The sequence below is a fragment of the Triticum urartu genome, chromosome 1A (genome assembly GCF_056163025.1).
Source record: "Triticum urartu cultivar PI428250 chromosome 1A, HENAU_Tu73, whole genome shotgun sequence".
Classification (NCBI taxonomy): Eukaryota; Viridiplantae; Streptophyta; class Magnoliopsida; order Poales; family Poaceae; genus Triticum; species Triticum urartu.
In genome coordinates, this window is record NC_141873.1 from 590,321,142 (window position 1) to 590,393,230 (window position 72,089).

Below are 72,089 nucleotides of genomic sequence, written 5' to 3' on the forward strand. Positions count from 1 at the left end.
CCATATGGTTGTCGTTTTATTGTATGCAATGCAATCGCGATGTAATATTACTAAACGGTAGTGATAGTCGTGGAAGCATAATATTGGCGAGACGACAACGATGCTACGATGGATCAAGGTGTCGCGCCGGTGACGATGGTGATCATGACGGTGCTTCGGAGATGGAGATCACAAGCACAAGATGATGATGGCCATATCATATCACTTATATTGATTGCATGTGATGTTTATCTTTTTATGCATCTTATCTTGCTTTGATTGACGGTAGCATTATAAGATGATCTCTCACTAAATTATCAAGAAGTGTTCTCCCTGAGTATGCACCGTTGCCAAAGTTCGTCGTGCCCAGACACCACGTGATGATCGGGTGTGATAAGCTCTACGTCCATCTACAACGGGTGCAAGCCAGTTTTGCACACGCAGAATACTCAGGTTAAACTTGACGAGCCTAGCATATGCAGATATGGCCTCGGAACACGGAGACCGAAAGGTCGAGCGTGAATCATATAGTAGATATGATCAACATAAAAGATGTTCACCATTGAAAACTACTCCATCTCACGTGATGATCGGTCATGGTTTAGTTGATTTGGATCATGTAATCACTTAGAAGATTAGAGGGATGTCTATCTAAGTGGGAGTTCTTAAGTAATATGATTAATTGAACTTAAATTTATCATGAACTTAGTACCTGATAGTATCTTGCTTGTTTATGTTGATTGTAGATAGATGGCTCGTGCTGTTGTTCCGTTGAATTTTAATGCGTTCCTTGAGAAAGTAAAGTTGAAAGATGATGGTAGCAATTACACGGACTGGGTCCGTAACTTGAGGATTATCCTCATTGCTGCTCAGAAGAATTACGTCCTGGAAGCACCGCTGGGTGCCAGGCCTGCTGCTGGAGCAACACCAGATGTTATGAACGTCTGGCAGAGCAAAGCTGATGACTACTCGATAGTTCAGTGTGCCATGCTTTACGGCTTAGAATCGGGACTTCAACGACGTTTTGAACGTCATGGAGCATATGAGATGTTCCAGGAGTTGAAGTTAATATTTCAAGCAAATTCCCGGATTGAGAGATATGAAGTCTCCAATAAGTTCTATAGCGGCAAGATGGAGGAGAACAGTTCTGTCAGTGAGCATATACTCAAAATGTCTGGGTATAATAATCACTTGATTCAATTGGGAGTTAATCTTCCGGATGATTGCGTCATTGACAGAATTCTCCAATCACTGCCACCAAGCTACAAGAGCTTCGTGATGAACTATAATATGCAAGGGATGAACAAGACTATTCCCGAGCTCTTCGCAATGCTGAAAGCTGCGGAGGTAGAAATCAAAAAGGAGCATCAAGTGTTGATGGTTAACAAGACCACTAGTTTCAAGAAAAAGGGCAAAGGGAAGAAGAAGGGGAACTTCAAGAAGAACAGCAAGCAAGTTGCTGCTCAAGAGAAGAAACCCAAGTCTGGACCTAAGCCTGAAACTGAGTGCTTCTTCTGCAAGCAGACTGGTCACTGGAAGCGGAACTGCCCCAAGTATTTGGCGGATAAGAAGGATGGCAAGGTGAACAAAGGTATATGTGATATACATGTTATTGATGTGTACCTTACTAGAGCTCGCAGTAGCACCTGGGTATTTGATACTGGTTCTGTTGCTAATATTTGCAACTCGAAACAGGGACTACGGAATAAGCGGGCACTGGCAAAGGACGAGGTGACGATGCGCGTGGGAAACGGTTCCAAAGTCGATGTGATCGCGGTCGGCACGCTACCTCTACATCTACCTTCGGGATTAATATTAGACCTAAATAATTGTTATTTGGTGCCAGCGTTGAGCATGAACATTATATCTGGATCTTGTTTAATGCGAGACGGTTATTCATTTAAATCAGAGAATAATGGTTGTTCTATTTATATGAGTAATATCTTTTATGGTCATGCACCCTTGGAGAGTGGTCTATTCTTATTGAATCTCGATAGTAGTAATACACATATTCATAATGTTGAAGCCAAAAGATGCAGAGTTGATAATGAAAGTGCAACTTATTTGTGGCACTGTCGTTTAGGTCATATCGGTGTAAAGCGCATGAAGAAACTCCATAATGATGGACTTTTGGAACCACTTGATTATGAATCACTTGGTACTTGCGAACCATGCCTCATGGGCAAGATGACTAAAACACCGTTCTCCGGTACTATGGAGAGAGCAACAGATTTGTTGGAAATCATACATACCGATGTATGTGGTCCGATGAATATTGAGGCTCGTGGCGGATATCGTTATTTTCTCACCTTCACAGATGATTTAAGCAGATATGGGTATATTTACTTAATGAAACATAAGTCTGAAACATTTGAAAAGTTCAAAGAGTTTCAGAGTGAAGTTGAAAATCATCGTAACAAGAAAATAAAGTTTCTACGATCTGATCGTGGAGGAGAATATTTGAGTTACGAGTTTGGTGTACATTTGAAAAACTGTGGAATAGTTTCACAACTCACGCCACCCGGAACACCACAGCGTAATGGTGTGTCCGAACGTCGTAATCGTACTTTACTAGATATGGTATGATCTATGATGTCTCTTACTGATTTACCGCTATCGTTTTGGGGTTATGCTCTAGAGACGGCTGCATTCACGTTAAATAGGGCACCATCAAAATCCGTTGAGACGACGCCTTATGAACTGTGGTTTGGCAAGAAACCAAAGTTGTCGTTTCTTAAAGTTTGGGGCTGCGATGCTTATGTGAAAAAGCTTCAACCTGATAAGCTCGAACCCAAATCGGAGAAATGTGTCTTCATAGGATACCCAAAGGAAACTGTTGGGTACACCTTCTATCACAGATCCGAAGGCAAGACATTCGTTGCCAAGAATGGATCCTTTCTAGAGAAGGAGTTTCTCTCGAAAGAAGTGAGTGGGAGGAAAGTAGAACTTGACGAGGTAACTGTACCTGCTCCCTTGTTGAATAGTAGTACATCACAGAAAACTGTTTCTGCGACACCTACACCAATAAGTGAGGAAGTTAATGATAATGATCATGAAACTTCAGAACAAGATACTACTGAACCTCGTAGATCAAGCAGAGTAAGATCCGCACCAGAGTGGTACGGTAATCCTGTTCTGGAAGTCATGCTACTAGATCATGATGAACCTACGAACTATGAAGAAGCGATGGTGAGCCCAGATTCTGCAAAGTGGCTTGAAGCCATGAAATCTGAGATGGGATCCATGTATGAGAACAAAGTATGGACTTTGGTTGACTTGCCCGATGATCGGCAAGCAATTGAGAATAAATGGATCTTTAAGAAGAAGACTGACGCTGATGGTAATGTTACTGTCTACAAAGCTCGACTTGTCGCAAAAGGTTTTCGGCAAGTTCAAGGGATTGACTACGATGAGACCTTCTCACCCGTAGCGATGCTTAAGTCCGTCCGAATCATGTTAGCGATTGCCGCGTTTTATGATTATGAAATTTGGCAGATGGATGTCAAAACTGCATTCCTGAATGGATTTCTGGAAGAAGAGTTGTATATGATGCAACCGGAAGGTTTTGTCGATCCAAAGGGAGCTAACAAAGTGTGCAAGCTCCAGCGATCCATTTATGGACTGGTGCAAGCCTCTCGGAGTTGGAATAAACGTTTTGATAGTGTGATCAAAGCATTTGGTTTTATATAGACTTTCGGAGAAGCCTGTATTTACAAGAAAGTGAGTGGGAGCTCTGTAGCATTTCTCATATTATATGTGGATGACATATTGCTGATTGGAAATGATATAGAATTTCTGGATAGCATAAAGGGATACTTGAATAAAAGTTTTTCAATGAAAGACCTCGGTGAAGCTGCTTACATATTAGGCATTAAGATCTTTAGAGATAGATCAAGACGCTTAATTGGACTTTCACAAAGCACATACCTTGACAAAATTTTGAAGAAGTTCAAAATGGATCAAGCAAAGAAAGGGTTCTTGCCTGTGTTACAAGGTGTGAAGTTGAGTAAGACTCAATGCCCGACCACTGCAGAAGATAGAGAGAATATGAAAGATGTTCCCTATGCATCAGCCATAGGATCTATCATGTATGCAATGCTGTGTACCAGACCTGATGTGTGCCTTGCTATAAGTTTAGCAGGGAGGTACCAAAGTAATCCAGGAGTGGATCACTGGACAGCGGTCAAGAACATCCTTAGATACCTGAAAAGGACTAAGGATATGTTTCTCGTATATGGAGGTGACAAAGAGCTCACCTTAAAAGGTTACGTTGATGTAAGCTTTGACACTGATCCGGATGATTCTAAATCGCAAACCGGATACGTGTTTACATTAAACGGTGGAGATGTCAGTTGGTGCAGTTCTAAACAAAGCGTCGTAGAGGGATCTACATGTGAAGCGGAGTACATAGCTGCTTCGGAAGCAGCGAACGAAGGAGTCTGGATGAAGGAGTTCATATCCGATCTAAGTGTCATACCTAGTGCATCGGGTCCAATGAAAATCTTTTGTGACAATACTGGTGCAATTGCCTTGGCAAAGGAATCCAGATTTCACAAAAGGACCAAACACATCAAGAGACGCTTCAATTCCATCCGGGATCTAGTCCAGGTGGGAAACATAGAGATTTGCAAGATACATACGGATCTGAATGTTGCAGACCCGTTGACTAAGCCTCTTCCACGAGCAAAACATGATCAGCACCAAGGCTCCATGGGTGTTAGAATCATTACAGTGTAATCTAGATTATTGACTCTAGTGCAAGTGGGAGACTGAAGGAAATATGCCCTAGAGGCAATAATAAAGTTATTATTTATTTCCTTATAATCATGATAAATGTTTATTATTCATGCTTGAATTGTATTAACCGAAAACATAATACATGTGTGAATACATAGACAAACAGAATGTCACTAGTATGCCTCTACTTGACTAGCTCGTTAATCAAAGATGGTTATGTTTCCTAACCATGAACAAAGAGTTGTTATTTGATTAACGAGGTCACATCATTAGTTGAATGATCTGATTGACATGACCCATTCCATTAGCTTAGCACCCGATCGTTTAGTATGTTGCTATTGCTTTCTTCATAACTTATACATGTTCCTATGACTATGAGATTATGCAACTCCCGTTTGCCGGAGGAACACTTTGTGTGCTACCAAACGTCACAACGTAAATGGGTGACTATAAAGGAGCTCTACAGGTGTCTCCAATGGTAGATGTTGGGTTGGCGTATTTCGAGAATAGGATTTGTCACTCCAATTGTCGGAGAGGTATCTCTAGGCCCTCTCGGTAATGCACATCACATAAGCCTTGCAAGCATTGCAACTAATGAGTTAGTTGCGGGATGATGTATTACGGAACGATTAAAGAGACTTGCCGGTAACGAGATTGAACTAGGTATTGGATACCGACGATCGAATCTCGGGCAAGTAACATACCGATGATAAAGGGAACAACGTATGTTGTTATGCGGTCTGACCGATAAAGATCTTCGTAGAATATGTAGAATATGTGCATTTTGATGTACCGAAGGTTGTTCGGAGTCCCGGATGTGATCACCGACATGACGAGGAATCTCGAAATGGTCGAGACGTAAAGATTGATATATTGGAAGCCTATATTTGGATATCGGAAGTGTTCCGGGTGAAATCGGGATTTTACCGGGTTACCGGGAGGGTTACCGGAACCCCCCGGGAGCTATATGGGCCATAGTGGGCCTTAGTGGAAAAGAGAAGGGGCTGCCCTAGATGGGCTGCGCGCCTCCCCCTTCCCCTAGTCCTATTAGGACTAGGAGAGGTGGCCGGCCCCCTCCTCCTCTTTTCCCCCTCCGGGGAATCCTAGTTGGAATAGGATTGGGGGGGAGTCCTACTCCCGGAAGGAGTAGGACTCCTCCTGCGCCCTCTCCTCCTGGCCGGCGCCCCCTCCCCCTTGGCTCCTTTATATACTGAGGTAGAGGCACCCCAAAGACACACAAGTTGATCCACGTGATCTATTCCTTAGCCGTGTGCGGTGCCCCCTGCCACCATATACCTCGATAATACTGTAGCGGAGTTTAGGCGAAGCCCTGCTGCTGTAGTTCATCAAGATCGTCACCACGCCGTCGTGCTGACGGAACTCTTCCCCGACACTTTGCTGGATCGGAGTCCGGGGATCGTCATCGAGCTGAACGTGTGCTTGAACTCGGAGGTGCCGTAGTTTCGGTGCTTGATCGGTTGGATCGTGAAGACGTACGACTACTTCCTCTACGTCGTGTCAGCGCTTCCGCAGTCGGTCTGCGTTGGGTACGTAGACAACACTCTCTCCCCTCGTTGCTATGCATCACATGATCTTGCGTGTGCGTAGGAATTTTTTTGAAATTACTACGAAACCAACATAAACTTCTGTCACTCTCGCAACCCATCATCTAATAACTACTTCACAATGCATTATCTTAGGCCCAAATATGGTGAAGTGTCATGTAGTCGACGTTCACATGACACCACTAAGGGAATCACAACATGCATACTATCAAAATATCGAACACATATCAAGTTCACACGATTACTTGTGACATGATTTCTCCCGTGACCTCAAGAACAAAAGTAACTACTCACAAGTGATGAACATGCTCAAGATCAAAGGGGTATTAAATATCATAATGGATCTGAAAATATAATCTTCCACCGAACAAACCATATAGTAATCAACTACAAGATGTAATCTGTTGGAAATATGCCCTAGAGGCAATAATAAATTGGTTATTATTATATTTCCTTGTTCATGATAATCGTTTATTATCCATGCTAGAATTGTATTGATAGGAAACTCAGATACATGTGTGGATACATAGACAACACCATGTCCCTAGTAAGCCTCTAGTTGACTAGCTCGTTGATCAATAGATGGTTATGGTTTCCTGACCATGGACATTGGATGTCGTTGATAACGGGATCACATCATTAGGAGAATGATGTGATGGACAAGACCCAATCCTAAGCCTAGCACAAAGATCGTGTAGTTCGTATGCTAAAGCTTTTCTAATGTCAAGTATCATTTCCTTAGACCATGAGATTGTGCAACTCCCGGATACCGTAGGAATGCTTTGGGTGTACCAAACGTCACAACATAACTGGGTGGCTATAAAGGTTCACTACAGGTATCTCCGAAAGTGTCTGTTGGGTTGGCACGAATCGAGACTGGGATTTGTCACTCCGTGTAAACGAAGAGGTATCTCTGGGCCCACTCGTTAGGACATCATTAGAATGTGCACAATGTGACCAAGGAGTTGATCACGGGATGATGTGTTACGGAACGAGTAAAGAGACTTGCCAGTAATGAGATTGAATAAGGTATCGGGATACCGACGATCGAATCTCGGGCAAGTATCGTACCGCTAGACAAAGGGAATTGTATACGGGATTGATTAAGTACTTGACATCGTGGTTCATCCGATGAGATCATCGTGGAGCATGTGGGAGCCAACATGGGTATCCAGATCCCACTGTTGGTTATTGACCGGAGAGTTGTCTCGGCCATGTCTGCATGACTCACGAACCCGTAGGGTCTACACACTTAAGGTTCGATGACGCTAGGGCTATAGGGAAAGTATGTACGCGGTTACCGAATGTTGTTCGGAGTCCCGGATGAGATCCCGGACGTCACGAGGAGTTCCGGAATGGTCCAGAGGTAAAGATTAATATAAAGGAAGTATGGTTTTGGCCACCGGAAGTGTTCCGGGCATCACCGGTAGTGTACCGGGACCACCGGAGGGGTCCGAGGGTCCACCAGGTGGGCCCACCAGCCCCGGAGGCCTACATGGGCCAATAGTAGGAAGGGACCAGCCCCTAGGTGGGCTGGGGCGCCTCCCACCAAGGCCCAAGGCGTCCTCAAGAGGAGAGGGGGCAAACCCTAGGCACAGATGGGCCCTAAGGCCCACCCTAGGTGCGCCCCCCTCTCTCTCCCCCTTGGCCGCCTCCCAGATGGGATATGGGGGCTACCGCCACCCCTAGGGAGGGAACCCTAGGTGGGGGCGCAGCCCCTCCCCTCCCCCTATATATACTTGAGGTTTGGGGCTGCCCAAGACGTGTGATTTGCTCTCCCTGTTGGCGCAGCCCTACCCCTCTCCCTCCTCGTCTCTCGTAGTGCTTGGCGAAGCCCTGCTGGAGTCCCGCGCTCCTCCACCACCACCACGCCGTCGTGCTGCTGCTGGATGGAGTCTTCCCCAACCTCTCCTTCTCCCCTTGCTGGATCAAGGCGTAGGAGACGTCACCGGGCTGTACGTGTGTTGAACACGGAGGTGCCGTCCGTTCGGCACTAGGATCATCGGTGATTTGGATCACGACGAGTACGACTCCATCAACCCTGTTCACTTGAACGCTTCCGCTTAACGATCTACAAGGGTATGTAGATGCACTCTCCCTTTCCTCGTTGCTAGATTACTCCATAGATTGATCTTGGTGTTGCGTAGAAAATTTTGAATTTCTGCTACGTTCCCCAACAGTGGCATCATGAGCTAGGTCTATGCGTAGTTTCTATGCACGAGTAGAACACAAAGTAGTTGTGGGCATCGATATTGTCAATTTACTTGTCGTTACTAGTCTTATCTTGATTTGGCGGCATCGTGGGATGAAGCGGCCCGGATCGACCTTACACGTACTCTTACGTGAGACCGGTTCCACCGACTGACATGGACTAGTTGCATAAGGTGGCTAGCGGGTGTCTGTCTCTCCCACTTTAGTCGGATCGGATTCGATGAAAAGGGTCCTTATGAAGGGTAAATGGAAATTGGCATATCACGTTGTGGTTTTCGCGTAGGTAAGAAACATTCTTGCTAGAAACCTATAGCAGCCACGTAAAAACTTGCAACAACAATTAGAGGACGTCTAACTTGTTTTTGCAGCTGATGTGATATGGCAAAAAAAAAGATGTGATGAATGATATATGTGATGTATGAGATTGATCATGTTCTTGTAATAGGAATTACGACTTGCATGTCGATGAGTATGACAACCGGCAGGAGCCATAGGAGTTGTCTTAATTTATTTATGACCTGCGTGTCAACATAAACGTTATGTAATTACTTTACTTTATTGCTAAAGCATTAGCCATAGTAGTAGAAGTAATAGATGATGAGACAATTTCAAGAAGACACGATGATGGAGATCATGATGATGGAGATCATGGTGTCATGCCGATGACAACGATGATCATGGAGCCCCGAAGATGGAGATCAAAAGGAGCAAAATGATATTGGCGATATCATGTCACTATTTGATTGCATGTGATGTTTATCATGTTTTACATCTTATTTGCTTAGAACGATGGTAGCTTAAATAAGATGATCCCTCACTAAAATTTCAAGAAAAGTGTTCCCCCTAACTGTGCACCGTTGCGAAGGTTCGTCGTTTCGAAGCACCACGTGATGATCGGGTGTGATAGATTCTAACGTTCGAATACAACGGGTGTAAGCCAGATTTACACAGCAAAAACACTTAGGTTGACTTGACGAGCCTAGCATGTACAGACATGGCCTCGGAACACGGAAGACCGAAAGGTCGAGCATGAGTCGTATAGAAGATACGATCAACATGAAGATGTTCACCGATGTTGACTAGTCCGTCTCACGTGATGATCGGACACGGCCTAGTTGACTCGGATCATGTTTCACTTAGATGACTAGAGGGATGTCTATCTGAGTGGGAGTTCATTAGATGAACTCAATTATCATGAACATAGTCTAAATTGTCTTTGCAAATATGTTGTAGATGAATAGCTCACGTTGTAGCTCCCTATTTCAATACGTTCCTAGAGAAAGACCAAATTGAAAGATATTGTAAGCAATGATGCGGACTAGGTCCGTAGTCCGAGGAGTGTCCTCACTGCTACACAGAAGGCTTACGTCTTTGATGCACCGCTCGATGTGGAAACCCCTACAACGTCGTCTGTGGATGTTATGAACACCTAACAGACACGTCCTGATGACTACTTGATAGTTTAGTGCACCATACTTTACGGCTTAGAATCGGGATTCCAATGACGTTTTGAACGGCATGAGACATATGAGATGTTCCAAGAGCTGAAATTGGGATTTCAGGCTCATGCCCGTGTTGAGAGGTGTGAGACCTCTGACAAGTTCTTTTGCCAACAAGATGGAGGAGAATAGCTCAGCTAGTGAGCATGTGCTCAGAATGTCTGGGTGCTACAATCACTTAATCAAGTGGGAGTTAAACTTCCAGATAAGATAGTGATTGATAGAGTTCTCTAGCCACTATCACTAAGCTACTAGATCTTCGTGATGAACTATGACATGCAAAGGATGGAGTTGATCCCGGAGCTGTTCGCGGTGCTTAGGACCGCAAAAGGTAGAAATAAAGAAGGAGCATCAAGTGTTGATGGTTTAACAAGACCACTGGTTTCAAGAAGGGCAAGGGCTAGAAGGGAAACTTCATGGATGGCAAACCAGTTGCCGCTCCAGTGAAGGAACCCAAGGTTGAACCCAAACCCGAGACTAAGTGCTTCTATTGTAAAGGGAACGGTCACTCGTAGCGGGACTACCCCAAATGCATGGTAGATAAGAAGGCTGGCAACTTCAACAAAATTTATACGTGTCATTAATGTGTACCTCACTAGTACTCCTGGTAGCACCTGGGTATTGGATACCAGTTCAGTTACTATTATTGGTGACTTGAAGCAAAAGCTACGGACTAAACGGAGACTGGCTGAGGGCGAGGTGACGATGTGTGTTGGAAGTGTTTCCAAAGTTGATGAGATCACCATCGCACGCTCCATCTGCCTTTGGGATTAGTATTGAACCTAGATAAATGTTATCAGGTGTCTACGTTGAGCATGAATATGATTAGATCATGTTCATTGCAATACGGTCATTCATTTAAGTTAGAGAATAATGGTTATTCTGTTTACATGAATGATACCTTTCATGGTCATGCACCCTATGTGAATGGTTCATTGAATCTCGGTCGTGGTAATACACATGTTCACGCCAAAAGATGTAGAGTTAATAATGATAGTACCACTTTCTCGTGGCACTGCCGCTTAGGTCATATTGGCGTAAGATGCATGAAGAAACTCCATGTCAATGGATGTTTGGAGTCACTTGATTTTGAATCACTTGACACATGCGAGCCATGCCTCATGGGCAGGATGACTGAGACCCCGTTTTCAGGTACAATGAAACGGGCAAGTGACTTGTTGGAAATCATACATGCTGATGCGTGTGATCCAATGAGAATTGAAGCGTGCGGTGGATATCGCTATTTTCTCATCTTCACTGACGATTTGAGTAGATATAGGTATATTTACTTAATGAAGCACAAGTCTGAAACGTTTGAAAAGTTCAAGCGATTTCAGAGTGAAATTAAGAATCATCATAACAAAAAGATCATGTTCCTACGATTTGATCAAAAGGGGATTTTCTGAGTTATGAGTTTGGCAATCACTTAAGACATTGTGGAATTGTTTCACAGTTGAAGCCACCTAGAACACCACAGAGTAATGGTGTGTCCGGACATCGTAATCGGACCTTATGAGATATGGTGCGATCTATGATGTCTCTTACCGATCTACCGTTTTCATTTTGAGGTTATGCGTTAGAGACAGCTGCATTCACTTTAGATAGGACACCATCTAAGTCCGTTGAGACGACATCGTATGAACATTGGTTTGGAAAGAAACCAAAGTTGTCGTTTCTTAATGTTTGGGGCTGCGATGCTTAAGGCTTCAGCCAGAGAAGCTCGAACCCAAAGCGGACAAACACATCTTCATAGGATACCCAAAGGTGATAGTTGGGTATACCTCCCATCTTAGATCCGAGGGCAAATTGTTTGTCGCTAAGAACATGTCCTTTCTCGAGAAGGAGTTTCTCTCGAAAGAATTGAGTGGGAGGAAGATAGAACTTGATGAGGTTGTCGAACCTTTATTTCAACCAGAGAATGATGCAACACAGAAAGATGTTTTCTGTGGCACCTACGTCTGTTGAATAGGAAGTTAATGATAGTGATCATGAAGCTTCGGATCAAGTTGCTATCGAACCTCGTAGGTCGACAAGGATATGTACTACTCCTAAGTGGTACGGTAATCCTGTCTTAGATATCATGTTGTTAGACAACAATGAACCTACGAGCTATATAGAAGCGATGGTGGGCCCGTATTCCGACAAATGGTTAGAAGCCATGAAATCCGAGATAGGATCCATATATCAGAACAAAGTATGGACTTTGGTGGACTTGCCCGATGATCGGCAAGCCATTGAGATAAATGGATCTTTAAGAAGAAGATGGACGTGGGCGGTAATGTTACCGTCTATGAAGCTCGACTTGTGGGAAAGAGTCTTTTCACAAGTTCAAGGAGTTGACTACGATGAGAATTTCTCACCCGTAGCGATGCTTAAGTCCGTCGGAATCATGTTAGCATTAGCTGTATTTTTTGATTATGAAATCTAACAGATGGATGTCAAAGCAAGTTTTCTTACCAGTTTTCGTAAGAAAGAGTTGTATGTGATACAATCAAAGTTTTGTCGATCCTAAGGATGCTAAAAGGTATGCTGGCTCCAGCAATCCTTCTATGGACTAGAGCAAGCATCTCAGAATCGGAATATATGTTTTGATGGAGCGATCAAAGCTTTTAGGTTTATACAATGTTTGCTAGAAACTTGTATTTACAAGAAAGTGAGTGGGAGCACTACAGCATTTCTGATAAGTATATGTGGGTGACATATTGCTGATTCGAAATAATGTAGAATTTCTGGAAAGCATAAACGGTTGTTTGAAAAGTGTTTTTCAAAGGAAGACCTGGATAAAGCTGCTTACAAATTGGGCATCAAGATCTATAGAGATAGATCAAGACGCCTGATGATACTTTCAAAGAACGCACACCTTGACATGTTTTTGAAGAAGTTCAAAATAGATCAGTCAAAGAAGGGGTTCTTACCTGAGTTGTAAGGTGTGAAGTTGAGTAAGACTCAAAGCTTGACCATGGTAGAAGAAAGAGGAAGGACGAAGGTCGTCCCCTATGCTCTTGTCATAGGCTCTATACGGTATGCCATGCTGAGTACCGCACCTGATGTGTGCCTTGCCACATGTCTGGAAAGAGGGTACAAAGGTGATCCAGGAGTAGATCACCAGATAGCAGTCAAAATTATCCTTAGAGGAATAAGGAAATGTTTCTCGGTTATGGAGGTGATAAAGAGTTCGACATAAAGAGTTATGTCGATGCAAGCTTAACACCTATCCGGATAGCTCTGAGTAGAGATACCGGATACGTATAATGGAGCAATAATTTGGAATAGCTCCAAGTGGAACGTGGTAGCAGCATCTACGATATAAAGTTTTGCGAATACATAGGGATCTGAATATGGCAAGACCCGTTGACTACGACCTCTCTCACAAGCATAACATGATCAAACCCAGAACTCTTTGAGTGTTTATCACATAGTGATGTGAACTAGATCATTGAGTCTAGTAGACTCTTGGATGTTGGTCACATGGCGATGTGACCTGTAAGTGTTAATCACATGGCGATGTGAACTAGATTATTGACTCTAGTGCAAGTGGGAGACTGTTGGAAATATGCCCTAGAGGCAATAATAAATTGGTTATTATTATATTTCCTTGTTCATGATAATCGTTTATTATCCATGCTAGAATTGTATTGATAGGAAACTCAGATACATGTGTGGATACATAGACAACACCATGTCCCTAGTAAGCCTCTAGTTGACTAGCTCGTTGATCAATAGATGGTTACGGTTTCCTGACCATGGACATTGGATGTCGTTGACAACGGGATCACATCATTAGGAGAATGATGTGATGAACAAGACCCAATCCTAAGCCTAGCACAAAGATCATGTAGTTCGTATGCTAAAGCTTTTCTAATGTCAAGTATCATTTCCTTAGACCATGAGATTGTGCAACTCCCGGATACCGTAGGAATGCTTTGGGTGTACCAAACGTCACAACGTAACTGGGTGGCTATAAAGGTTCACTACAGGTATCTCCGAAAGTGTCTGTTGGGTTGGCACGAATCGAGACTGGGATTTGTCACTCCGTGTAAACGAAGAGGTATCTCTAGGCCCACTCGGTAGGACATCATCATAATGTGCACAATGTGACCAAGGAGTTGATCACGGGATGATGTGTTACGGAACGAGTAAAGAGACTTGCCAGTAACGAGATTGAATAAGGTATCGGGATACCGACGATCGAATCTCGGGCAAGTATCGTACCGCTAGACAAAGGGAATTGTATACGGGATTGATTAAGTCCTTGACATCGTGGTTCATCCGATGAGATCATCGTGGAGCATGTGGGAGCCAACATGGGTATCCAGATCCCGCTGTTGGTTATTGACCGGAGAGTTGTCTCGGCCATGTCTGCATGACTCACGAACCCGTAGGGTCTACACACTTAAGGTTCGATGACGCTAGGGTTATAGGGAAAGTATGTACGCGGTTACCGAATGTTGTTCGGAGTCCCGGATGAGATCCCGGACGTCAAGAGGAGTTCCGAAATGGTCCGGAGGTAAATATTAATATATAGGAAGTATGGTTTTGGCCACCGGAAGTGTTCCGGGCATCACCGGTAGTGTACCGGGACCACCGGAGGGGTCCGGGGGTCCACCAGGTGGGGCCACCAGCCCCGGAGGCCTAGATGGGCCAATAGTGGGAAGGGACCAGCCCCTAGATGGGCTGGGGTGCCTCCCACCAAGGCCCAAGGCGTCCTCAAGAGGAGAGGGGGCAAACCCTAGGCACAGATGGGCCCTAAGGCCCACCCTAGGTGCGCCCCCCTCTCTCTCCCCCTTGGCCGCCTGCCAGATGGGATCTGGGGGCTGCCGCCACCCCTAGGGAGGGAACCCTAGGTGGGGGCGCAGCCCCTCCCCTCCCCCTATATATACTTGAGGTTTGGGGCTGCCCAAGACGTGTGATTTGCTCTCCCTGTTGGCGCAGCCCTACCCCTCTCCCTCCTCGTCTCTCGTAGTGCTTGGCGAAGCCCTGCTGGAGTCCCGCGCTCCTCCACCACCACCACGCCGTCGTGCTGCTGCTGGATGGAGTCTTCCCCAACCTCTCCTTCTCCCCTTGCTGGATCAAGGCGTAGGAGACGTCACCGGGCTGTACGTGTGTTGAACACGGAGGTGCCGTCCGTTCGGCACTAGGATCATCGGTGATTTGGATCACGAAGAGTACGACTCCATCAACCCCGTTCACTTGAACGCTTCCGCTTAACGATCTACAAGGGTATGTAGATGCACTCTCCCTTTCCTCGTTGGTAGATTACTCCATAGATTGATCTTGGTGTTGCGTAGAAAATTTTGAATTTCTGCTACGTTCCCCAACATAATCAACACTACTAGTCACCAACAAGCACCAATCTATAGTTCCGGTACACAGACTGAACACAAGAGATGAACTAGGGTTTGAGAGGAGATGGTGCTGTTGAAGGTGTTGATGGAGATTGCCCTCCCCAAGATGGGAGATTTGTTGGTGATGATGATGATGATGATTTCCCCCTCCGGGGGAAGTTCCTCAGGAGGAATCGCTCTGCCGGAGAGCAGAAGTGCTCCTGCCCAAGTTCTGCCTCAAGACGGCGGCACTTCATCCCGAAAGTCCTCTCCTTATTTTTTGTAGCTCAAAATGACTTATATACCAGAAGATGGGCACCGAAGGTGGGCCGGGCTGAGCACAACCCACCAGGGCGCGCCTGGGGGGGGGGGGGGGGGGCAGGCACGCCTTGGTGTCTTCTGCTCACCAGGTGGCCCTCCTCCGGTGGTTATTTGCTCCAGTATTTCTTATTTATTCCATAAAAAATCCCCGTGAAGTTTCAGCCCATTTGGAGTTGTGCAGAATAGGTGCACTAGTAGAAAAAGGGTCAAATGTGAAGCACATTAGTGCCGGTTTGAATTTGAGTCGGCACTAATGTGACCATTAGTGCCGGTTCCAACGGCTAGGCGGGCGGACATCATTAGTATCGGTCCGTGGGCAACCTTTAGTACCGGTTCATGCCACGAACCGGTACTAATGAGGCCAGTGCGGCTGTGGTCAGGCTGGGGCCCCCACAAAGACCTTTAGTACCGGCTCATGGCATGAACCGGTACTAGAGTTTCTTAGTAAGCTGATTTTTAGTCCCACCTCGCCAAGAGAGAGGCAGTATGAGCGGTTTATAAGCCGTGAGTGCAGAGACAATGACGAAGAGGAGCAATGCTCACCTGCACGTTGATTAGCTTCAAGCCTTTCGGAATAGCATAGATTGCACTGAGCTATGTGCAGTGCAGTCTACACTATTCCGAAAGGCTTGAAGCAAATTAAACAACATTGCACCTCTTTTTTATTTTTAATAACTTATTTGAATTCTGGACTTCTTGTGTTCAGTATGCAGCATTCAAAGCGACGTCATCAATTTCCAACATGTTCTGACATCATTTGTTGTTTTTTAGTCATTTACCAAATTGTTTAAAGAGCTAAATGACCGTGAAATTAAAAATCACTACAAAATGAACTATGAGAATGTTGAAATTTAGCATGGTATCATCATTTCACCCGCATAGCATGTGCGAAAGAGTAGAGAGGGTCACGGCAAAAACTGGACGCACTTCGTGTACAAACTGGACAATCTCTTTCGGAGTATCAGGGTTTCGGATGAGAACTCATCTGTTACACGGGCACTTCAATGTTTTTTAAACTTATTTGAACTCCGGACTTCTTTTGTGTTTAGTGTGCAGCATTCAAAGCGACGTCATCAATTTCCAACATGTTCTGACATCATTTGTTGTTTTTCAGTCATTTACCTAATTGTTTAGAGAGCTAAATGACCGTGAAATTGAAAATCACTACAAAATGAACTGTGAAAAACTATATAAAAAATTACTCAAAAATAAATAGAAAAAAAATAAATAATGCAGAAAAGAAAAAACTATATAAAAAATTTGTTGGGGTGCTGCCCAGTGGGCCTGCCAGACCTAGGGTGTGCAAATGCAGGCCGAGAAGGGCCAGCAGGCTTACAGGACAGCGCACCATAGTTAGGCCCAGAAGCCTGCTATATAGAGAAGTTCGAAGGAGCAGCCGCGGCTGGGTTTATAAACTAGTGCGGCTGCCCTTCGCTCGGCGAGGTGGGACTAAACATTGTGTACCGCCGGTGGCAGCGCACAACCATTAGTACCGGTTGGTGGCTCCAACCGGTACTAATGATTGGGCCTTTAGTATCGGTTCGTGGCACGAACCGGTACTAAAGGGGTCGTTTCCCGCCCCTTGGCCGGGCCAAAATTGGCCTTTAGTACCGGTTGGTGGCTCCAACCGGTACTAAAGGCCCCTCCTATATATATGTCACTTACGAAAAATTCAGTTTCATCGACCACCACTTCTTCTCCAACTTCTTCGCGCGACATCGCCGTCGTCGCCGCGCCGCCCTCGCAGGCCCCGCCGCCCTCGCCGCGAGTCTCGGATGTGATCACGGACTTGACGAGGAGTCTCGAAATGGTCGAGACATAAAGATCGATATATTGGACAACTATATTTGGACATCGGAAAGGTTCTGAGTGAGATTGGGAAAATACCGGATCACCAGGAGGTTATCGGAACCCCCCGGGAGGTATATGGGCCTTATTGGGCCTTAGTGGAAAGGAGGGGAAAGGAGCAAGGGAGGGGGCGTGCCCCCCCAAGCCCAATCCGAATTGGGAGGGGGCCGCCCCCCTTTCCTTCCTCCCTCCTTCCTCTTCCTTCCCTCTCCTACTCCTAATAGGAAAAAGGGGAGTCCTACTCCCTGTGGGAGTTGGACTCCCCCCTAGGGCACGCCACCCTCCTTGGCCGGCCCCTCCTCCACTCCTTTATATACGGGGGCAGGGGGCACCCCATAGACACAACAATTGATCTCTTGATCTCTTAGCCGTGTGCGGTGCCCCCTTCCACCATAATCCACCTCGATCATATCGTAGCGGTGCTTAGGCGAAGCCCTGCAACGGTAGAACATCATCATCGTCACCACGCCGTCGTGCTGACGGAACTCTCCCGTGAAGCTCTACTGGATTGGAGTTCGCGGGATGTTATCGAGCTGAACGTGTGCTGAACTCGGAGGTGCAGTGCGTTCGGTACTTGGATCGGTCGGATCGTGAAGACATACGACTACATCAACCGCGTTGTGCTAACGCTTTCGCTTTCGGTCTATGAGGGTACGTAGACAACACTCTCCCCTCTCGTTGCTATGCATCACCATGATCTTGTGTGTGCGTAGGAAAATTTTGAAATTACTACGTTTCCCAACAGTAAACATGATGCAAAATTGACGTATCATGGATCAAAGTGAGGAGGAGGAGGAGGGATTGGGGATTTCCGCGCATGAGCACCTGACCAGCTCTAGGGCTCGGGGGAGGAAGTATTGAGAAACCGAGGGTGCTCGATGGCAAAGATGGCCCCTCCCCCGCTTTCCTTTTTTCCTATATATATTACAAAGATGATAATGAGCGGGCATTCCTGAAACGGTTTATGATGCGGACATTCAATCAATCAATCCCTTTAGAGCATCTCCAACATCAACTCTATTTTTGAGCACGTAGGGCATGAGATGGGAAAAGGTGCCCTCTAACACCTACCCAATCCTAAGAATTGTGCAAAAAAAAATGTTGGGTAGCTAAAAAAGGCTCCTCGTGAGGCAAATTCGGGGCACTTGGGGCGGGGGAATGGGACGGTCAATCCCTATACTATTCACTAAAAATGGGACCCACTAGCCCCATACCCACGATGCACCAGGGCGCTCCATTTCCTAGGAGTTTAGTAACTCTAGGGATGAAAGTTTTAATATGCCATCTTGTTTCCTCTCCCGACTCTAAGAGGCTAGGACAAACCTTCCCCTTCGGACTTCATCGACGAGCCTGTGGACTCACCTTCCCTCTGCTTGTCGCTCCGACGACCGGTAGTGGGGAGAGGAATCTTGATGCCTCCGCTCTGGTTAGTAGTTTAGGTTAGGATTTTTTTTAATCCTCGCGAGGGTGGCAGATGGCGGTGCTTCTTCTTTGAGTTTTTCTTCCTGGCTCTGATCCTTCCCGAGTTTGATCGTCTGGACATAGTCGATGGAGCACACCGATTATTGTCTACATGAAAAAAAAACAACTGACATATTGAACGCCACATATAATACTTACCCGAACTCAACATCACGGCTCCTTCTTAACTTATGTATGAAACTTGAAGAAATTTCACCGTTGCCCTATGTCATCCTTAGTCAAATTCGCAGTTGTCTCATCTTTTTCCCGGATAGTCTCTGACATGTCCCACCGCTATAGCACTCTGCCTGCTTCTGTGCTTGTCATCAACACTTTGCCATGTGCAATGAACACCACAGAATATACGACCATGTACTCTCTCAACTTTTAACAATTTTAGACTTTTTTCCACTTTCTCAGATTCTCCCTGGTCAACTCCCGTCCATTAACTGACACCGATAGACCCCGTCACAAACTTGAATCGGGTACTCGTCAACACTGCTTCAGCAACCTCTGCACACCTTGTCTGATCACATGTCTGACCAACAGTGCATTGGCCTGTCGTTTTGTCCCATGCTTACCGCATGCCTCATTGCTATCATCTCGTCGAGCCTCTGCTGTACTGGTCGAGTCTACAGGTTCGCAGACCCAAACCACTGCAACCAGCCATCGACGACCGATGACGAGTAAAGTCTCCTTCAGACTATTGGGCCCCAGTCCGAACCACGTGTCTCTTGCTTTCCCAGTGAAATAGGCCTCGACTCTCCAAGCTCTTACGCTGTAGCCCCTCCATCAGTATAGAGTGAATTCGTCCATCAGACTCTAGCTCCACCTTCAACATGACTCCATGTAGCTGCATCATGCTACCCCGCACCCCCTCGACTTCAATCTCCCATGTGTACACTGCATTGAATCAAGCATGCGCCATAGTCTTCTCGAAGCCACATAAGCCCTCGGTCACCATCAACATCACGCTCCTATGTCGTCGTTGCTGAAATCACTATCGTCTTCTGCTTGACCAACATCCATGTCGATCCATCAGAATGTCTAGATGTATTAATTTACCCAAGCACTTCGTATAGCTATTGCAAAAGATTTTTATACCGGACCTTGTAAACCGACCTGGTAGTGTAGGCTATCCATGGCAGAGACCGTTAGTCGGAACCACCTCATGAATGGCATCACAAAGACTCAAGAGCATGATGAAGGTGTTGCATTGTCAAAAAAAGAAGAAGAAGGATGAAGGTGTTGCATTGTCAATAAAAAAGAAGAAGGATGAAGGTTGCATTGTCAATAAAAAAGAAGAAGGATGAAGGTGTTGATACTCCAGTTAGGCATTTGTGCTCCAAGAGAGCTTCACGGACAGAAATGCAAGCGTAGATGGCAGGAGCGATGCTGAAGCGAGAAAAACGTGTTTGCAGGGCCTTCGTCCTCAGCGTCGGTGAGCAGCAAACCTCCGCTGAGTAGCAAATATGGGAAAGTTCTGATCTGATAGTGTCTCTGTTTACTCCTGATTTACTTACATATATATCTTTGTTGTTACGTTCATATTTGGGCATTGCAAGAGGCAGCATTTTGTCAGCAGTAAGGGAGTTGCACACCTAGCTAGCATAGCAGGAAACAACATTCCTACGGCCAAAAAATATATATGAGGGAATTCTGGGTGTTAGATTTAGCATCCGATAGATGCGGTTCCGTAGCCGTATGATTAGAGCATCATCGACTGTGCTCAACAACAGCAGCAACAAAAAATAGTGAAGCAAGCATTGGAAATAATGGGTAGGGAGGAAAGATGATGATCATGCCGGCCAGCATGAATATGTGTTGAAAGAGCTTATGTAGCGGGCAAAGGCCATACGAGTAGATTATAGTCAAACAAGAAACATAGGCTTACAAGCCGATGTAAGATGGATAGACTGTCCAAAGATAGAACTAGTAGCTAAGCTATATGTATGATGACTAATACAATCCTCATGACAAGCTAGTCTCTTCATCCCATAATATAATAACATTAATATAAGAGCGTTTTTGATACTAATGCAGTGTCAACTAGTATGCCGTGAAAGAGGTGGATTCAACTAGTAACTTTGTTCCACCAGTCCGCAACAGACTTTTTTGGTGGAGCAAACACGAGCAAGCCGATGCCAACTCCAGTCAAAAGGCCAGACGTACATGCCCCCAGAAACTTGTAGTAAGTATTGCGTCTTTCGTGGCGTCGACAGAAACGCCTGCAAAACAATACAATAAAAATACGGATGAGATGGAATATATAACATTGATGAATTGGATTTGTAGCTTAACGAAAGACGTTTTTGCAGCTTAGTCTTAGTACTATCTATTTATAGTACTATCTATTTAGCCTCTAAATAGATAGTACTAAGACTAAGCTGCAAAAACGTCCTAGAAGAGTTGTAGTTAGGATTGTGGAAACAATACAAGTACTTCCTCCGTCCTAAAATTCTAAAATTCTTATCTTAAATTTATTTAGATACGCATGTATCTAATAAATTTTTGTCTTAGATTTGTCTAAATACAGATGTATCAAGTCATGTTTTAGTATTAGATACATCTGTATTTAGATGAATCTAGGACAAGAATTTTGGGACATATAACAAACAATATGCGAAATAATAATCAAATGAGACAAGATAGTTACCAGATTGGGTCTTGGGGTCTAGGGTTGATTTGCGAGGAGAGGCGCTGCATGAGAAGCATGTACTTGCGACTCATCCTGCGCGGAACATCGTAGGTGGTAACCAGGCAATGCACCTTGTCGAACAGCTCCTCTTTGGCCTTGTCGATCTGCGCCACGCGGGCCGCGGCGTCCCTTATCTCCTCCGGGCTGCAGGGCTTGGTGTGGGCCAGCCGCACCCTTGCCGCCGCCACGGGCGCTCGCCGGAGCAGAGCGCCACCGCCGAGGCCGAATCTCATCGCCGCCGCCATCGACTTCTTCACTTGATGCCAGATGATCCAATCAATCGATTCTACTCCAGTATATATATCAGATCAGAGGGAGGCGCCTTCGTTCCTGTCTGCAACACGAAGCTCTTTTTTTTTTTGGGGTGGGGGGGGGGGGGGTCTGCACGAAGCTCTTTTTCCCTTGCTCGCTCGCCTCAGGTATACTCCAGCCCAAGGCCCAACCCACATATCCACTTTGGCCTTTTTCAGTCCTCCCCTCAAAAGAAAAAAAGGTGATTCGAGCTCGGGGATGAACACGTGCGAGGTCGAGGAGATGCTAAAGGAGTTAGGGGCTCTCCGGAGAGGATCTCGACGATGTTGTGGTTGACGATGAGGAGGCGATCCTGGAAAGGATGACGCGGTGGATGGCCATAGCCCGAGTTCATATGAAAAAAAAACTATTGCTAGTTTTGGTTCTTTAAGAACGTGAGGGTAGTCTGGGACTTGGACAAGAAGGTGAAGATTCGGGGGACAACTTGTACACGTTGCAGTACTCCTGTCTTTGGGATTTGGAGAGAGTAATGGAAGAGGGGCCTTGGACTTTCCGCGGCAACACTGTCATGTTGGCACCTTATGATGGCTTCACCAGACCATCTTCTTTTGCCCTAAGATACTCTTGAGATATGGATACAAATCCACGACCTCCCAAATGGATACTACCCGCTACTGAAATCCTTGGCAGCAAAGGTTGGGGAATATGTCTATGCTGAGCCGAAATCCCACGACTTCGAGGGCAACCTTTTCAGGGTGCGAGTTAAGATTAATGTCAACAAGCCGCTCAAAAATGTTGTTACTCTTGTTAAGGTGAAGAAGCAGGAGGTGTTCATGTTGGGTTTCGTGGTAATTTCAAAAAATTTCCTACGCACACGCAAGATCATGGTGATGCATAGCAACGAGAGGGGGAGAGTGTGATCTACGTACCCTTGTAGATCGACAACGGAAGCGTTAACTTGGTTGATGTAATCGTACGTCTCCACGCCCCGACCGATCAAGCACCGAAACTACGGCACCTCCGAGTTCTAGCACACGTTCAGCTCGATGACAATCCCCGGACTCCGATCCAGCAAAGTGTCGGGGAAGAGTTCCGTCAGCACGACGGCGTGGTGACGATCTTGATGTACTACCGTCGCAGGGCTTCGCCTAAGCACCGCTACAATATTATCGAGGACTATGGTGGAAGGGGGCACCGCACACGGCTAAGAATATGATCACGTGGATCAACTTGTGTCTCTGGGGTGCCCCCTGCCCCCTATATAAAGGAGTGGAGGAGGGGAGGGCCGGCCCTCTCTATGGCGCGCCCTAGGGGAGTCCTACTCCCACCGGGAGTAGGATTCCCCCTTTCCTAGTCCAACTAGGAGTCCTTCCATGTAGTAGGAGTAGGAAACAAGGAAGGGGCGCAGCCCCTCCCCCTAGTCCAATTCGGACTAGGCCTTGGGGGGGCGCGCGGCCTGCCCTAGGCAGCCCCTCTCTCTTTCCCGTATGGCCCAATAAGGCCCAATACTTCTCCCGGCGAATTCCCGTAACTCTTCGGTACTCCGAAAATACCCGAACCACTCGGAACCTTTTCGATGTCCGAATATAGTCGTCCAATATATCGATCTTTACGTCTCGACCATTTCGAGACTCCTCGTCATGTCCCCGATCTCATCCGGGACTCCGAACTTCTTCGGTACATCAAAACTCATAAACTCATTATATAACTGTCATCGAAACCTTAAGCATGCGGACCCTACGGGTTCGAGAACAATGTAGACATGATCGAGACACGTCTCCGGTCAATAATCAATAGCGGAACCTGGATGCTCATATTGGCTCCCACATATTCTACGAAGATCTTTTACCGGTCAGACCGCATAACAACATACGTTGTTCCCTTTGTCATCAGTATGTTACTTGCTCGAGATTCGATCGTCGGTATCCTATACCTAGTTCAATCTCGTTACCGGCAAGTCTCTTTACTCGTTCCGTAATTCATCATCCCACAACTAACTCATTAGTCGCAATGCTTGCAAGGCTTATGTGATGTGCATTACCGAGAGGGCCCAGAGATACCTCTCCGACAATCGGAGTGACAAATCCTAATCTCGAAATACGCTAACCCAACATGTATCTTTGGAGACACCTGTAGAGCACCTTTATAATCACCCAGTTACGTTGTGACGTTTGGTAGCACACAAAGTGTTCCTCCGGCAAACGGGAGTTGCATAATCTCATAGTCATAGGAACATGTATAAGTCATGAAGAAAGCAATAGCAACATACTAAACGATCGGGTGCTAAGCTAATGGAATGGGTCATGTCAATCAGATCACTCACCTAATGATGTGATCCCGTTAATCAAATAACAACTCTTTGTCCATGGTTAGGAAACATAACCATCTTTGATTAACGAGCTAGTCAAGTAGAGGCATACTAGTGACACTCTGTTTGTCTATGTATTCACACATGTATTATGTTTCTGGTTAATACAATTCTAGCATGAATAATAAACATTAATCATGGTATAAGGAAATAAATAATAACTTTATCATTGCCTCTAGGGCATATTTACTTCAGTCTCCCACTTGCACTAGAGTCAATAATCTAGATCACATCGCCATGTGATTTAACATCAATAGTTCACATCATCATGTGATTAACACCCATAGTTCACATCATCATGTGACCAACACTCAAAGGGTTTACTAGAGTCAATAATCTAGTTCACATCTCTATGTGATTAACACCCAAAGAGTACTAAGATGTGATCATGTTTTGCTTGTGAGAGAAGTTTAGTCAATGGGTCTGCCACATTCAGATCCGTATGTATTTTGCAAATATCTATGTCAATAATGCTCTGCACAGAGCTACTCTAGCTAATTGCTCCCACTTTCAATATGTATCCAGATTGAGACTTAGAGTCATCTGGATTAGTGTCAAAACTTGCATCGACGTAACTCTTTACGACGAACCTTTTTGTCACCTCCATAATCGAGAAACATATCCTTATTCCACTAAGGATAATTTTGACCGCTGTCCAGTGATCTACTCCTAGATCACTATTGTACTCCCTTGCTAAACACAGTGTAGGGTATACAATAGATCTGGTACACAGCATGGCATACTTTATAAAACCTATGGCTGAGGCATAGGGAATGACTTTCATTCTCTTTCTATCTTCTGCCGTGGTCGGGCTTTGAGTCTTACTCAATTTCACACCTTATAACACAGGCAAGAACTCTTTCTTTGACTGTTCCATTTTGAACTACTTCAAAATCTTGTCAAGGTATGTACTCATTGAAAAAACTTATCAAGCGTCTTGATCTATCTCTATAGATCTTGATGCTCAATATGTAAGTAGCTTCACCGAGGTCTTTCTTTGAAAAAACTCCTTTCAAACACTCCTTTATGCTTTGCAGAATAATTCTACATTATTTCCGATCAACAATATGTCATTCACATATACTTATCAGAAATGCTATAGTGCTCCCACTCACTTTCTTGTAAATACAGGCTTCACCGCAAGTCTGTATAAAACTATATGCTTTGATCATACAGGCTTACTGTTACTAGTCCAATCTTGATTCGGTGGCATTGTGGGATGAAGCGGCCCGGACCGACCTTACACGTACTCTTACGTGAGACTGGTTCCACCGACTGACATGCACTAGTTGCATAAAGGTGGCTAGCGGGTGTCTGTCTCTCCCACTTTAGTCGGATCGGATTCGATGAAAAGGGTCCTTATGAAGGGTAAATAGCAATTGGCATATCACGTTATGGTTTTTGCGTAGGTAAGAAACGTTCTTGCTAGAAACCCATAGCAGCCACGTAAAACATGCAAACAACAATTAGAGGACGTCTAACTTGTTTTTGCAGGGTATGCTATGTGATGTGATATGTCCAAAAGGATGTGATGAATGATATATGTGATGTATGAGATTGATCGTGTTCTTGTAATAGGAATCACGACTTGCATGTCGATGAGTATGACAACCGGCAGGAGCCATAGGAGTTGTCTTAATTTATTTATGACCTGCGTGTCAACATAAACGTCATGTAATTACTTTACTTTATTGCTAACCGTTAACTGTAGTAGTAGAAGTAATAGATGACGTGACAACTTCATGGAGACACGATGATGGAGATCATGATGATGGAGATCATGGTGTCATGCCGGTGACGATGATGATCATGGAGCCCCGAAGATGGAGATCAAGAGGAGCAAAGTGATGATGGCCATATCATGTCACTATTTGATTGCATGTGATGTTTATCATGTTTATGCATCTTGTTTACTTAGAACGACGGTAGTAAATAAGATGATCCCTCATAATAATTTCAAGAAAGTGTTCCCCCTAACTGTGCACCGTTGCGACAGTTCGTTGTTTCGAAGCACCACGTGATGATCGGGTGTTAGATTCTAACGTTCACATACAACGGGTGTAAGACAGATTTACACACGCGAAACACTTAGGTTGACTTGACGAGCCTAGCATGTGTACAGACATGGCCTCGGAACACAGAAGACCGAGAGGTCGAGCATGAGTCGTATGGTAGATACGATCAACATGAAGATGTTCACCGATGTTGACTAGTCCGTCTCACATGATGATCGGACACGGCCTAGTTGACTCGGATCATGTAATCACTTAGATGACTAGAGGGATGTCTATCTGAGTGGGAGTTCATAAGATGAACTTAATTATCCTGAACATAGTCAAAAGATCTTTGCAAATTATGTCGTAGCTCGCGCTTCAGTTCTACTGTTTAGATATGTTCCTAGAGAAATTTTAGTTGAAAGTTGATAGTAGCAATTATGCGGACTAGGTCCGTAAACCGAGGATTGTCCTCATTGCTTCATAGAAGGCTTATGTCCTTAATGCACCGCTCAGTGTGCTGAACCTCGAACGTCGTCTGTGGATGTTGCGAACATCTGACATACACGTTTTGATAACTACGTGATAGTTCAGTTAAACGGTTTAGAGTTGAGGCACCGAAGACGGTTTTTGAAACGTCGCGAAACATATGAGATGTTTCGAGGGCTGAAATTGGAATTTCAGGCTCGTGCCCACGTCAAGAGGTATAAGACCTCAGACGATTTTCTTAGCCTACAAACTAATGAGGAAAATCCGACGATTTTCGTGGCGACGTGCAAAACAAGCTTTCCTACAGAAAGTTGTGCTTAAATTTCAGTACCAACCAACTGAAGTGAAATGAAATGAACATGCATGGTGTGAATCAACCAATCGACAACATGGCTGGACGTCCACAACCAGCCGTGTGCAAAAAACAAGTGCAAATTGGTGACAGGGAACTTGGCCGGCCGGAGATGATGGCCTCTAGCTAGAGCAGACAAATGATGATAAAGGATTTCCTCCACTTTATATTATAAAGCAACTATCAGATATAACCAGTTTGCTGGGGCCGCAGCACAAACAAACCCAAAAAAACGAGAGAAAGAAAGAGAAACAGATGCCGACACCGACAGATCAACGAAGCAAGGACGACCGACATCTGCTGCACCCTCCGGAGAAGTTCCACCGCACTCCTAGCACTCCGAAGCCTCGCGTACCAAGCAACACCTTCGGGAAGGATTGCGACGACGCCGTCGCTTCTGCCCGGACAAGTCCTAGGGTTTCCCCAGGTATGCGGATGGCAGTGGGGAAGGGGTATCACCGACGCCCCTCAGGAAGGTTCGGCGGAGCCCTCGGGTGTAGCGGCACCGCCAGGGATTTCTCCCGCCCCGAGACAACCACCGCCACCCCGGACGATTGGAAGTGCAGCACCCAACATGCCGCCCACCAGCATGTGCCACCACGGTCACCGGACCAACTTCGCTGTCTCACTGAGGCCACCAACATGAGACCTTGAGGGAGAACGAGGAGACAACGGGCTCGGGGAGAACCGCAACGCAGCCGACAGGACAGAACAGCCTCCACCGCCGCCCTCGAGCCGACCGAACACAGCGACAGGGACTTACTAGGCCTCCACAGGCCCGGCCGGATCCCAAAAGGGTCCGGACAGTCCCTGTTGCCACACTGTAGCACGTCCACTGCCGGAGCCGTCACCACCTGCAGCCACTGACGCCTCGCCACCACCACCAAGGAGCCGTGCCCCGAACCGCCGGCCCTCCCCCACCCAAATGGGGCCAGAAAGGGCCCAGATCTGGGCCGAGTAGGCTTCACCAGCCAGCAGCACACCATGCCGCCCCGCAGCCAACGACCACGCCATCGTGTCAAGGGCGCTCGAGGCCCACAAGAACCCTGCCGCCGATCCACACCGCCGCCAGCCGAGGAGCGCCGCCACCATCAGGGGGACCTCGCGGCCCCTACACGCACGGGGAAGGAACGGCCCGCCGCCACCAGTGTCGCGCGGGCAGGGCCTGGCGGACCACGCCTGCGGCGGCGGCAGGGGAGAAGGAATGGGAGGGGGCTGGAGGAGAAGGGGATCAGGGGTTTGTCCATCGCCCGCGGGGTGGGGGCAAGCGAGTGAACGGAGCCTTTGTGTTCCGCCTCTCTCACCTCTCGAGCAAATAAATAGAGCAGTGAACACTGCTTACAAATTATGATCTCATTCGTGAAAGATCGTGATCAGTTAAATCAAACGAGCCTGCAGTGCACCTCCCTGTTTAGTTAACCAAATCTTCGCGAGACGACGGTGATAAATATTGTAGATCAAAATCAGAGGGCAAATAAAGCGGAGATGACTGTGAGGCTACGGCGGCGGCGGCGGGAGAGGCTGCAAAACGATGAAGGCGATGTCAAACGACATCGGGTAAGAAGAGGCGTTTCCTGACCGATTCCTTCTGCGGGGGTGACGAGAAGGATGACTCTCAGATTCTGGACATGGTATTGTGCATCTGTGACGTCGTTGGCCACGATGGCGAGGCGGTGACGGTGAGCATAGAGGTTGGAGCTTTGGACCCTGTGCGGGAAGCACGCACTCAGGTGGGAGAGGGATGCAGCGCGAGGGGGAAAGCTGGTAGCAATCTATGGGTTGCCCGAGATGAGAATAAAACCCGCCTTCCTACGGGAATTGGTGAACCTGGAAAAGGATAATCCACACCCCCTCTTCTAAAGAAAAGATAATCCACACCCCCTGGTTATTGGGGTGACTTTAATATCCTATGGTATGAGGAAGGGAAAAATAATGACCGCTTCGACTAGCCTTCTTATTCAACGTTGATATTGATAGTTTGAATTTAAGAGAAGCCAAGATGTGGGGATGACGGTACACTTGGGCTAATAATTGTTTGGTGCAGACATACGAGAAACTCGATCAGGTGCTTATGGATACTGAGTGGGAATTGAAATTCCCATTGGCAACCGTGTGTGCCCTAGAGCGTATTGAGACACTTTCAGACCATGCATCTATTACTCTTGATTCTAACTCTGATATCTCCCCACATGCTCGCCGATCATTCAAATTTGAATTAACCTGGTTACATCGGGAAGGCATTGCAGATCAATAATTTTTAGTAAAACCGCACAACTGCAAGCACGCCCATTAAGAGATGGAATTCTAAAATCCATGCCGCAAGGTAGTTCCTTTCTGGATGGGTGAAGCACATCAGTGGTATGTATAAGAAAGAAAAGAAATGACTTGTTGCCATTATTGATGATCTCGATAAAATCACAGAGGCTCACACTTTGCCTCAACAAGAGACTGCGATGAAAAATCAAGCCAATGAGAAAATTGTGCATCTGTTGAGAGAGGAAGAAATCAAATGGTACCGAAGATCCAAAGCCGATTTCATCCTGGTCAGAGACAACAATACACATTACTTCCAAATGTTCGCTAATGAGAAACATAGGAAGAAGTGTATTTTAGCCTCCAACTGGATGAGGGACAGATCGAGGGCCAAGAAGAGTTAAAGCGATATATAACGAGATACTACAAGTCTCTGTTTGGGGCTTGGGAGGCAAGGAATTTTACCCTCGATGAAGATCGAACGGATGACATCCCTTAAGTCACGGGGAAGAAAATGGCATACTCACGACACCTTTCTCCGAAGAGGAGATCAAAGTTGCGGTGTTTCAAATGGAACATAACAAAGCTCCAGGTCCTAATGGTTTCCCCGTAGATTTCTATCCGAACTTCTAGGACATTACCAAGTCCGACCTTATTGAGTTGTTCAATTTTTTTCACGCATGCCAACTTGACCTATCCAGGATAAATTTTGGTCAGATAATTTTGTTGCCTAAAATTAAGGAGGCCTAATTTTGGTGAGATAATTTTCAACACAAGCACTGAAGGAGGGTGTAGTCCATCACTACATTCTTTGAAGCCATGGCCAAGATATCCGCACACAGCACACAAGTCCGGAAGACACTCATACCTGACAATGAACTGAAGGAAATATGCCCTAGAGGCAAAGATAAAGTTATTATTTATTTCCTTATACCATGATAAATGTTTATTATTCATGCTAGAATTGTATTAACCGGAAACATAATACATGTGTGAATACATAGACAAACAGAGTGTCACTAGTATGCCTCTACTTGACTAGCTCGTTAATCAAAGATGGTTATGTTTCCTAACCATGGACAAAGAGTTGTTATTTGATTAACGGGGTCACATCATTAGGTGAATGATCTGATTGACATCACCCATTCCATTAGCTTAGCACCCGATCGTTTAGTATGTTGCTATTGCTTTCTTCATGACTTATACATGTTCCTATGACTATGAGATTATGCAACTCCCGTTTGCCGAAGGAACACTTTGTGTGCTACCAAACATCACAACGTAACTGGGTGATTATAAAGGTGCTCTACAGGTGTCTCCAAAGGTACATGTTGGGTTGGCGTATTTCGAGATTAGGATTTGTCACTCCGATTGTCGGAGAGGTATCTCTGGGCCCTCTCGGTAATGCACATCACATAAGCCTTGCAAGCATTGCGACTAATGAGTTAGTTGCGGGATGATGGATTACGGAACGAGTAAAGAGACTTGCTGGTAACGAGATTGAACTAGGTATAGGATACCGACGATCGAATCTCGGGCAAGTAACATACCGATGACAAAGGGAACAACATATGTTTTTATGCGGTCTGACCGATAAAAGATCTTCGTAGAATATGTAGGAGCCAATATGAGCATCCAGGTTCCGCTATTGATTATTGACCGGAGACGTGTCTCGGTCATGTCTACATTGTTCTCGAACCTGTAGGGTCCGCACGCTTAAGGTTTCGATGACAGTTATATAATGAGTTTATGAGTTTTGATGTACCGAAGAAGTTCGGAGTCCCGGATGAGATCGGGGACATGACGAGGAGTCTTGAAATGGTCGAGACGTAATGATCGATATATTGGACGACTATATTCGGACATCGGAAAGGTTCCGAGTGGTTCGGGTATTTTCGGAGTACCGGAGAGTTACGGGAATTCGCCGGGAGAAGTATTGGGCCTTATTGGGCCATACGGGAAAGGGAGAGGGGCTGCCTAGGGCAGGCCGCACGCCCCCCAAGGCCTAGTCCGAATTGGACTAGGGGGAGGGGCTGCGCCCCTTCCTTGTTTCCTACTCCTACTACATGGAAGGACTCCTAGTTGGACTAGGAAAGGGGGAATCCTACTCCCGGTGGGAGTAGGACTCCCCTAGGGCGCGCCATAGAGAGGGCCGGCCCTCCCCTCCTTCACTCCTTTATATACGGGGGCAGGGGGCACCCCAGAGATACAAGTTGATCCACGTGATCATATTCTTAGCCGTGTGCGGTGCCCCCTTCCACCATAGTCCTCGATAATATTGTAGCGGTGCTTAGGCGAAGCCCTGCGACGGTAGTACATCAAGATCGTCACCACGCCGTCATGCTGACGGAACTCTTCCCCGACACTTTGCTGGATCGGAGTCCAGGGATCGTCATCGAGCTGAACGTGTGCTAGAACTCGGAGGTGCCGTAGTTTCGGTGCTTGATCGGTCGGGCCGTGGAGACGTACGACTACATCAGCCAAGTTAACGCTTCCGTTGTCGATCTACAAGGGTACGTAGATCACAATCTCCCCCTCTCGTTGCTATGCATCACCATGATCTTGCGTGTGCATAGGAATTTTTTTGAAATTACTACGAAACCCAACAGTGGCATCCGAGCCTAGGTTTTATGTGTTGATGTTATATGCACGAGTAGAACACAAGTGAGTTGTGGGCGATATAAGTCATACTACTTACCAGCATGTCATACTTTGGTTCGGCAGTATTGTTGGACGAAGCGGCCCGGACCGACATTACGCGTACGCTTACGCGAGACCGGTTCTCCCGACGTGCTTTGCACATAGGTGGCTTGCGGGTGACAGTTTCTCCAACTTTAGTTGAACCAAGTGTGGCTACGCCGGGTCCTTGCGAAGGTTAAAACAGCACCAACTTGGCAAACTATCGTTGTGGTTTTGATGCGTAGGTAAGATTGGTTCTTGCTTAAGCCCGTAGCAGCCACGTAAAACTTGCAACAACAAAGTAGAGGACGTCTAACTTGTTTTTGCAGGGCATGTTGTGATGTGATATGGTCAGGACATGATGCTAAATTTTATTGTATGAGATGATCATGTTTTGTAACCGAGTTATCGACAACTGGCAGGAGCCATATGGTTGTCGCTTTATTGTATGCAATGCAATCGCGCTGCAATGCTTTACTTTATCACTAAGCGGTAGCGATAGTCGTGGAAGCATAAGATTGGCGAGAAGACAACGATGCTATGATGGAGATCAAGGTGTCGCGCCGGTGACGATGGTGATCATGACGGTGCTTCGGAGATGGAGATCACAAGCACAAGATGATGATGGCCATATCATATCACTTATATTTATTGCATGTGATGTTTATCTTTTATGCATCTTATCTTGCTTTGATTGACGGTAGCATTATAAGATGATCTCTCACTAATTATCAAGAAGTGTTCTCCCTGAGTATGCACCGTTGCGAAAGTTCTTCGTGCTGAGACACCACGTGATGATCGGGTGTGATAGGCTCTACGTTCAAATACAACGGGTGCAAAACAGTTGCACACGCGGAATACTCAGGTTATACTTGACGAGCCAAGCATATACAGATATGGCCTCGGAATACGGAGACCGAAAGGTCGAGCGTGAATCATATAGTAGATATGATCAACATAGTGATGTTCACCAATGAAACTACTCCATCTCACGTGATGATCGGACATGGTTTAGTTGATTTGGATCACGTAATCACTTAGAGGATTAGAGGGATGTCTATCTAAGTGGGAGTTCTTTAAGTAATATGATTAATTGAACTTTAATTTATCATGAACTTAGTCCTGGTAGTATTAGCATATCTATGTTGTAGATCAATAGCTCGTGTTGTTGCTTCCCTGTGTTTATTTTGATATGTTCCTAGAGAAAATTGTGTTGAAAGATATTAGTAGCAATGATGCGGATTGGATCCGTGATCTGAGGTTTATCCTCATTACTGCACAGAAGAATTATGTCCTTGATGCACCGCTAGGTGAGAGACCTATTGCAGGAGCAGATGCAGACGTCATGAACGTTTAGCTAGCTCAATATGATGACTACTTGATAGTTTAGTGCACCATGCTTAATGGCTTAGAATCGGGACTTCAAAGACGTTTTGAACGTCATGGACCATATGAGATGTTCCAGGAGTTGAAGTTAATATTTCAAGCAAATACCCGAGTTGAGAGATATGAAGTCTCCAACAAGTTCTATAGCTAAAAGATGGAGGAGAATCGCTCAACTAGTGAGCATGTGCTCAGATTGTCTGGGTACTACAATCGCTTGAATCAAGTGGGAGTTAATCTTCCAGATAAGATAGTGATTGACAGAATTCTCTAGTCACCATCACCAAGTTAGTAGAACTTCGTGATGAACTATGATATGCAAGGGATAACGAAAACGATTCCCAAGCTCGTCGTAATGCGGAAATTGACGAGGGTAGAAATCGAGAAAAACATCAAGTGTTGATGGTAGACAAGACCACTAGTTTCAAGAAAAGGGCAGAGGGAAGAAGGGGAACTCCAAGAAGAACAGCAAGCAAGTTGCTGCTCAAGTGAAGAAGCCCAAGTCTGGTCCTAAGCCTGAGACTAAGTGTTTCTACTGCAAAGGGACTGGTCACTGGAAGCGAAACTACCCCAAGTGATTGGCAGATAAGAAGGATGGCAAAGTGAACATAAGTATATTTGATATACATGTTATTGATGCGTACTTTACTAGTGTTTATAGCAACCCCTCAGTATTTGATACTAGTTCAGTTGCTAAAATTAGTAACTCGTAGCGGGAGTTGCAGAATAAACAGAGACTGGTTAAGGGTGAAGTGACGATGTGTGTTGGAAGTGGTTCCAAGATTGATATGATCTTCATCGCACACTCCCTATACTTTCGGGATTAGTGTTGAACCTGAATAAGTGTTATTTGGTGTTTGCGTTGAGCATGAATATGATTAGGTCATGTTTATTGTAATACGGTTATTCATTTAAGTAAGAGAATAAATTGTTGTTCTGTTTACATGAATAAAACCTTATATGGTTACACACCCAATGAAAATAGTTCATTGGATCTCGATCGTAGTGATACACATAATCATAATATTGAAACCAAAAGATGCAAAGTTAATAATGATAGTGCAACCTATTTGTGGCACTGCCGTTTAGGTCATATTGGTGTAAAGCGCATGAAGAAACTCCATGCTGATGGGTTTTTGGAATCACTTGATTATGAATCACTTGATGCTTGCGAACCATGCCTCATGGGCAAGATGACTAAAACGCCGTTCTCCGGAACTATCGAGCGAGCAACTGACTTATTGGAAATAAATACATACTGATGTATGCGATCCGATGAGTGTTAAGGCTCGCGGAGGGTACCATTATTTTCTGACCTTCACAGATGATTTGAGCAGATATGGGTATATCTACTTGATGAAACATAAGTCTGAAACATTTGAAAAGTTCAAAGAATTTCAGAGTGAAGTGGAAAATCATCGTGACAAGAAAATAAGGTTTCTACGATCTGATCACGAAGACAAATATTTGAGTTACGAGTTTGGTCTTCAATTAAAACAATGTGGAATAGTTTCACAAATTCATGCCACCTGGAACACCACAGCATAATGGTGTGTCCGAACGTCATAAACGTACTTTATTGGATATAGTACAATCTATGATGTTTCTTACCGATTTACCACTATCGTTTTGGGGTTATGCATTAGAGATAGCTGCATTCACGTTAAATAGGGCACCATCCAAATCCGTTGAGACGACACTATATGAACTGTCGTTTAGCAAGAAACCAAAGTTGTCATTTCTGAAAGTTTGGGGCTGCGATGCTTATGTGAAAAAGCTTCAACCTGATAAGCTCGAAGCCAAATCAGAGAAATGTGTCTTCATAGGATATCCAAAGGAAACTACTGGATACACCTTCTATCACAGATCCGAAGGCAAGACTTTCGTTGCTAAATTCGGAAACTTTCTAGAGAAGGAGTTTCTCTCGAAAGAAGTGAGTGGGAGGAAAGTAGAACTTGACGACGTAACTGTACCTACTCCCTTATTGGAAAGTAGTACATCACAGAAACCAGTTTCTGTGACACCTACACCAATTAGTGAGGAAGCTAATGATATTGATCATGAAACTTCAGATCAAGTTACTACCGAATCTCGTAGGTAAACCAGAGTGAGATCCGCACCAGAGTGGTACGGTAATCCTGTTCTGGAAGTCATGTTACTAGACCATGACGAACTTGCGAACTATGAGGAAGCGATGATGAGCCCAGATTCCGCGAAATGGTTTGAGGCCATGAAATCTGAGATGGGATCCATGTATGAGAACAAGGTATGGACTTTGGTTGACTTGCCCGATGATCGGCAAGCAATTGAGAATAAATGGATCTTCAAGAAGAAGACTGACGCTGACGGTAATATTACTGTCTACAAAGCTCGACTTGTCGCAAAAGGTTTTCGACAAGTTCAAGGGGTTGACTACGATGAGACCTTCTCACCCGTAGCGATGCTTAAGTCTGTCCGAATCATGTTAGCAATTGCCGCATTTTATGATTATGAAATTTGGCAAATGGATGTCAAAACTGCATTCCTGAATGGATTTCTGGAAGAAGAGTTGTATATGAAGCAGCCGGAAGGTTTTGTCGATCCAAAAGGAGCAAACAAAGTGTGCAAGCTCCAGCGATCCATTTATGGACTGGTGCAAGCCTCTCGGAGTTGGAATATGGTATATTTCCCACTATTCTTTCAGTATGTCATTCTCCTGATTGGTTGATTGACACGGGTGCTAATTGAAGGAAATATGCCCTAGAGGCAATAATAAAGTTATTATTTATTTCCTTATATCATGATAAATGTTTATTATTCATGCTAGAATTGTATTAACCGGAAACATAATACTTGTATGAATACATAGACAAACAAAGTGTCACTAGTATGCCTCTACTTGACTAGCTCGTTAATCAAAGATGGTTATGTTTCCTAACCATAAACAAAAGAGTTGTTATTTTATTAACGGGATCACATCATTAGGAGAATGATGTGATTGACATGACCCATTCCATTAGCTTAGCACCCGATCGTTTAGTATGTTGCTATTGCTTTCTTCATGACTTATACATGTTCCTATGACTATGAGATTATGCAACTCCCGTTTGCCGGAGGAACACTTTGTGTGCTACCAAACGTCACAACATAACTAGGTGATTATAAAGGATCTCTACAGGTGTCTCAAAAGGTACATGTTGGGTTGGCGTATTTCGAGATTAGGATTTGTCACTCCGATTGTCGGAGAGGTATCTCTGGGCCCTCTCGGTAATGCACATCACTTAAGCCTTGCAAGCATTGCAACTAATGAGTTAGTTGCGGGATGATGTATTACAGAACGAGTAAAGAGACTTGCCGGTAACGAGATTGAACTAGGTATTGAGATACCGACGATCGAATCTCGGGCAAGTAACATACCGATGACAAAGGGAACAATGTATGTTGTTATGCGGTCTGACCGATAAAGATCTTCATAGAATATGTAGGAGCCAATATGAGCATCCAGGTTCCGCTATTGGTTATTGACCAGAGACATGTCTCGGTCATGTCTACATTGTTCTCGAACCCGTAGGGTCCACACGCTTAAGGTTACGATGACAGTTTTATTATGAGTTTATACATTTTGATGTACCGAAGTTTGTTCGGAGTCCCGGATGTGATCACGGACATGACGAGGAGTCTCGAAATGGTCGAGACATAAAGATTGATATATTGGAAGCCTATGTTTGGATACCGGAAGTGTTCCGGGTGAAATCGGGATTTTACCGGAGTACCGGGAGGTTACCGGAACCCCCCGGGAGCTAAATGGGCCATGATGGGCCTTAGTGGAAAAGAGAAGAGGCATCCCTACATGGGCCGCGCGCCCCTCCCCTCCCTTGGTCCGAATAGGACAAGGAGAGGGGGCCGGCCCCTCTCTCTCTCTTTTCCCCTCTCCGCGAATCCTATTCCAACTAGGATTGGGGGGGGGGGGGGAATCCTACTCCCAGAGGGAGTAGGACTCTCCTGGCGCACCCTCCTTGGCCGGCCGCCTCCCCCCCTCTAGTCCTTTATATACGGAGGCAGGGGCACCCCAGAAAGACAGAAGTTGATCCACGTGATCTATTCCTTAGCCGTGTGCGGCCCCCCAGCCACCATAGTCCTCGATAATATTGTAGCGGTGCTTAGGCGAAGCCCTGCAGCAGTAGTACATCACCACGCCGTCGTGCTGACGGAACTCTTCCCCGACATTTTGCTGGATCAGAGTCCGGGGATCGTCATCGAGCTGAACGTGTGCTAGAACTCGGAGGTGCCGTAGTTTCGGTGCTTGATCGGTCGGATCATGAAGACGTACGACTACATCAACCTAACACTTCCGTTGTCAATCTACAAGGGTAAGTAGATCACACTCTCCCCTCTCGTTGCTATGCATCACCATGATCTTGCGTGTGCGTAGGAAATTTTTTGAAATTACTACGAAACCCTACAGTGGCATCCGAGCCTAGGTTTTATGTGTTGATGTTATATGCACGAGTAGAACACAAGTGAGTTGTGGGCGATATAAGTCATACTGCTTACCAGCATGTCATACTTTGGTTCGGCGGTATTGTTGGACGAAGTGGCCCGGACCGACATTACGCGTACGCTTACGCGAGACCGGTTCTCCCGACGTGCTTTGCACATAGGTGGCTTGCGGGTGACAGTTTCTCCAACTTTAGTTGAACCGAGTGTGGCTACGCCCGGTCCTTGCGAAAGTTAAAACAGCACCAACTTGACAAACTATCGTTGTGTTTTTGATGCGTAGGTAAGATTGGTTCTTGCTTAAGCCCGTAGCAGCCACGTAAAACTTGCAACAACAAAGTAGAGGACGTCTAACTTGTTTTTGCAGGGCATGTTGTGATGTGATATGGTCAAGACATGATGGTAAATTTTATTGTATGAGATGATCATGTTTTGTAACCGAGTTATCGGCAACTGGCAGGAGCCATATGGTTGTCGCTTTATTGTATGCAATGCAATCGCGCTGTAATGCTTTACTTTATCACTAAGCGGTAGCGATAGTCGTGGAAGCACAAGCTTGCCGAGACGACAACGATGCTACGATGGAGATCAAGGTGTCACGCCGGTGACGATGGTGATCACGACGGTGCTTCGGAGATGGAGATCACAAGCACAAGATGATGATGGCCATATCATATCACTTATATTGATTGCATGTGATGTTTATCTTTTATGCATCTTATCTTGCTTTGATTGACGGTAGCATTATAAGATGATCTCTCACTAAATTATCAAGTAGTGTTCTCCCTGAGTATGCACCGTTGCGAAAGTTCTTCGTGCTGAGACACCACGTGATGATCGGGTGTGATAGGCTCTACGTTCAAATACAACGGGTGCAAAACAGTTGCACACGCGGAATACTCAGGTTATACTTGACGAGCCAAGCATATACAGAATTGGCCTCGGAACACGGAGACCGAAAGGTCGAGCATGAATCATATAGTAGATATGATCAACATAGTGATGTTCACCAATGAAACTGCTCCATCTCACGTGATGATCGGACATGGTTTAGTTGATTTGGATCACGTGATCACTTAGAGGATCAGAGGGATGCCTATCTAAGTGGGAGTTCTTAAATAATATGATTAATTGAACTTAAATTTATCATGAACTTAGTCCTGGTAGTATTTTGCAAATTATGTTGTAGATCAATAGCTCGCGTTGTTGCTTCCCTGTGTTTATTTTGATATGTTCCTGGAGAAAATTGTGTTGAAAGATGTTAGTAGCAATGATGCGGATTGGATCCGTGATATGAGGTTTATCCTCATTGCTGCACAGAAGAATTATGTCCTTGATGCACCGCTAGGTGACAGACCTATTGCAGGAGCAGATGCAGACGTTATGAACATTTGGCTAGCTCAATATGATGACTACTTGATAGTTTAGTGCACCATGCTTAATGGCTTAGAATCGGGACTTCAAAGACGTTTTGAACGTCATGGACCATATGAGATGTTCCAGGAGTTGAAGTTAATATTTCAAGCAAATACCCGAGTTGAGAAATATGAAGTCTCCAACAAGTTCTATAGCTAAAAGATGGAGGAGAATCGCTCAACTAGTGAGCATGTGCTCAGATTTTCTGGGTACTACAATCGCTTGAATCAAGTGGGAGTTAATCTTCCAGATAAGATAGTGATTGACAGAATTCTCTAGTCACCATCACCAAGTTAGTAGAACTTCGTGATGAACTATAATATGCAAGGGTTAACGGAAACAACTCCCAAGCTTTTCATGATGATGAAATCGATGAAGGTAGAAATCAAGAAAGAGCATCAAGTGTTGATGGTAGACAAGACCACTAGTTTCAAGAAAAGGGTAGAGGGAAGAAGGGGAACTTCAAGAAGAACAGCAAGCAAGTTGCTGCTCAAGTGAAGAAGCCCAAGTCTGGTCCTAAGCCTGAGACTAAGTGTTTCTACTGCAAAGGGACTGGTCACTGGAAGCGGAACTACCCCAAGTGATTGGCAGATAAGAAGGATGGCAAAGTGAACATAAGTATATTTGATATACATGTTATTGATGTGTACTTTACTAGTGTATATAGCAACCCCTCGGTATTTGATACTAGTTCAGTTGCTAAGATTAGTAACTCGTAACGGGAGTTACAGAATAAACAGAGACTAGTTAAGGGTGAAGTGACGATGTGTGTTGGAAGTGGTTCCAAGATTGATATGATCATCATCGCACACTCCCTATACTTTCAGGATTAGTGTTGAACCTGAATAAGTGTTATTTGGTGTTTGCGTTGAGCATGAATATGATTAGATCATGTTTATTGTAATACGGTTATTCATTTAAGTAAGAGAATAAATTGTTGTTCTGTTTACATGAATAAAACCTTATATGGTTACACACCCAATGAAAATAGTTCGTTGGATCTCGATCGTAGTGATACACATAATCATAATATTGAAACCAAAAGATGCAAAGTTAATAATGATAGTGCAACCTATTTGTGGCACTGCCGTTTAGGTCATATTGGTATAAAGCACATGAAGAAACTCCATGCTGATGGGTTTTTGGAATCACTTGATTATGAATCACTTGATGCTTGCGAACCATGCCTCATGGGCAAGATGACTAAAACGCCGTTCTCCGGAACTATGGAGCGAGCAACTGACTTATTGGAAATAAATACATACTGATGTATGCGATCCGATGAGTGTTAAGGCTCGCGGAGGGTACCATTATTTTCTGACCTTCACAGATGATTTGAGCAGATATGGGTATACCTACTTGATGAAACATAAGTCTGAAACATTTGAAAAGTTCAAAGAATTTCAGAGTGAAGTGGAAAATCATCGTGACAAGAAAATAAAAGTTTCTACGATATGATCGCAGAGGTAAAATATTTGAGTTACGAGTTTGGCCTTCAGTTAAAACAATGTAAAATAGTTTTACTACTCACGCCACCTGGAACACCACAGCATAATGGTGTGTTTGAACATTATAACCGTACTTTATTAGATATGGTGCGATCTATGATGTCCACGTTCGTTTTGGGGTTATGCATTAAAGACAGCTGCATTCACGTTTAAAAGGGCACCATCTAAGTCCGTTGAGACGACACAATCTGAACTGTGGTTTGGAAAGAAACCAAAGTTGTCGTTTCTTAAAGTTTGGGATTGTGATGCTTATATGAAAAAGTTTCATCCTGATAAGCTCAAACCCAAATCAGAGAAATATGTCTTCATAGGATACCCAAAGGAGACTGTTGGGTACACCTTCTATCAAAAATCCGAAGGCAAGACTTTTGTTGCTAAATTCAGAGTTTTTCTGGAGAAGGAGTTTCTCTCGAAAGAAGTGAGTGGGAGGAAAGTAGAACTTGATGAGGTAACTGTACCTGCTCCCTTATTGGAAAGTAGTTCATCACAGAAATCTGTTCCTGTGACTACTACACCAATTAGTGAGGAAGCTAATGATGATGATCATGTAACTTCAGATCAAGTTACTACCGAATCTCGTAGGTAAACCAGAGTGAGATCCGCACCAAAGTGGTACAGTAATCCTGTTGTGGAAGTCATGTTATTAGACCATGACGAACTTGCGAACTATGAGGAAGCGATGATGAGCCCAGATTCCGCGAAATGGTTTGAGGCCATAAAATCTGAGATATGATCCATGTATGAGAACAAAGTATGGACTTTGATGGATTTGCCCGATGATCGGCAAGCCATAGAAAATAAATGGATTTTCAAGAGGAAGACGGACGCTGATAGTAGTGTTACTATCTACAAAGCTAGAATTGTCGCAAAAGGTTTTCGACAAGTTCAAGGTGTTGACTACGATGAAATTTTCTCACTCGTATATATGCTTAAGTCTGTCCGAATCATGTTAGCAATTGCCACATTTTGTGAAATCTGGCAAATGGATAAACAAAACTGCATTCCTTAATGGATTTATTAAAGAAGAGTTGTATATGATGCAACCAGAAGGTTTTGTCAATCCTAAAGGTGTTAACAAAATATGCAAGCTCCAACGATCCATCTATGGACTGGTGCAAGCATCTCGGAGTTGGAATATACGCTTTGATAAGTTGATCAAAGCATATAGTTTTATACAGACTTACGGTGAAGCCTGTATTTACAAGAAAGTGAGTGGGAGCACTACAACGTTTCTGATAAGTATATGTGAACAGCATATTGTTGATCGGAAATAATGTATAATTTTCTGGAAAGCATAAATGAATATTTGAAAGAAGTTTTTCAAAGAAAGACCTCGGTAAAGCTGCTTACATATTGAGCGTCAAGATCTATAAAGATAGATCAAGACGCTTGATAAGTTTTTGAATGAGTACATACCTTGACAAGATTTTGAAGTAGTTCAAAATGGAACAATCAAAGAAAGAGTTCTTGCCTGTGTTGCAAGGTGTGAAATTGAGTAAGACTCAAAGCCCGACCACGGCAGAAGATAGAAATAGAATGAAAGTCATTCCCTATGCCTCAGCCATAGGTTCTATAAAGTATGCCATGCTGTGTACCAGATCTATTGTATACCCTACACTGTGTTAAGCAAGGGAGTACAATAGTGATCTAAGAGTAGATCACTGGACAGGGGTCAAAATTATCCTTAGTGGAATAAGGAAATATTTCTCAATTATGGAGGTGACAAAAAGGTTCGTCGTAAAAAGTTACGTCGATGCAAGTTTTGACACAGATCTGGATGACTCTAAGTCTCGATCTAGATACATATTGAAAGTGGGAGCAATAAGCTAGAGTAGCTCCGTGCAGAGCATTGTTCACATACAAATTTGCAAAATACTTACAGATCTGAATGTGACAGACCCGTTGACTGAAAATTATCTCACAAGCAAAACATGATCACACCTTAGTACTCTTTGGGAGTTATTCACATAGCGATGTGAACTAGATTACTGACTCTAGTAAACCCTTTGGGTGTTGATCACATATCGATGTGAACTATGGGTGTTAATCACATGGTGATGTGAACTATTGCTGTTAAATCACATGGCGATGTGAACTAGATTATTGACTCTAGTGCAAGTGGGAGACTGAAGGAAATATGCCCTAGAGGCAATAATAAAGTTATTATTTATTTCCTTATATCATGATAAATGTTTATTATTCATGCTAGAATTGTATTAACCGGAAACATAATACTTGTGTGAATACATAGACAAACAAAGTGTCACTAGTATGCCTCTACTTGACTAGCTCGTTAATCGAAGATGGTTATGTTTCCTAACCATAAACAAAAGAGTTGTTATTTGATTAACGGGATCACATCATTAGGAGAATGATGTGATTGACATGACCCATTCCATTAGCTTAGCACCCGATCATTTAGTATGTTGCTATTGCTTTCTTCATGACTTATACATGTTCCTATGACTATGAGATTATGCAACTCCCGTTTGCCGGAGGAACACTTTGTGTGCTACCAAACGTCACAACGTAACTGGGTGATTATAAAGGAGCTCTACAGGTGTCTCCAAAGGTACATGTTGGGTTGGCGTATTTCGAGATTAGGATTTGTCACTCCGATTGTCGGAGAGGTATCTCTGGGCCCTCTCGGTAATGCACATCACTTAAGCCTTGCAAGCATTGCAACTAATGAGTTAGTTGCGGGATGATGTATTACAGAACGAGTAAAGAGACTTGCCGGTAACGAGATTGAACTAGGTATTTGGAATACCGACGATCGAATCTCGGGCAAGTAACATACCGATGACAAAGGGAACAACGTATGTTGTTATGCGGTCTGACCGATAAATATCTTCGTAGAATATGTAGGAGCCAATATGAGCATCCAGGTTCCGCTATTGGTTATTGACCGGAGACATGTCTCGGTCATGTCTACATTGTTCTCGAACCCGTAGGGTCCGCACGCTTAAGGTTACGATGACAGTTTTATTATGAGTTTATACATTTTGATGTACAGAAGTTTGTTCGGAGTCCCGGATGTGATCACGGACATGACGAGGAGTCTCGAAATGGTCGAGACATAAAGATTGATATATTGGAAGCCTATGTTTGGATACTGGAAGTGTTCCGGGTGAAATCGGGATTTTACCGGAGTACCGGGAGGTTACCGGAACCCCTCGGGAGCTAAATGGGCCATGATGGGCCTTAGTGGAAAAGAGAAGAGGCAGCCCTACATGGGCCGCGCGCCCCTCCCCTCCCTTGGTCCGAATAGGACAAGGAGAGGGGGCCGGCCCCTCTCTCTCTTTTCCCCTCTCCGCGAATCCTATTCCAACTAGGATTGGGGGGGGGGGGGAATCCTACTCCCAGAGGGAGTAGGACTCTCCTGGCGCACCCTCCTTGGCCGGCCGCCTCCCCCCTCTAGTCCTTTATATAAGGAGGCAGGGGCACCCCAGAAAGACAGAAGTTGATCCACGTGAGCTATTCCTTAGCCATGTGCGGCGCCCCCAGCCACCATAGTCCTCGATAATATTGTAGCGGTGCTTAGGTGAAGCCCTGCAGCAGTAGTACATCACCACGCCGTCGTGCTGACGGAACTCTTCCCCGACACTTTGCTGGATCGGAGTCCGGGGATCGTCATCGAGCTGAACGTGTGCTAGAACTCGGAGGTGTCGTAGTTTCGGTGCTTGATCGGTCGGATCGTGAAGACGTACGACTACATCAACCTAACGCTTCCGTTGTCGATCTACAAGGGTACGTAGATCACACTCTCCCCTCTCGTTGCTATGCATCACCATGATCTTGCATGTGCGTAGGAAATTTTTTGAAATTACTACGAAACCCTACACTAATGTGCATGTATGCGGTGATATTTCCATGTTTTCGTCTTATCAGACCGCAGGGACTTCAACCGTGCTGATCGGCAACGGTTCAAGTGCTTCTGTTCGTGGTGTTGGCACGGTCGATCTGAAGTTTACTTCAGGGAAGATCGTGCGACTGAAGAACGTGCATTATGTCCCCTCCGCCAATAAAAATCTTGTTAGCGGATCCCTTCTGTGTAGAGATGGCTACAAGCTTGTCTTTGAGTCGAATAAATTTGTAATATCCAAGTATGGAACCTTTGTTGGTAAAGGCTATGAGTCAGGAGGCCTGTTTTGTTTATTCTTATCGGACGTTTGCAATAAAGTTGTTAATCATGTTTGCAACAATAGTGAATCAAATGTGTGGCATTCACGTCTTTGTCATGTTAACTTTGGTTGCATGTCACGACTAGCAAAGTTGAACTTAATCCCTAGTTTCACCACTGTCAAGGGATCTAAGTGTTAAGTGTGTGTGCAAGCTAAGCAACCTCGTAAGTCTCACACGACTGCAGAAATGAGAAATCTTGCACCACTAGAGCTCATACATTCAGATCTATGTGAAATGAATGGTGTTTTGACAAAAGGTGGAAAGAAATATTTCATGACGTTAATTGACGACTCCACTAGATACTGCCGTGTGTATCTTCTGAAATCTAAGGATGAGGCTTTGAACTTTTTCAAGATCTATAAAGCTGAAGTGGAAAACCAACTTGATCGAAAAATCAAGAGACTTAGGTCCGACCGTGGTGGAGAGTATTTTTCCAATGAATTTGATGCTTTTTGTGCGGAACATGGTATAATACATGAGAGGACGCCTCCCTACTCATCTCAGTCAAATGGGGTGGCCGAAAGAAAGAACCGTACTCTAACTGATTTGGTTAACGCCATGTTAGACACATCGGGTCTCTCCAAGGCATGGTGGGGGGAGGCGATATTGACAACATGTCATGTCCTGAACCGAGTCCCCACAAAGAACAAAGAGATAACTCCATTCGAGGAATGGGAGAAGAAAAGGTTAAAACTCTCTTATCTGCGAACATGGGGTTGTTTGGCGAAAGTCAATGTTCCAATTCCAAAGAAGCGGAAGCTTGGACCAAAGACTGTGGATTGTGTTTTTCTGGGATATGCTTTTCATAGCATTGGCTATAGATTCTTGGTTGTAAAATCTGAGGTACCTGACATGCATGTCGGTACGATCATGGAGTCGAATGATGCGACTTTCTTTGAAGATATCTTTCCCATGAAGGATATGGCTACCTCATCTAATCAGGAGATGCCTGGTTCATCGAACCAGGAACCAGTTACAATTACCGAACCTGTCATTTCGATGGAACACTTTGAAAGTCTTGTGGAGGAGAACATTGAAGTTCGTACTAGGAGCAAGAGACAGAGGACTACAAAGTCCTTTGGTAATGATTTTCTTGTGTATCTCATAGATGACACTCCCAGTTCTATTTCAGAGGCCTATGCATCTGAAGATGCTGACTACTGGAAGGAAGCGATTCGTAGCGAGATGGATTCCATCTTGGCGAATGAAACTTGGGATATAACTAATCGTCCTTATGGGTGCAAACCTATAGGATGTAAATGGGTATTCAAGAAGAAGCTTAGGCCCGATGGTACTATTGAAAAGTACAAGGCTCGGCTCGTGGCTAAGGGTTATACCCGAAAGGAAGGTGAAGACTTCTTTGATACTTACTCACCTGTGGCTCGACTGACCACTATTCGAGTTCTACTTTCACTAGCTGCCTCGCATGGTCTTCTCGTTCATCAAATGGATGTTAAGACTGCTTTCCTAAATGGAGAGTTGGACGAGGAAATTTATATGGAACAACCAGATGGGTTTGTACTAGATGGTCAGGAAGGAAAAGTGTGCAAGTTGCTAAAGTCTTTGTATGGACTCAAGCAAGCACCCAAACAGTGGCATGAGAAGTTTGAAAGAACTTTAACAGCTGCAGGCTTTGTTGTAAACGAAGCTGAAAAATGTGTGTACTATCGCCATCGTGGGGCAAGGGAGTTATCCTTTGCTTGTATGTTGATGACATACTGATTTTCGGAATAAATATGAATGTTATTAAGGAGGTCAAGAATTTCCTATCTCGTTGTTTTGAGATGAAGGATTTAGGAATGGCTGATGTCATTCTGAACATCAAGTTGTTGAGAGACGATGATGGTGGGATTACATTGCTTCAATCTCACTATGTGGAAAAGATATTGAGTCGCTTTGGCTACAGTGACAGCAAGCCCTCTCCAACACCATATGATGCTAGTGTGTTGCTTCAAAAGAATCAAAGAATTGCTAGAGACCAATTGAAGTATTCTCAGATTATTAGCTCAATTATGTACTTAGCCAGTGCTACAAGACCTAACATCTCTTTTGCTGTTAGCAAACTGAGTCGGTTTGTCTCAAAACCAGGAGATGTGCATTGGAAAGCTCTAGAGAGAGTTTTGCGTTATTTGAAAGGTACTGCAAATTATGGAATTCACTACACCGGGCATCCAAAGGTGCTTGAAGGGTATAGTGACTCAAACTGGATCTCAGATGCTGATGAGATAAAGGCCATGAGCGGTTATGTATTCACTCATGGAGGTGGCGCTGTTTCTTGGAAGTCTTGCAAGCAGACCATCTTAACGAGGTCAACAATGGAAGCAGAACTCACAACACTAGATACAGCTACAGTTGAAGCAGATTGGCTTCGCCGACTTTTGAATGACTTGCCGGTTGTTGAGAAACCTGTACCGGGTGTCCTTATGAACTACGACAATCAAACTGTGATCACGAAAGTGAGCAGCTCAAAGGATAACATGAATTCATCAAGACACGTTCAGAGAAGGTTAAAGTCTGTCGGAAAATGAAAAACTCCGGAGTTATTGCATTGGATTATATCCAAACGTCTAAAAATCTGACAGATCCTTTTACTAAGGGTCTATCACGTAATGTGATAGATAATGCATCGAGGGAGATGGGTATGAGACCCACAATATGAGTTGTTCACAGTGGTAACCTATTCTTTGTGATCGGAGATCCCGTGAATTAGATGTGGAAGACAAGCTGTTGGTCAACTGAGAGGAGAGTATCCTTACTATCAACAATACCACTCCATGAAGATGCAATACTCTCTTAATCTGCATGGCAGGTTGATGTATATCTTAATGCGTTCTAAGTGGCTCATTTAAGCACAGAGATGTTGTCCTGCAGAACATCTTTTGAAGAACACACCTATATGAGTCTGATTGTCAAACATCGCAATCTATGAGAGTAGGGTTCTCTCTAGTGAACTCATGAAATGTCTCGGAGTATGAAGCATAAGCTCCACCCGCGGGGAAGACCCACGGTAGCCACGTATCGGTCGAGGCTTTATGTGAAGCTAGATTCGCAGAAAACTTGCAGTTCAAGGCCCAGTCCACTGTTCAAGTTGCTTACTAGTGTAGTATAGAGTTCTAGGTGGAAGTTCAACTTAACAGTCTCCACTGCAGTACCTGTATATAAAACAGTGTTTTGGAACCAAAGGCAATTTTTCTGTGCCTCTGGGATCTGGTGGGGGATTGCTGGAATTCTGTCTACTTTGGGCCTAGCCCAATAGCATTTTCAAAAATTCCTAATAAATCCTAGAGGCCCACGCAGCCCATTTGTGCAAGGCAAGAGGTGGAACTAAAGTTTAGTCCCACATTGCTAGTTTAGAGGGAGTTAGACCTCTTTATAAGGGAGGTTCTTTTCCCACTTGTATGAGCATGAGAACAAGAGGGACATCCACGCGCGCTCCTCCTCCGCCGCCTGTCAGAACGCGCCGCGCCGTGGGTTGCGGGAATGAGCCGAGCCGATGTCTAAATTTTTGCCACGCACTACGGGTATACGAAAGGTCACACAGAAGCTGAAAAGATTTTTGCGAAAGTGGAGTTCGAATGTGAACGGTGCAGCCCTTCGGCTGCTGGCTGTTCGCTTCATCTCCGTCTCTTCATTTCACCTCCCGTCGCAGCCCTCTCGCCTCCTTCTCTTGCGCCTATAAAAGGGAGGTCGCTCCTCCCAGAGAGACGCACCAAAACTTCTCCTTCCTCTCGCCACCGGTTCCAATCTCTGAGCTGCTTTTGTCTTTCTCATTTCGGCTTGCGGCGTGCACCGCGAGTCGGGACAGTAGGCCTCCGAAACCGCACCTTTTGAGTCCTGTACGGGAGAAGGGTGATAAGGTTTTTGGGAGCGCTCAGCGCGACTACTGGCTGCTTCATCACGGACGATCCGGTCGCCGACGACTTCTTCCCCGACGTCCACGACCTCCTCGACGACATGGCAGGCGAGGACACCGACCCCAAGTCCAGCGCTTCTGCTGCTGCTGTCCCGTACGTGTTCTTGTTTTTCCTGTTAAAAGTTCTGCTGCAGTTCCTTGTTCTAGTCCTTGTCCTACACATGATAGGTTCTACTTCATATATGCTACTTGCTATACTGTCTGCTCTAGATATGATAGGCTACGGTTCATATATGCAGAAGCTATTTACCTTCTCCCTGTCAGAACGCATGACTTGTTTTATCTCTATTATATTAGTCATGCTTTATCTAGTATTTCAGTTAATAAAATCATTTGGTAATTGCTCATATTTCCAACAGGAAAGCCCTGCTCGTTCAAGTTCAAGTTCAGTTGCGATAATTAACAGCGTACTCCCCCCGTCTCATAATATAAGATCGTTTTGCAAGTTAGAATCTTATATTATGGGAGGAGGGAATACCAATGTTGATGTGTGTGTGTTGCAGCCAGCAGACCAAGGTGATGAGATTTTTTTTGTGTGATTTAAATATACATACATTTTTTCACAAATAAATTGTCCAAGGTGAATTATTGCCAATGTCTCTTCCCAAGAATCATGATGGACAAACTGACAATTCAAAAGGACTGGATCCAACATTATGTTACTATATCGAAGTTAGAAATCCTTTTATTCTCATCATCATACGCACGACCTTCCTCAAGTGTCGAAGTACGCCCGGAACTTGTCCACCAACAGCCAAGGGCTCGTCAGGGTTTTGTACAGACTTATATGTGCAATAATGGATTGATATTCACGGATTTGCTTGCTTCTGTTTTGTGCTCTCAAAACATGCTTGTGCAGGTTCATAATCAGTCCATATCTGAGACAAAATTTGGGGAGGGTGTCTGATTTCATTGGATCTTTTACAGTGTTTCCCAAGTGGGATGAGCATAGAGCTAGAGGTACCATAGCATTACAATGTACTACTAGACACTCTTTAGTATGTAACTTTAGAGTAAAACTATCGTTTATGTGCAGAACTTAGTCTAGAACATTTTTCTTTTGCCCACATGGTAAAGTAGAACAAGAGACTGATGGCCCTTACGCAATTTCAGCTAGGCGAACCAGCAGCTGGTGTTCCGATGAGGAAGTTGTGATACACTGACTTCATACTTGATGTTTACTGAATTTGAAAGAGTCGTACGGCTCGTCATTGGAAGAGGCAACATTTGTTGAGTAGTAAATAAAGCAGTTGCACACCTAGCATAGCCCTGGTATAAATACGAGTGCAGACAAGAGTCGAACAAGTAGAAATCGTTGGACAAAAAGATAGATAGACCGTCCAAACATATAATAGCACTTAATTGGTAGCCAAGCAAAGCTAATTAACATAAACCTCATGACAAGGAAGCTAGTCTTGTTGGCATTCTAGTATATATATGTTGTTGAAGCAGGGCATGGATGGATTCTAACTGGTTAGCTTGTCCCACCAGACACCAGTCGACAACCCACTTGTTTGGTCGATGATGAGGTCCGTGTAGGAGCAAGAAGAGGCCGGCTGAGCCGACAAGGCCACAAGTAGTCACCCCCACAAACTTGTAGAAAGTATTGCGTCTTTCGGTGCGTCGGCAGAAACGCCTACGGTACAACAACACAATACATGAGATGAGTTCTCAAAGACCAGACCAGACCAGAATACCAGATATATGTAAATCTATCTAGAGACAAATCTAAAAGCAAACAATATATAGTATGAATATGTGTCAATCCAAATCGATAGTAAGTACTAGAAGGACAGTGCAGCAGCAGTAGAGTAGTTGTTAGTTGTTACCAGGCTGGGTCGTATGGTCTAGGCTGGATTTGTGAAGAGAGGCGCTGTGACAGCAGCAAGTGCTCCCGTTTCATGCTGTGGGGAACGTTGTAGTTGCTATTGAGGGGCCAGTTCTTTTGGGCGATTCTCCCAGAATCGCCCTCCTCCCTAGCTTCTTTCAGAATCGCCACTTTATATTTTTTTTACAATCCTATTTAGTTAAGGTCTAATTATCTAGGATTGTAAAAAATATATAGAGTGGTGATTCTGGGAGAAGCTGGGGAGGGGGACGATTCTGGGAGAATCGTCGAAAAGAACTGGCCCGAGGTCAATGACCATGTCGAACAGCTGCTCCTTTGTCTTGTCAGTTTGCGCCGCGCGGGTCGCCACCTCTCTCATCTCCTCCGGGGTCGTGTGGACGAGGCGCTGCCTTGCCTCCACCACGGGCGCCCGCCGGAGTAGAGCGCCGCCACCGACCCTCATCGCCGCCGCCATCGCCATCGCCATCGATTTCTTGTTATGTTTATTTATGCCGGATGCTCTTTGGTCTTCCTGGTCTGGTCTGGTCGATCTATATATATCAGATCAGAGGGAATAGGGATGGTGCTTGTGCCACGTATAACCAACCCAGAGAAGAGGCCCTGCCCCCCCCCCCCCCCCCCCCCTAGTAGTAATCCTAATCCCACAAGAAGAAAAAACAGCTAACCGCGGCGAGCGAGGAACCCTAATCGTCGATCGATCGATCGATCTCCCAGATTGACCCGTGGTGGAGACGGACTATGATTAACACTAGACGAGGTAGGGTTGGAGAGGAGCAGCTTTTTTTTTTTAGAAGAACAACACTACCTTTATTGCATAATACTTCCTCCGTCTCAAAATAAATGTCTTAAAAGCGGGAGCATCAAAGTTTACAGGAATACATAAATCGGATGGGGAAGAGTTTAGCCATAAGTGTCGGCCTGCATCCATGCATCGAGGATGCCGTTCTGGCTACTCTATGAGCTTCTCCATTAGTGGTGTGCTGTTCGAAGCAAAATTTTCATGAGCCAAAAGAACTGATCCGATCGCCTGAAGAACCATAGTGTGTCCGCCAAGATTCTTTGTCACCTCGAGGTCTCCAACAACACTTTGACAGTCGGATGATATGAGAATACTTTGAAGGCCCAGTTCCTCAGCAAGAGCAATTGCCTACCGACATGCAAGAGCCTCAAGAGTTTCCGGGTCAGTGATCCCAGGAAACTTCAGAGCTGACGCCCCATGAAAAATGCCACTGCAACTTTTGCAATTGAATCAAATTGGATTTCGTAGTATACCATTGTGAGCCAAACTATTACTATTTTATCTAACTTGAATAACCAAGGACTAAATTTGACTATGGATTCTGATAACTCGAGAAGTTTTTATTTGGTTATGATCCAAAAAGAAAAAAGAAAGGTTTAACAAGCCATGAGAAAATATGAAATTTGGCTCACCCACAAAAAGTTTGTTCTGTCGGAACACTTCCTCTAGCAACTTGAGATGCTCCACCATGGTAGAACTGTACACTAGAATGTCATCGAAAAAGACCAATACCCCTTTCCAACATATCTCTTTAAAAACACTATTCATGACTTGTTGAAAGGTTGCCGGGGCATCACCTTGAATTCAAAAGCCGGTCCTTCAGGCTGTTTTGTAGATATCCTATTCCTTTCGTTCTTACTTGGAAAACACCACTGAAAATGGCATTATTCAAAATTTGGAAATTGCAGTGACGTTTCTCGGAATCGTAGAATTCGAGTGATATTTATCAAATTAACCCTACTAATAATTACTCCCCGTGTCCCATAATGTAGGACGTTTTTTGACACTACTACATTATGGGACGGAGAGGGTGTACCTTTTACCGACGTGTGCATCATCCCTGTGAGCGCAGGTGCAGTGTGCTGATGTGAGTGTGTGCATCTACGTTGTTTCTTTATTTTAGATCCCAGGAGTAATGGTTAAACAGTAGTAACGGTTTATATATTTATTACTTTGTTACTAGTACTATGCCCGTGCGTTGCAACGGGATATAAATATTCTAGTACGTTAGCTAGTGATTTACCTGTCAATAATAATGTAATTGTGTAAATAAATGTTCATCAAATTCTACCCTTAAATTACCTTATATTTTTATTATAAGTCTCGTAAGTAAATTAAAGTGGAATTGATTCATAAGGTAAATTAAGGTGATTCATTATCAGATATATGGAAGGTTGGACGAAGGGTGTGGGAAGAAAGGTCGTTCTTTTTAAGTAGTATAGTAGAGATAGAGATAAGTTTATTAGTAAGTAAATTAAAGTGGAATTGGTTCAGAAGGTAAGTAAATTAAGGTGATTGATTATCATATACGTACATGGAAGGTTGGACGAAGGGGTGGTGGGAAGAAAGGTGAAATGAGAACCTTACATTCTTTTTAAATAGTAGAGATTTAACCACTATTGACTTTATTGAATATATTTACGGAAATTAACGTTTCTACAGCTAGCCGGCCATTCAAATAAACAAAATCTTCCCTGCCTTGCTAAATCGTAAAACAATCTCGACAAGATGAATAACCACAAAAAATTCAGTTCCCTAGCTAGCAACAGCGGAATGAACATTGCTCCTCCACAGAATTACAACTGGTACAAATTTTCAATTTGGCATCGCATCCTCCTCTCTCCAGAGAGAAAACTCAGTACCGGTAGTCGTCTTTGTAATAATGCCGGGGAACCATCCAGTCATAAACGTAGTCATACTCGAAGCCTTGTTGAACAAAGAGGTCTTTGAACAGCTTCCTGAGGTACGCATAGTCAGGCTCGTCCTCGAACCCCAGCGAGCGGCAGTAGATGAGGTAGGACGCGAACTCGGCTGGATGTCCGCGGCAGAGCTCCTCGGGTGAGGTAGCGATCTTCATGTCCTTGATCATGTCGTGCGTCTCCCTGTGGTTCCCGGCGTCCGCGTCCTGCCACGGGAGGCTGAGGACAGATATAGCAACAACAACACCATGTGTTAGTTAGCAGTGTGCATTAACTACAGGGAGAGGGAATGGTAGAGATTGATCGAGCGCAGGAGCTTAAGCTGGAGAGGACTGACCTTCCTCGGAGGAAGTAGAGCAGCATGTAGCCGACGGATTCTAGGTCATCCCTCCGGCTTTGCTCTGCAGGGAATCAGGTGGGTGTAAGATTTTTGGTACATAACAAAAAGACAGATCGAAAGTTGTGAGAAGTTCAAGGGGAAACAACTTTGGATGGCTTTAATTTGGCCAGGGGCTCTTGCAGAATATACAGGAGTTCATATTCATGTGTAGAATGAGATAAACCCTTACCGATTCCGAGATGGTTGTTTATGCTAGCGTATCTCGGCGTTCCTTGCAGGCCCATCATGTTCTCCCTGCATTTGGTTAAATAGACAAAACATGTAATTAATATATATGTTTTGTTCCAAAAAAAACTGTTGACTTGTGGGTAATTGAGAACACATTATTGTTCATTACTATGAATCAATGTAAAAAAATGGCATGTTTACCTGTATGGGATGTGCTGCTTGCCGTGCTTGGACGTCTCCATGTACTTCCTCGCGATTCCGAAATCTATAAGATGAACCTGCATGCAGAGAAATGTGGGAAAAACTTAGTAGAAAACAAGTAAACATACATACCTGCTAGCAATGATCAATGCATGAAAATACAAAGAGAACAATGGAATACTATGCAATGGTCTATGAACTACAAGTTGGTAATTGATCTATGATAGTACCAGATTGGCGCTCTTGCCACGGCCCATGAGGAAGTTCTGTGGCTTGATGTCCTTGTGCACGAAAGAGTTGGTATGGAGGCACTCGATCCGGTCAATCTACCCAAAAAACAAACAGAAGACACGCATTAACTAACTAAAACACCACATGACGCAGGCATGAACCATGGAGTTTGGAAGCTTAGTTGCGTTGCAAAGCAAATGTATGTATGTATGTATGTATGTATGTATGTACCATTTGGTCGGCGAGCATGAGGACGGTCTTGAGGGAGAGCTTGGCGTCGCAGGACTCGAAGAGCTCCTGGAGGTTTGGCCCCAGCAGGTCCATGACCAGGGCGCTGTAGTCGCCCTCGACGCCGAACCACCGGACATTTGGAATCCCGGCTGCCAATGCACAAGCACACAAAGAATTATTATACTAATGTTGGCTATATGTATGCAATTGCAAACAAAATTAAGCAGAGAGATTAATAAGCAAACACAGTTGCATCATGGGTGAAGAATTACCTTGTCCTTGGAGTTTCCTGTAGACCGTGGCCTCGTAGATCAGCTGGGGGAACCTCGCCCTGAGAGACTCCTGGGACGTACAGATCGATGCAAGCAGCGTGGCAAATAATTAAGCAGTTGTAATGAAGAAAACCGAACAACGAGTGCATTGAGGGAGGCGTGTCAAATTAATGAACAAGACAAGGAAGAGGATGAAGGGAGGGGGCTGGCTCACGAGCTTGATGGCGACCTCCTCCTTGGTCTCGGCGTCCGTGCCGTGGTAGATCTCCCCGAAGGAGCCGGTGCCGATGATGGGGCCGACGCGGAAGACGGTGCCGCCGTCACCGTCCCCGGTGGAGATGGCCTCCGGGACCAACTTGAACTTGCGGGGCGGCGGCCTGCTGCGGCCGTGGTGCGATCCCGGCGGCGTTGCTGCGTTCCCGCTTCCTATCATGGCGGCGGCGGCAGAGCGCGCGATCGATCCGTGCGTTCGGGTCTACTCGATCTACACAAGTCTCCTGAACCGCGTAGGACCGACGTAGGTGCTACGTGCAACGAGGGTTTTGGGGACTACGTACAAGTAGTAGGAGTAGTAGTTAGCACAAGACAAGGGCGGTCCGGGTCGGACCCCACCCCAATAGCCAATTAGCCAGTGCTACACATCAGCCGGTTGAAAAGTTGAGAAAATCATCCGCCTTCTTAACCGTAGGATCCACACCTCCCAGCCGTTCGATTAGGCAAACAGGACCTATTGGTTCGCGTTCTGCGCCGGCCGCTAGCATCGCTGCCCTTGCTTGCCTGCGGTGTTCGCGTCGCGTGGGCGTGGCTCACCACTGACTTGCAGCAAACAGCAACGCTCCGGTGACTGTAGACGCTGACGAAAGCCGCCGTCTGACGCAACTCTCAGCAGTTACTACCGTCCTCGTACTAGACGACGACGAGCACCCCGTCTCCGGCGTCCCCCTTCCTGCTGCGTTGCAGCACCGCCGGCGAGTGGCGAGTGCTATACATTGGAGCCCAGGTAGCCGCCGCGACGTTTCACTGCAATGACAACATTGGCGCAGCGGCGCTTCATCGCAGCACCCGACACCGCCGGCGATGCTCCACTGAAACACAGGCCGCTTCGATGATGCTTCATCGCAACCCCGGCGGCCACCGGCGAAGCTCCATTGCAGCAGTGGTAGCATCCCGGCGGAGCTCCATTCTAGCACTGGACGGCCTTGACGGAGCTTCATCGCAACACCGGCGCCCCCCCCCGGCTGTCAGTTTAACCTCGACGTATCTGCAGTTTTTGCTGCTTATTTTCTTCAGTAGCTAAATAAGTTTAGTTCAGTTGCATGTGTTGTTGTACATGTTAACTGAATAAGCCTGAAGCGAGCTGTGTTCTCGCTGTGGCTCGGTCTATCTTTCAGTTCAGTTTGTTAGCTGTAGACCCGGCACGATCCAAGCTCGTGGTCGTGGATCACTGCCAGAAAACACCGGCGAAGCTCCATCGACGCTGACAAGTGCTGCGATGCAGCATGGCGGACATGGCAGAAGCTGCAACGCAGCGGACGGCGACAACGGCGGAAGCTTAGATGCGGCGCGGGCGGCCATGGCGGATTTGCGCGGCGACGGGTGCTGCCACGCAGCAGGGCGGCCATGGTGGAAGCTGCGAGGCAGCAGCGTGGCCATGGATGGAAGTTGCGACGCATCGCCGGCGGCCATGGCGGATGCTGCGTGCATCGTTGCTGGCGACTAGTGCTGCGACGCAGCGCGGTGGCCATGCATTAGTAGAAAAAGGATCAAATGTGAGACACATTAATCCTGGTTTACATTTGAGTCGGCATTAATGTGTTCATTAGTGCCGGTTCAAACGGCTAGGCGGGAGGAGATCTTTAATACCAGTTCATTGCGAACCTTTAGTACCGGTTCACGTCACGAACCGGTACTAAAGTGGCTGGGGCCCGGTCAACACCTTTAGTATCGGTTCGTGGTATGAACCAGTAGTAAAGAGGTTGTGGCAGGCTGTTTTTAGTCCCACCTTGCTCCCCTAGCAAGATTTCTACCACCTTAAATATGTTACTTCTCAAACTATCACAAGCACTTGTCTTCATTGAACTCTATGTAGAATTTGTGGTCGCAATATGAGTCTTTACCGGTTTCTAAACCGTTGAGGACTCATATTGACAATTCAGATTGTACACAAAAAGATCATTGATAATTAATGTATTTTTTATGTATATTTTTACATATTTACGCCCTCATTCTCTCCACTCACTCGGTCTCTCCTTCAATCCCCCGCGCCGGTCCTTCCCCGCCGGCCGCCCCTCACTCTCTCCACTCACTTCAAAACTGGACGCACTTCGTGTACAAACTGGACAATCTCTTTCGAAGTATCAGAGTTTCGGACGAGAACTCATCTGTTACACGGATACTTCATTTTTTAAAAACTTATTTGAACTTCAGACTTTTTTGCATTCAGTATGCAGCATTCAAAGCGACGCCATCAATTTTCAACATGTTCTGACATCATTTGATGTTTTTCAGTCATTTACCGATTTGTTTAGAGAGCTAAATGACCGTGAAATTGAAAATCACTACAAAATGAACTCTGAAAATGTTGAAACCTGGCATGGTATCATCATTTCACCTGCATAGCATATGCGAAAAAGTAGAGAGGGTCACGACAAAAACTAGACGCACTTCATGTACAAACTGGACAATCTCTTTCGGAGTATTAGGGTTTCGGACGAGAACTCATCTGTTACACGGATACTTCAATATTTTTTAAACTTATTTGAAATCCGACTTCTTTTGCGTTCAGTATGCAGCATTCAAAGCGACGTCATCAATTTCCAACACGTTCTGACATCAATTGTTGTTTTTCAGTCATTTACCAAATTGTTTAGAGAGCTAAATGACCGTGAAATTGAAAATCACTACAAAATTAACTCTGAAAATGTTGAAACTTGGCATGGTATCATCATTTCACCCGCATAGCATGTGCGAAAGAGTAGAAAGGGTCACGGCAAAAACTGGACGCACTTCGTGTATAAACTGGATAATGTCTTTCAGAGTATTAGGGTTTCGGACGAGAACTCATCTGTTACACGTGCACTTCAATGTTGTTTATACTTATTTGAAATCCCGATTTTTTTTGCGTTCAGTACGCAGGATTCAAAGCGGTGTCATCAATTTCCAACACGTTCTGACATCATTTGCTGTTTTTCAGTCATTTACCGAATTGTTTAGAGAACTAAATGACCGTGAAATTGAAAATCACTACAAAATGAACTCTAAACATGTTGAAACTTGCCATGGTATCATCATTTCACCCGCATAGCATGTGCGAAAGAGTAGAGAGGGTCACGGCAAAAACTGGACGCACTTCGTGTACAAACTGGACAATGTCTTTCGGAGTATCAGGGTTTCGGACGAGAACTCATCTGTTATACGGACACTTCAATGTTTTTTATACTTATTTGAAATTCCAACTTCTTTTGCGTTCATTATGCAGCATTCAAAGCGACGTCATCAATTTCCAACACTTTCTGACATCATTTGCTGTTTTTCAGTCATTTACCGAATTGTTTAGAGAGATAAATGGCCATGAAATTGAAAATCAATACAAAATAAACTCTGAAAATGTTGAAACTTGCCATGGTATCATTATTTCACCCGCATAGCATGTTCGAAAGAGTAGAGAGGGTCACAAAGAAACTAAATACAGGAAAAAATTACTCGGAAATAAATAGAAGAAAATAAATAAAGCTAAAAAGAAAAAAAACTATATAAAAATTACTCAAAAATAAATAGAAGAAAATAAATAATGCATAAAAGAAAAAAAACTATATAAAAAATTACTCAAAAATAAATAGAAGAAAATAAATAATGCAGAAAAGAAAAAACTATAAAAAAAATTGTTGGGGCGCTGCTCAGTGGGCCTGCTAGACCTAGGGTGTGCAAATTCAGGCCCAGAAGGTCCGGCAGACTCACAGGGCAGCGCACCAGTTAGGTCCAGAAGCCTGCTATATAGAGGAGTTCGAAGGAGCAACCGCGGCTGGGTTTATAAACTAGTGCGGCTGCCCTTCGCTCGGTGAGGTGGGACTAAACATTGTGCACCGCGGGTGGCAGCGCAACACCTTTAGTACCGGTTCGTGGCTCCAACCGGTACTAATGGGGGGCCTTTAGTACCGGTTGGAGCCACAAACCGGTACTAAAGGGGTCCACTTCCCGCCTCTTGACCTGGCCAAAATTGGCCTTTAGTACCGGTTGGAGCCATCAACCGGTACTAAAGGTCCCTCCTATATATATGGCACTTACAAAAAATCCAGTTTTCATCCACGCGCCGCCCGTCTTCTATCCAACGCCCGATATCGTCGTCGCCGTCGCCCATCGCGCGCCGCCCTCGCCGCCCGTCGTCGACATCCCCGCCGCGCGATGTACGTCGTCGTCGTCGCCCCCGCCGCCCGTCATCGTCGTCTCGCGCCACCCCCGCCACTCGCCGCCCCCGCCGCGCGCTGTACGTCGTCGTCGCCGCCCCCGCCGCTCGCCGTCGCCCCCGCCGCCCATCGTCGCCGTCTCGCGCCGCCCCCGCCGTTGCCGTATCGCCCCCGCCGCCCGTCGTCGCCGTCTCGCGCCGCCCCCGTCGTTGCCATATCGCCGCCGCCCTCGATCGCACACACACACACACACAAGCACGTACACGCACGCGCGTGCGCACGCACACACACACACATTTTTTTACTTATTTTCTATTTCTGTTTTTTAGATTAATGCATGTCAAATTGTTAATTAGATGATCGAATTAGATGAATTAGCTAGATAAGAATGTTAGAATGTTAATGTTAGATGAATTAGATATAGAAGTTAAATATCAATGTCAATTGTAAGATGAATTAGCTAGATATTAATTAATTAGGTATATGAGATTATTTGAACTAGTTGAATTAATATAACTAGTTTATTTTTAGTAAATGCTTAGTTGAACTAGCTAGTTGAATTAGTACTAGTTTATTTTTAGTAAAAAAATTTAGGTATATGAGATTTGATGATCTAATTAAAATATTACTATATATAGCTACTTTATATATTTTAGTAAGAAAATTAATAGAACTAGTTTATTTTTAGTAAATTCTTAGTTGAATTAGTTGAATTAATAGAACTATTTATTTTTAGTAAGAAAACTTAGGTATATGAGATTTGATGATCTAATCAAAATATTACTATATAGAACTACCTAGTTTATTTTTAGTGAATGCTTAGTTGAATTAATAGAACTAGTTTATTTAGTTGAATTAATAGAACTAGTAGGTGCTTAATTTTCACATATATATGAACATATGTTAGATATTAATGTCAAATGTTAGATGAATTAGATATAAATTATATGTTAGATATATATTTAATTTATTTATATGAGATTTGATTATCTAATTAACATTTTACTATATATAACTAGCTACCTTATTTTTAGTAAGAAAATTAATTGAACTAGTTTAGTTGAATTAATTAGTTGAACTAGTTAGTTGAATTAGTTGAGCTACTTTATTTAGGTATATTTTTTGTAAGTGCTTAGTTGAATTAACAGAACTAGTTGAATTAGTTGAATTAATAGAACTAATAAGTGTTTAATGTTTCACCTATGAACATAGGAATGCCGTCTGACGACAAACACGATTTCATTATGTGCGAATACTGCGAAGACCAGCGCAGCCTATGCGGCAGAAATTTTCTAGTTGATGATAGGCGCTTCAGCATCAAGCTGGATGAGAACTTCGAAGTGGATACAGTTAGTCAGAACGACAAGTCTTTTTTTCATAATTAAGCATGACTTATGTTTCATTTGCTTCAACTTTTAATTTAATTTTTTTCACTATTCTACTAGCGTATCCACTGCCATGCAAGAATTTTTTATCTTGGATAAGATAGGTTTCAGTCCTAACAAAACTATGGAGGTAAAAGTTTACTTGAAGACCGAGCATGGTTATACCTTCAATGTCAAATTATACAATGCAGGCACATACACCTATTTTGAATGCAAAACTTGGCAAGCACTATGCAAGGCTTATGCATTTGAGCCTGATATGGTTATCACCTTTGATATTCGTCCAAAAGATGATATTGAAGGTAATAGAGACATCTGGGTCGATGTGGAGACGCCTCCAGTTCTACCATTATGTGAGTTTATCAACCATATTTATGTCTTCGATATTGTTTATTCAAAAAGAGTTGACAAGTAATTTATATTGACAGCTTATTTCCAATCAAGCAAACATGTCCAGCACTTGGTAGACAGGACCGTCCACTGTCCCAAGGCTGAACTAAACTGCGAGGAGACAAGTCATTATGTTTCATGGCTTGAGGATCTTGATGCTGTCAAGACAAAAAAATTCCCGCACTTAGAAATGTTAGTACTCAAAACGTGCGACCAATAGTGTCCGTACTGAACTACGGTCACATATATTTAGGAAAGATGGTAAGATTTCTACTATTTCTCCTCAGTGCATCTTTTGCATACATTATATTTTAAGCTAAACTCCATTGCTAAGTATGTTACTATACGATGTTCTTCAACGGGGACTCCCGATGAATGTTGTGCCTGATTGGATCGAGACTAAAGGTACCATGAATATTGTTAGCTTACGGCCAAGATATCCTACAATGCACTTTAGTGCATTCGGGATTTCTAATAACAATGAATGCTTAATAGTAAAAGACTAGAGCAAAATTGTGAACGATTGCAGAGAAGTACTAGGGGGCAGCAATCAGAAGCGCAACCCACGATTAGGAGACAGGTTCATCTGCATGCTCCAATATGATGAATCAGGAAAGCTATACATGTTCTATGCTATTTTACCTGAGAGAGAGCAGCAGGAGTGATTAGCTAGTTCATGCTCTTAGTACTTGTCCTCTCATGTCCGCGTTCTTCGTCTTGAACTTAATCTCAAAGAGTGATTTGCTTTTTGTGGTGTTATGAACGCTTATAATCATTACCTTGTTGAACTTGATGATATCTTTGCTTTTGGTACAAGTGAATGTTTCTTCTTTAAGCTAGTGTTGGTGGTGATTAGATAGCGGTAATGACTATATGATGATTAAGTAGTGGTAATGAGACGACTATTATATGATGATTTTTAGCTAGCTATGAAAACTGTTGTTGGTGATGATATATATGATGCAAGAGTTTTTATATTAATATGATGATGATGATGATGAGTTATTATATCATTTATGAAAGAAACCGCGGATTAGTTTCAACTGGATGGATTCTAGCTAAGTGATCAAGTATATGCCATATCCATATTACCTCAATCACTTAATTAGGTGATCAAGTATATAATATGGATATGGCATATACTTGATGACTTAGCTAGGATCCACATGCATCCAGTCAAACTAATATGCGGTACTTTCACCTAATGATTTAACAACTCATTATAATGTAAAAAATCACTAAATTAAATTGAAAACACAAAATTAAAGTAAAAATAAAAAATAAAACCAAAGCACACCCAAACATTTAGTACCGATTGGTGTTACCAACTGGTACTAATGTCCTACGCGCGCCCGGAGCTGGCTCGTGCCACGTGGTTGCCCTTTAGCACCGGTTCGTGCTGAACCGGTACTAGGGGGGGGGCTTTAGTGCCCACACTTTAGTGCCGGTTACCGAACCGACACTAAAGGGCCTTACGAACCGGTGCTATTGCCCGGTTCTGCACTAGTGATGGCGGTAAGCTGCGACGCCGACGGCGGAAGCTACGATGGCGCGTGGGGATGCTGCCGTACAGCGGCGTCGGCTACGGCGGGCGCTGCGACGCGACAGCGGATTGCGACGGCGCAGCGCCGTCGGCCACGGCGGTTTGCGGCAGCGCTGGTGGATGCATCGTCGGTGGAGGGGAATGAGATGCGGGAAAGAGAGCGAACGAGGCCGTGCGGCTGTGGAACAGATAAGCGGGGACTAGAGAGCGATGGGGCCACAGAGGGACACGTGGTTGGTGCACGAGGCATCTTACGCGAGTGAGAAATCAACCAGTTGTTTTTAATCGTTTTCCATTGCTATAGCCAAGCATCTTTTCTAGTACTCCCTCTGTAAACTAATATAAGAGTGTTTAGATAACTAAAATAATTATCTAAACATTCTTATATTAGTTTACGGAGGGAGTACTACTTTAGCTACCAAAGGATTTATAGCCTAGCATCCCAAACCCTCTATACGCTTAAGTGGACGGCCCGTCATTGGCGGGTAAAAAAAAGACCCACCCGAACACCTCACACCGGCCTTAAATGTCCGGACTGATCGGCACCTCTCATATTTAGCTCAAATAGGGGGCAGATATGCAGAGGGCCGGGAGCCATGTTGGCCCATCTTGACCCCACATATATTTGTCTCCATCCTCTTAGAACCAAACCCTAACTAGTCCAATCCACTCCACTCCACATAACTGATTGACCAACATGTTGAATCCTCATACCTGCTCCGCTTGCAGTGTGGACTTGATCTTGGCCGCAGTACTTCTCCTTCCTGGTGAAATTTTCAGTGTGGACTTGATGTGGCTTGCGGCGCCACTGTCAACGTACCAATTCGTGCTGACTCCATATGACCCTTCATAGGCGCCAGCCACCTTCTCGTCCTGTGAAGAGTCACCATCATCTTCTTCAAACCTGTACTATCAATCTTTGTCAGGCTTGGTTTGTCGTAGATCTAACAATGTACAACATCCGTGAGGACTTGGAGGAGCTGTTGCGATGGCCGCTGTTGTTGGTGTAGGAGGGGCAACCGCTGGAGCGCTGGTTGTTGGTGCTGATGTTGCCGCCGCTCTTGCCCTTTTTCCACGGCAGGGAATAGTAGAAAGAACCACCACCATGTCGCAAAATATTTGAAATCGGCGGTGTTGCTCGAGCCATGAAACATCTCCACTCTTTTATCAAAATTACTCATTTGAGCAAAGAGATCATCGAGGAGACCGCCTCAGTGCGGGCATCGAGAGTCGACACCAGGGGGGCTGGTATTCCTTGTGAAGACCGACGATGATGTAGGAGATCACCTCGTCCTCGTCCAATGGCTTTCCCGCAGTAGCGAGTTCGACGGCGAGGGGGAGCATGTAGGCAAAGTAGACACCCACAGTATGGGTTCCCTTCTACGCGTTGGAGAGGGTGATGTGGTTGTCGTTCACATGTGATTGAAACTGCGATGAGAACATGCTCGCGAGTGCAATCCAAAGCTCATGTGCCTTGTGGATGGAGGTGACCTTAACAAGAACCTCTCGGAATAAGTTGTTCAGTAGATGCACAAGTACCTGCTAGTCTTCCCTAACCTAGGCGTGACGAAGAGGGTTTGGGACAACTTCATCTTTTACTTCCTAGCTTGTTCCTCGTGGTGATGGTTTTTTTTCTTTGGCTCCGGGGTGGTTCCAGGCATAGCCGAAAAAACCCGCGTTGATGAGCTGCGGCGTGATCGGTGCACGCCAAAGGATGTAGTTCGTCCTGGTGAGCTTCTCCATAACTTGTCCATGGATGCTGGACAGAGGAGCGCTAGAGGAAGAAGACATTGCGAGTGGTGACGGGGATGATATGATGGAGCTAGATGTAATGGAAGAAGGAGGCTCTGATTACCATGTAAAGATTGCTTGAAGCGTCTTACCTCATTGAAGGTGATATGTATGTGTCTATATAGGCAGGGGCTTATCCCTGAGATAAGCATATAAGTTGTTCAGATTAATCTTGAGAATCAAGTAAGGGAGATAGAGAGATAAGGCCTACGGTTACAAACAAGAGAATGCTAGGCTAATAAACTAGCTCCCTGAACATGGCTCCCTAGCCTACACACACACACACACGCTCGCACGCGATATGTAAGTATGTATGTTTGACAGTAGTATGCAGAGACCTGATATCTCTAACAACCCCCTGCACGAGGAGGCAGAAGACCAGGCGGTTGTGGCGCAAAACTATCCACATAGGTTTCTTCATGAATCAATTACACTGGTGCTAAAACTTGGCATTAGAAATCACTTTAGTGACAAAACTTGCGGCATACATTGAATTGGTGTTATAACTTGGCTTTAACGTGCATATACGGTGTAAATCGCAGAGGCCGGGTGTAATATTTAAATTTTTTAAGTAATAAAGCGCCCCTTCTTGAAAAAACATACGGTGCAAATCATATTTGTATACTGACACAGTGCTAAATAGGCACGCCCCGTGCATGGGACCCACTGTCAGCCATTGAATGGTAGAGATAGGGCTTGTGGCTTTGTTATTGATTGATGGATTTTGAACCCGTGATCTTTCTTCATCAGTACAATAAAGAGTGACATGCCACTAGATAGACAGGACTTCGTGCTTTGAGCCATCTCAAAGATTAAGTAAACGCTAGCGACTACCGAGGATGTTTGTTATGTGACAGGACTGACAACCTTGAGCGTCGAGGCTGGCCGAACCCAGGGTACCCACGTGTTCGTGCACTGCATTTTTGCAGGAGAGGTTTGGATGCGTTTCCTGCCTGGCCGGAGCTGCCTTTCCAATTCCTAAGAGCATCTCCAGCCATTCGGTCCCCCAAACATTTAAAAAAAATAGCCTGGGGACGACTGGCATTAGTTCGCCCCCTGGGGGCGACATAGCTCCCAGTCACGTCTCTAGGCGCCGGCCCCAGAACGCGGAAAATTCAAACTTGATCGTTTCCGCTTACAAAAGACGCCATAAGTTCGGCGATCACAAGTCACAGTTCGGCGATCGGATATAGTCAGGCGTATAAAAAATAGAGCGGCATAAGTTCGCGTGCACAACATATCACTCGGCGGGGTCGGCCTCAGGCGTCGGCGGAGTCGGCGTGCATGGGCTTGGCGGTGTCGGAGCTGCTTCTGTGCTAGGCGTTGTCGGCGCGGCTTCGGTGTTGCTGGGCGTCGTGGAGGCGTCATCACGCGGGCTTGGCGGCGGCGTGGGCGTGGGCGCGGGAGTTGGCGTCGCCGTCGTCGGCAGCTGGTTCAGGATGAGGCCGCGCTCCGCCATGTACCACGCCTTGAGCTTCTCGCTGGTGCTCTGGAGTATGTTCACCCCGCCCATCAGAAAAGCCGGGTTGGTGTTCCTCTTCTTCGCGGCGACGTTGGTCAGGAGCAGGTCGATCTTGATGGCGATGTTCGTCATCAAGGACAACCACCGCGCCGCGGTTTTCTCGTCACGCAGGGCGACCCGGGCGTGTGCGTCGGCGAGGCAATACTCGATGGACTCATGTACTCGAGCGGTGGCCGCGTCGGCGTGTTTCCCCTTCTTGGCACCTTTGTTGCCGTCCGGCCGCCCCTCTGACGCGTCCGGAGTCGGCGCGTCCGGCTTGTATATCTCCTTGGCCTTGTCGAGGGTGCGCCGAACTTTCGCCCACTTCTCGCACTTGTCAATGCACTTGTAAACGTGGAGGTATTTGAATTCGGCATCATTGTTGCTCTGCCGATACAGGGCGAACATGCGCAGCAACTGCGTGAAGGAACAAACAGTTGGCGGGCGCACACGTCGAAGACAGGCGGAAGACCGGGGTGGCATACCTGATCCTCAACGCTGGCGCCGCTCTCTGGGCGAGCCGCGACCTCCTCGACGACCCCATGCCATTTGTTGCACGCCCCTGGATACGCCCCCAATGGTTCGCCATCGCCTTCGACCCGCGCTGCATGTAGACGCCTTTGAAGTAGGGGTTGACGAACTTGCGCTCGTCGAACTCGGCCTTGATGCGCTCCCAGTACGTCTCGATGCTCTGGTTCGTGCCGGTGGTCGGGTCGAGGCAGACGACTTTCCATACTTCGGCGAGGCATTCCTCCTCCTTGGGCGCCCACTTGATGCACGGCTCGCCTGACCTTGCCGCCCGCTTCTTCTTCTTGCGCCTCCTCGCCGGAACAGTCGCCGGCTCCTCCTTCTCGTCCTCCTCCTCCTCCTGCTGCTCCTCCTGTTCCTCCTCGCCGTAGACGTAGTCGAGCTCGCCGTCCATGCCGCCGCTGAGATCCACCGTCTCGTCCGGGGTGACGAAACCGGGGGCCGCGGCCGAACCTGCCGCGATGATGTCGTCCATGTCGGCCTCGGTCTCGTCGGTGTCGCCGACGTGAGAGAAGGGCAGCGCGCCACGGCGGAGTGGGGGCGTCGGGGAGGAAGCATAGGCGGGCGGCAAGTAGTTGTATGGAAGGTACTGCACACCGGCGAAGGCGGGCGAGGGCGTGCGCTGGGCCGGGTGTCCATGGGGGAAGGTGACGTTTGAGTTGAACCCACCGTGAGCGTCCCTGTCGGCATAGCCCGGCGAGGGCGATCCTCATGGCTGCTACGACGGAGAGCCGACGCCTTGCTGGCCCCAGGGTGCGTACTCGGCGTGGCTGCCGGGTGGATTCATCATCCCCGCGTGAGTCGCCTCGGCCTCAGCTTGGTCCGCCGAAGCGGCAGCCGCAGCTGCGCGTGGCGCGTTGTCACGGGCCTTCTTGGCGATGGTCCTGTTCCGCCGGTCGGTGGTGACAACCTCCCGCCGCTGAACTTCCGCCCTTCAATCGGCGTTTGTCATGCCCGGTGGCTTGGACGGCGGCTCCCTCGGCTTCTTCTGCTTCGGCTGGGCGACGGAGGCGGTCGCGGTTGCCGCAGCGCGGGGGACGATGTACTTCTTGGGTGGGATGGCGGCCGACTGGGAGGCGAGCGAGAGGGAGATTGGTGGGAGAAAATGAGAAAATGGGAGGGAAGTGGGAAAAACGGAAAGAAACGGCGGGAGAGGCGCTCGACTCGCCGACAATGCGGACCCACGTGCCCTTTTCGCTTGTGCCGGCGCTCCAGGCGCTTCCCAGGGTGCCGGGTTCTGTCTGGGTCCGCCGACACCAGTTTCGTCCCGAGCCAGCGAAATACGGGCTTCTGGAGGGCAGCTGGGCAGATTTTTCGGCGCCGGCGCGGCAAAATCGTCTGGGGAGGGTCTATTGGAGACGCGCCTGGAGATTCTCTGACATCAACGACAGGAGCTTGAGCTTGGAGGACCGGTGGTTGCACGCACGGAAGGCTGCTCCAAAACAGCTATGGAGACACTGACGCGGTGATGATCTTGGTTCATTTGGCACATTTGAAAGGAGTGAAATGCTCAGATTTTCGAGGGTGTTATGACGGACCCTACTGACGTGGTGAGCATGGTCATTGAGGACCGCAAAGCCAGGCACACGGCTGGTTGCTTCGCCACCACCGTGGCTGGCTAGCCAGCCTGCAGGCAAAGCCTACCTAGGCCGGGCAAGCTGTTTCCTTGGCCGAAGCCTTGCATGCACTCGTCGGGTAACCTGAGGTCTTGTAGTGGCTCTGCCTGCTTCTATTCTTTTCAATGTAAAATCCTTTCTCTGTCTCTCTTCTCTTCTTCTACTCCTAAATGAGTCTGCGATCACAATGGTAGGTCAGTGGTCGTAGTTCGTTTCGTTCGTACGTCCTCGCTCGCGCGACTCCTTTCGCAAAACTATGTGCCGACATGTGGGACAGATGTTTACCCCATGAAAAAAAAGTGAAATCAACTCCTCCCTATCTTGGTCTAAAAAAATCTTGCTCTCATTCATATCCTCAACCCCCGTATGAGATCGCCCCGTCGCCGCCGAAGGCCACAGCCCTGCCCCCGGCACCTCTCCTCTCCCGGCGGCCCTCCTTCACCGCAGTCTCCTATACTCTGCCCCGTCTGCCCAAGTCTCTTCTCCCTTCGGCACGTATCAGCCGCGACCGCGATGCCTGTCGACGACCACCACCCGCCCAAGTTATCTATGGGTTCTCGAAGGTGAGATTTTTTTTGAAACGAGGCAAAAGACTTGCCATTTTCATTGATTAAGAAGAAGTGAGAATTGCCCTGTTAATTGACGAAAAACCGGGCTAAAACCGAAACAACCCAACCCATAAACACATGGGTGCCACCGGCCAACCTGGCCACCAATATGAAACAGACTCCACGACGGCACATGCCAACAGATGGCCACACACACGAACAACTCACAGCTCTGACTTTGACGATGATCATCGCCCGGGAAATATGCAGGACTTGCGCCGACCGTGCCTGCCGCAAACGACCACCGAGCGCCTATCATCGTCACCACCTCGACTCGCTCCACCGCAGCTCCGACTTCAGAGCAACAAGGCAATTCACGAAAGAGCACCTCGGACACGCCGGGAAGAACCGACTACCGAAGCCCGAGCTGCGACCAAGCTCCTCTCGACGCCATCATCGTTACCAAACAGAAATCAGCGCCCCCGAAACGGTCGCCTCTGCAACCACGCGGCGAAGATGCCGCCTTCCACCGGTCTCCAGTTGTAGCCGGCTCCGAGACGATGCCTCCAAGGAGGAAGAAGACGTGGAGACGCCTTCATTGTCCGATCCCCGCGGATCTGAGGATTCCCTCCGGAGCCAAGGCTGCGGGGAGAAACACCACACCAAAACGACGCTTCCAAGAAAGAGTGCGGCGCCCGCGTGCGTAGCCGTCGCCGGATCCGGCAGAGGCCGAAGAAGGATTTCTCCCGGAGATGCTCAATCACCGCAAGCCCGAACTAGCCGGCCACCAACCACCACCAAAGCAGCACCGCAGAGCACCAAGGGGAAGCTCCCGCCAGCGCCCGCGCCCGTCCCAGCCGAGGTCGTCCCACGCGACCCCCCGGCCAGTAGCAGACGTGCTGCCGGGTCCTGGGCGCGCACCGCCGTCTCCACCAACCGGCCGACCCCGCTAGAGGAGGCCGCCGCCCCGGTATGCTGCTCCGGCGAGGCGCAGCTGCGCCGCCAGCACCCGCACCACCGCGTCCACCGAAGATCGCCCCATGCCCCGCCAGCCACCTCCACGACGCGCCCAGCCGCAGCCACGCCAGATCCGACCAAGGCCGGTTGAGTCCGGCCGCCACGCACCTTCCGTCGTCCCTCTGCCGCGTCCCTCCGCTGGCGCCGGAGCAAGGGACCCACACCGATGACCGACGCCGCCGAACACCCGGAGCGGCCTCCGCAACGCCTGCCGGCGCCGAATCGCACCCGAGTGGCCGGGATTCGCGCGCCACGCCATCCAGCGAGATGCCCCGCCACCCTCCCTGGAGCCTGCCCGGGCTTCGCCGGCGGGCTCCTCAGGCGGCAACGAGACACGGGGGGGGGGGGGGGGGGGGAGATGGCGACGGTGGGGGTTCACCCGTGTCGCCAGAGCAGAGGCGACGCGGGGGTGGAGGAACAGGACGCGTGCGGACAATAAATGTAACAGATCGTTCGAAGGTGAAATTCCCTCTTTTCCATTTGTTCCCGTTCATTCCCTATTTGCGTGTGCCTGTGATTTTTCTCGTATGAACTATAGGGTGGTGAATAAATCTTGGTTGATGGATTTACCTTCACGGAAGATGAATTTCGGATTTTATTTTCAGTTTCGTGTTCCAATAAACTTCTTTTACCGCCCCGCATCCAGTATACTACTGTAGCGACTGGCCTGGGTCCTCTGCTTTCGTCCGCCGCCGGCACAAGCTGAAACTCATTCATGGGGAGCGCCTGCTAGCGGCGATAGAGGCTGCGAGGAGCAGATCAAGGCCTCCCAATAGGCGCATGATCAAGTCATGAAACTTGTCGATGAATTAGTTTTCCGCATTATCTTTACTTCAGCATGTAGTTGGGTGTAACGTGAGGTCTGCTCTTATTCTAAGTTGCAAGAGGAGCGACGCTGCCAGTGTGTGGCGAACGAGCGGCCCCTGGGTCTCGACAAGATGCCTGAGCTGGGCATTAGAGACGATGGCCCGACCCTCAACCTGATTTCCCCAAACTTGCTCGGTGAGCAGTGCCATCGTGTTCTCTTTGCTCTTACTATCATGGCTAGGTTGACAAAGATCCAAGGGTAGTTAGGCCTCTTCCAACGGATTGGTGCTAAAGTGAGATGCTAAGTGCATATGCTTAGCAACTAATGTCCCCAGTGCATCAATGCTTAGGTTTTGTTGTTAAGCCTTTTTTATTTAATTCTTTAGTAACAAAACTCCTTCGTGTATTGTTTGATAGTCATTTTGCATAGGTCCACATGCTTAGCATAGGTTATTTTTCGCGTCATCATAATGCTCTCTCTCCTCATTAATTACTTCATTTTTCTGTCTATGTGACATCCTTAGCACATGTACACTGTGAAGCACTCGGAAGGATCTTAGATATCCGTATTGATGAAACCGGATCAGCAGCATCGCTAGTACCGCATGTCTCTCATCCACCGGTATATGTGCTTGCAGTTCATTATGGGGAGATCATAGTCTTCGCGTGGGCGAACCAACCTGTGGTTGGATGGTTAGGTGGACAGTGGTATCTCCAGCCCACCAAGATTCAAGTCTTGGTGCTCGCATTTATTCTGGATTTATTTTAGTATTTTCGGCGATGCGCGTTTAATGGGAGAAGACGTTCCCGTCGACTACGAGGCGCATACGATGACTTCGTAAAATCTCAAGATGATATGTCGGCTCACTCTCGGAGAGGTGCTCATAGGGATAAGGTGTGCGTGTGTGCGCTTATAAGGATGAGTGTATGCATGTATATATAAGCGCTTGCATTTGTACTATCTTAAAAAATTAGTTTTCGCCCAACGTAATTGATCGACCGACCCAGCCGTTCTCCTTGTTAAATCGACGACTCTCTGCTTCTTCGGCAGACGCCCCTGGGCGCTCGTCTCCTCTTCGACCGCGCGCCCGTGGGGCCACCGTGATCGTGGACCGATGCTTCTACGGTTATGACATTATGGCCTGTCATCGTGTGCCCCATCCTCACCCTAGCATCTGTTGGGGAACGTAGCAATAATTCAAAACTTTCCTACGTGTCATCAAGATCAATCTAGGAGATACTAGCAACGAGAGAGAGGGAGTGCATCTTCATACCCTTGAAGATCGCTAAGCGGAAGCGTTACAAGAACGCGGTTGGTGGAGTCGTACACGCAGCGATTCAGATCACGGTCGATTCTGATCTAAGCGCCGAACAACGGCGCCTCCGCGTTCAATACACGTACAGCCCGGGAACGCCTCCTCCTTCTTGATCCAGCAAGGGGAGAGGAGAAGTTGAGGGAGAACTCCGACATTGACGGTGTGGTGGTGATTGATATGTCTCCAACATATCTATAATTTTTGATTGCTCCATGCTATATTATCTACTGTTTTGGACATTATTGGGCTTTATTATCCACTTT

At 45.9% G+C, this 72,089-nt stretch overlaps 2 protein-coding genes and 1 pseudogene across 2 annotated transcripts; all 3 read right to left on the reverse strand.

Annotated features, from left to right (window-relative positions):
- Positions 1-21,019: 21,019 nt before the first annotated feature.
- Positions 21,020-21,894, reverse strand: LOC147993203 (uncharacterized). Its single transcript, XM_087542514.1, has 2 exons — positions 21,602-21,894; positions 21,020-21,173 (listed from the first exon to the last, which is right to left on the reverse strand). The coding sequence occupies exons 1-2, from the start codon at positions 21,886-21,888 to the stop codon at positions 21,020-21,022; spliced, it is 441 nt and encodes a 146-aa protein (XP_087398640.1). The 5' UTR covers positions 21,889-21,894.
- Positions 21,895-53,279: 31,385 nt separating this feature from the next.
- LOC125540539 (casein kinase 1-like protein 5) lies at positions 53,280-55,460 on the reverse strand. The gene is made up of 8 exons (XM_048704160.2): positions 55,196-55,460; positions 54,982-55,051; positions 54,710-54,858; positions 54,478-54,573; positions 54,248-54,324; positions 54,048-54,112; positions 53,816-53,879; positions 53,280-53,697 (listed from the first exon to the last, which is right to left on the reverse strand). The coding sequence occupies exons 1-8, from the start codon at positions 55,412-55,414 to the stop codon at positions 53,415-53,417; spliced, it is 1,023 nt and encodes a 340-aa protein (XP_048560117.2). The 5' UTR covers positions 55,415-55,460; the 3' UTR covers positions 53,280-53,414.
- Positions 55,461-63,867: 8,407 nt separating this feature from the next.
- Positions 63,868-64,008, reverse strand: LOC125533326 (small nucleolar RNA Z247; annotated as a pseudogene).
- Positions 64,009-72,089: the final 8,081 nt, after the last annotated feature.

Bases quoted from the DNA above. Each gene is read 5' to 3' on its own strand.
- LOC147993203 (XM_087542514.1), bottom strand. From the start codon at position 21,888: ATGGCGGCGGCGATGAGATTCGGCCTCGGCGGTGGCGCTCTGCTCCGG. The intron at 21,174-21,601 runs GTAACTATCTTG...ATTGTTTTGCAG, and splicing joins AGACCCCAAGACCCAATCTG to GCGTTTCTGTCGACGCCACG.
- LOC125540539 (XM_048704160.2), bottom strand. From the start codon at position 55,414: ATGATAGGAAGCGGGAACGCAGCAACGCCGCCGGGATCGCACCACGGC. The intron at 54,859-54,981 runs GTAATTCTTCAC...GTGCATTGGCAG, and splicing joins CAGGAAACTCCAAGGACAAG to CCGGGATTCCAAATGTCCGG. The intron at 53,880-54,047 runs GTAAGGGTTTAT...GATTCCCTGCAG, and splicing joins AAACAACCATCTCGGAATCG to AGCAAAGCCGGAGGGATGAC.